We start from the raw sequence: 72,089 nt of genomic DNA, 5'->3' as shown, positions 1-72,089 counted from the left end.
ACTGAAATGAACCTCTAGCACAAAAACTTAAGCTAGCCTGATCTGTTAAGAAATTATTCCAATAGGATTCGAGAAATGTCGAAGCATTTGTGTGCCCAACTCCGTTTGGTCTCATTGATCAAGTGATTTATTACTTTCCCCTCACCTCTACCGTTTGGAGTTTCACTAGGGGCACAAAATTGCTCATGTATCGGAGCCATCTAACTGGGTTTCAGAAGATATGTTATTCCATTCGGGTGCCCGTTTTGTCTTAAATATTCCCCATCCTCTGCCGTTTAATGGGCACGCCTTCAGATTAATGTAGAACAATCAAAATTAAAAATAAGATTCTCCTCCCTTAGTAAATATAAATACAAAATAAAAACAAAGTGATTCAATGAGTTTTGGCAAGAATTTATTTGCGAAATCATTCATGTAGTCTTTAAAACATATAGAAAATCTATCTACTGTGTTAGTCACATTGTAAATGTTTGATTTCTGTGTTATTCTTAAAGAAATGTTAACTTATGTATAATCATAAACGCCTCCTCTAGGTTCCAAGTTGGGGGAAAAAAAGAAAAAAAACACCCGCTTGCTCCATGTAAAATCTACCCGCCTCTTAAAAAATCAAAATTGAGAAGAAGAAAAATCGCTCGCTCGCTCCAATTTTTTTTTCGAAGAACTATTAATCAATTTAGTATGGCCTAAATCAATAATTTTCAAAAAGATGATAAAAACGTACGTAACTCCAAATCCGATTTTTACTAAACACAAAATGTTCGTATTCCAGACAATAAAATAATAATTATGAATACTCAAGGAGTCCAATTTAAATATAATGTCTGCACACAAAACTTATCTGACACGCATAAGGTTTTGCATGAAATTTTGATAACGAGCGAAACTGGAACATTTTGTTAGATCTCCGCTTTAAATAGTTTTAAATGTTCTCTAACTTGCAGCTGCTTGTTCCCATGCGCTATCTTCAATAGCCTACAATAGTCCTTTATTTGTTTGTTTTGTTCTCGATGTCTTTATATGTTATACTTTGTCCGTTATGTTTTGTGCATCTTACCATCATCATGATGCATTTTTTATGCTTTTGCAATCGCATGCGAGTGTTGAAATTTCACATTATTAAGTGGAACACAGTTTTCAGCAATTGTTTATTTTTATTTCGTTACAAATGGCATTCATTTTCAAAGGAGGACAACTTTTTCAGAATATTTTCAGTACGGGACAGTACGGCAGAACATGTAATGGTTAAGTAAAATATTGGTAACGATGTTATTCGTTTATAAAATATTTCTGTGTTTTGGTGATATACTCCTAAACCTTAATAAAATAAAGCTTAGAGTATAGATAGAGTTCATGGTTAGTGGCAGTTCTTCTCTGGCGTTTCATGAGTGTAAGTAAGAAAGGTAATCGCGGCTGTTACTCTGGATGATAATGTTTAATAAATTTAATTATATATCTCATAATCTATTCAATATTTTGGCAATTTAGACAAAAATTCAGGGGGATACAACAATTAAAACATTGCAAAAACAATAAAATACTCCAGCCAACACCCAGACATGTTCCAAAACTAACACCCGGGCCTTGAATTAATGTCTCCTTTTTATTATACCATATTGATCTAATTCTTTGGAATTAATCCAGGTATCGTCCTGTATTTGGGAACGGGTCTCAAAATTCAAATCTCGCTGGGCCTACGATTGATTAGTTTGACTGGAAACAGTCATAACTACGCAGCGCAGCGTAAACAAATAAAAATGAATAAAACAAAACAAAGCAGGTAGCAGTTGACAGCTGGCAGTAGGCAGCTAGCAGTTGACATCTGACAGTAGGCAGTTGACAGCTAGCAGTTGGCATCTGACAGTTGACAGCTAGCAGTTTGAAGTTGACAGCTAGCAGTAGGCAGGTAGCAGCTGGCAGCTGGCAGTAGTCTGTCGTTTATGGAATTCCGTAGCAGTAGGCAGCTAGCAGTTGGCAGTAAGCAGTTGTCAGGTAGCAGCTGAAAGCTTGCAGCAGGCTTTCGTTTATGGAATTCTGGAACCAGATTTACCTCGCTCCCATTAATTTCCGTCGTACTCTTCGTAAGAATTTCGACTAGCGGCAAACATTTAATCCGTCCTACTACTTTGCTTCTTAATGTAGATATCGAGCGAGAAGCTTGGCTCTTTTATTTTATAAGCGATATATCTATACAGTTAGACATCGGATTAAGTATGTACATTGCCGAACACTGGAGAAGTTTTGATGGTGCAGTGTAAATCTGGTCGGACAATATCAGAAAGGAACCATATATAATATTATTGAGTTTATTCCCATTATCATCATGTTATGAGCGAAACTACTGTATGTGTAGGAGAAAGTGTTTAAAGATAAAGATAAATTATTATCAGTGTTGATCCACCCTCATGTATATAGATAGTTCTTTGTTTGACCTTTATTTATATTTGAAGAAATGATTGTATATTGTTATAGACCAGAAACTGTAAAATTTAGAGGCTAATAAAATATTCTTTTTCTTCTTTATTTTATTTAAAATTCCCCCGTAAAGGTGTTAATTTTGTTTGTATGTGTGAGCCAGTGAAAAAAAGAACGGTCCAGGTATTTCGGTGCATTTCTTGACGAAACCTTGAACTTTAAAGGTCATGTAAATTTCAAATGTCGTACAGCCATGTTGAATTACCTACGAATTAAGAACCTAACTTATATAATATAATATAAAAATACCTAACAAAAGCAGCCACTGAAATTTTAGTTTTGTCTCTAGTTATTACCTGCGGCCGCAGGTATATTGGAATGCAACAAGTAGTGTAGCATATGGGGAATGGGTGATATCACGTGATTTTTACCGATATGTGATTGGTTTATCGCATTTATGGAACGCCGTTTTCGCAGTATAGCTGGCGAGCATTATGATATATAGAGAAATGCTTGTGATCTGAATTCCTCATTCATTATTTCATATAATTTATTCAAACTTTCAGCAATGATCAATATTGATACTTAATTGTGCATAAGAGATTTTTAGATGCTCTTTAATTTCCTGGATTATGGTTCTGTGTTGTTTTACTCTTTATGTCAACGACGTCCAGGTGAAAGCATGAATCACATTTGTGACAGCTCTAGTAAAGTGTTTCAATAGTCAAAAAATGTGACGAGTTGAGATAAAAGCTATGTTAAACATAAAAGGGAAATATAGCTATTTTGCTCAAAACAATGACTTTCAGAATTAAGAAATACCAAAGAGCTATTAAAATAAATTTAGATTAGATTAAAAATAGATTATCTCCTGTTGCGATTCTGTGTATTTCATACTTATTTGGAAATGTATATTTCATAGATCTACTTGTAAAACACGTAGAATGGAGTAATATTTCCTACATTAAAGCGTAATAGTATGATAAAAAATCAAGCTCGATTTTCACCCATAAATTACTTTTTAGACTGTGGTCACACAAACATCAATAACAATTTCTGGCCTGTTTAACTTCTGGCCGCAGGAAATCTTTCGACTTGTTTCACATCTGTATTATTGCAATTCATACTGGATGGTGTAGCTAACTGTGAGGTGCGTAAGGAAATTTGACAGTTCTAAACAAGCATTGTATCACTTACATTGGTTGCCAGTGAAAGCAAGAATTGAGTTCAAGATACTTTCTTTCATGTATAGCTGTAACACTGGCAGAGCACCTCTGTATTTAACAGAATTGCTTACAGAGTATATTCCTAGTAGACAAGGTTTGAGATCGTCTGAAAATTCTGAATGTCTTTATGTTGTTCCATACAACAAGTGCAAAACATTCAATGATAGAATTTTCTGCACTATTGGTCCAAAACTTTGGAATGAACTGCCGTTAGAACTACGCAAAAGTAAATCACTTGACACATTCAAAAAAATCTTAAAACACTATTTCAGAGATTTCGTGTCATTGTTTTAAATTTTTTGATAACTGTTTATTATGCGAAAACAGCAGGTGATAGTTCTTAAATTTGTGTAAAAGGTTTTACATTTCAACATTTATATTTCCAAGGTTTGTTTAATTAAACGCACTTGTTTGCGAAATGACTAGATCCAACCAGGGCCATTTTGAAAAATATATTACGTGTGTGTGTGTTGAGTTTGTTTACCCTCGCCACCGGTTAAGACCATATGGGCGAGTATAGCTTCAATTATATAACAACATTTTATAGGCTACGTGTAGAGTGTGTACCATAATTCACAGTCCAAAGTAGGTCAGAGTGACCACCAGTGGACTGTGAATAAGATGGGAACATATTCCCGTACATTTACCATAAAAACTACAGTTAGAAGAAAGATTAACTTATTATACTTCTTCATTTATATATATGTGTCTTCTTTTATGTACCTCATATAGTGTGTCAAGGCATTTTGTTTTCCCCACTTTACGAGGGGCGTTCGATAAATACCCGGAAAAGTGCTCTCAATTCTTCATGTATCATCAAAAATAAATGAAAATGCTATAAAATGTAGACTAGGGAATACTGAGTTGATTTGTCAAAATTAGATTGTCTTTGGATAAATAATAAGTAAATGCGAGTCCCCATGGCAACGTCATGTGACGTCATCCGGCCCAATTTTGTCTCTTTTTCTTTTTTACTTGCGCTAAAACATTACTTGCCACTTACTTATTTTTCAAGCTACCTTTTCTTAAATTGGGTGAATATTTATATGAAAAGTAAGCGTTACGCCAATAACGTCAAATTATAAATGTGACATCATTAAAATATTTGGCAGGCATACTGAGTTGGTCGTCGCTTGAAAATCAGTGTTGAACGGAGATGTGAGATAACATTTTGTGTTCTGAATCGAAAATCAAGGAAAGAGACAAATGCTATGCTGAAAAAGGTTTAAAGGACAATGCCCTGAAAAAAAATATTAGTGGGACGTGACGTTTAAAAGTGGTCAGGAGAATATTGCTGACGACTTGTGTTACAGATATGAAAAATAACGCTCAGTCACATTTAATAAATTAAAGAGCTCCTTGATAGGGCATCAGTTCAGTGTCCAGTTTCTTCAATATAACAGGAACATCATATGAACAGTATTTATTTATTCTTAGGAAGGTGTAAAAATGCATTTAATGGTGATAAACATTGAATCAATGGTAATCACGAGTTGTATTGATTAATTGAGTGTGATATGACAGCATCATAATGACGTTGGGCCGCTTCTGAGGTGATGGCGTTGCCTAGGAGACGACAAATAAATATTGTGCATGTTCTGAAATCTGTAATTTAGGTACTTGCGTTCAGTATGTTCATATCCTTCATATTTTCAAATTTTAGCAAAATGAGACCAGAAATAAAGAAATGGGAGCACTTTTCCGGGTATTTATTGAACACCCCTCGTATACTATATTAATTATTAAAACATTTTTGAGTCGGCTAAAGGCTGAAAGCCTGAAAGCCTGCTGTTCAGCGATTCTCTAAATGGACCGAATAACACGTGAAGGGATGTAGTTCCATTAGATTTCTCAAACTTCAAACAGTTCACTGCATGAATGAAGTTAAGTTGTGTCAATTCCTTTTGCTATGACCAATATACGATGTAATCTGTCATATTTATGACTTGTAATTGTGCAATACTCGAATGTAACTCATTAAGCATAAATGTGCATTTTAAGAATTGCGCAGCTTACAAAGCTTGGGTAACATCCAGCGAAAGACAAAAAATAGTTCCACAGGGCTCCAGATAAGATGCGTATTAGCGTAAATTACGTATAGAAATAATGCAAATACGCATGTCTAATAATTTCTAAGCGTATAAAAACGTATATAAAATTACAGAAACGCACACAATGCTTTTTTAAAAACAAAATCTGAATCGTCTGGATGCGTTAGGTAACATAGCCGATCAGCCTTAATTCTCCCACATTGAACGTAAACACGCATCGTTATTTCTATAAACTTTGCGTGGGTTGAATTTTGCAGTCAGTAAACGGATAAATTATCGGAAGAAGAAGCTCTTACTGGTTTGTTTAGTTACTACTGATATTAAAAATGATTTTAATTCTTATTTTTCGAGAAATAAACAAATCGGCGAAACATTAAATTGTATTTTCTTGTAGTTTTTGAAATCGAAAGTAGATCGTCTATGTTTGGCTGCTTTCACGAAACGAAACATTTTTTTTATGAAAAGATTTAAATAAGAGGTAATTTAACCATAAACTTCAATGTCAGATACTGCCAATTGCTGCTAAATGTCTTCGTATCATCACAATTTGTAAAATATATTGTTGAAACTGGAGAAAAGTGTAATCGTATCCGGATATAATATTTTGGGTAAATATCGAGCTGTGTTATGAAATTTTAAGAAAAAAACTAAAAACAAACTGAAACTGGTAGTCTATACTGTCAGTACATCAATCATTAGCCGACTCAGGCCCTTCAGGCCTTTGATTTATAATTAAAACTATATTTATAGGTTTGACAGAGACAGCAAAGTCCTAAATTTATTGAAAAACTTCTGTTTGTTTACATTTTTCAGCCGAACCACGCTTTTGGTAGGCCAACGCTGATTGGTTAAGACCTCATTGTATGCTTTGTCGTGATTGGCTGTCCTAAAGTTGTTTACAAATCAAGTAGGCCAATCCGATTTTTCTGAAAAACCAGAAAAAAACGAATTGAACCACCTGATTGTTGCTATAAATGGAAAATAAATCATTTTTGATGTTAATTAGTATATTTTTACATAAACCATAACCATTTTTATATACTGCCTCTGTCATTTTACCTAAATTTTATTTTGGCATGCTTAACTAATGTCTGGACCTTATTATTACTGAATATTGATGATGACCATATAAGAATAACAATGTTGCCAGATATCACATTGAGATTGTAACAACTCAGAAAAAATCTGAGTTGTGAACTACAGCCCCATTTAGCTATCAGTAATATCTGTATTGCCTGGTATGTGGTGAAACTATCTTGTTGAACATATATAAGATAGTCTCACTCTCGAATGGGCTCATGATGACTTTTGCTCCATATTATTTACATTGGGCCCATTTCTGCAGTAAACTGCTAAAATTACTTATACTATGAAAGAGAAAAAATATATATTTATGTACAATATGGAGACTTTTTTAACATATCAGGCAATGTGTAGCTCCCTTCCTCCCATATAATTAATGATGGTCATCAATCAATACAATATTTAAGACAATGCCTTTCATGTGACCCTGTTTAAGATATGAATAATAAAAACAATCCAATGTATAGAAAACACAGCTTCACGGCTTACTTTTTAGGGCCACTGTTAAAAAATAACAATATATATAAAATAATTACATTTGGCATATATACAGATAAAACATAAAGGTCACACGGTATGGCAACAATTAAAACATACACAATTATAGTATATACATTCGTGTACACCATGGCGTCTGTACTGTTTTATAGGAGGGACAGGACAAGAAGCAACAAACATAGTTTTTTATTGTTGTTATTCTTTCTTTAAGCTTATTACTGTCTTTATCTCCTTTGCTGAATCAGCCATAATAATTATAGCTGATTGGTAATTAAATAGAGTTTCCTGGGGTGATCAGTTATATATGAATATAATGTAGCTCGACTATTCTAACTAATAACTCGCTTGACCAGCATATATTTTTCAGCTATCAGTATATGACCAAGAATGTTGACAGTCTAATCTAACCGTCTAACTATTTTTATTTTCTATTTGTTTATAATATGATTTCGGGTTGACATCCAGCTATGCAGAGGGATGTAAGACAGTTCACACGATCCTTACATTTACCAGATATCAACCTTACTTTTTTAGTATTACACTTTAATAAAAATCAATAAAATAAATTAAATCACTACCCCATAGTTATGCTGGTCTACTGATGCCAAAACAATATATGTAATTACCTAAAATTTTTACTTTATCAAAGAAAAGGACTTGCCGCCTTTGGCCTTTGTTCATAATTGCCCAAACTATCTGTTCATTTATTGTTGTTATTTTGTGTTTACTGCTTACCCAACTTTGTGTTCGATATTATTAAAATATATATATGGATTATCTGAAACAATCTTATTATTATGTGTTATAATAATCAATTCTAATTTTTACTTATTCCATTATATTAAATATAAGGGGGATGTACGGCCAGTCCGCGCTCTCCTCTAAAAACACTTCTTTAGGATTATATAGAATTATTTAGTATTTCTGACAAAACTGACAAATTTGGTTCATACTTTGGTGTTGTCAAGTATAAAACCTCATTAATATTTAGAATTCTTATATTATTAATACTTTTTTACATTATAAAGTTATACAATGCTATTATAAAATTATACAATGCTTTATACAATCAGATCGTTTGGTTATATTGTGTGTTATACTTTTCTTTATTTTGTCAAGTATGAAAAACCAGTATAAACCTTACACTATTTTGTATTAATGACTTTAGGTTATGAAAAGAGACACATGTGGGAAGCAGAAAACCTAAATAATGTTTATTTTAGATTTTATCAGTTAATCTACAGTCTAGAATGAATTTTTCTAGTGCTTTAAAAACAGCTACTCTATTAATTTTTGGTGGATCTAATATATTTTTAATTGTATAATTAAGGCCACAGAATGAAAGTGATTGTTTTAACGCTTCTCTGTTGTTGCCAAATTCACCACAGTCCAGTAACAGATGTTTAGTATCATATTTCACTCTACACTGGGCACAGACCGGTTCAATTTTCTTGATATATTGCCCGATACTACCCGGCAACAGGTTTGTGCCCAGTCTCAGCCGTGTTATGGTCTTGTCCACCTTCTTATCTTGTGAATAGATCATTGGGCGGCTGAGCCCCACTGAAGTCTTAATGTGTTTATTTTTCGGTTCACCTATAAAAACAGTTGCTTGCCATTTGTCCAGAATATAGGTTCGAATCCTGGAATATACTTCAGTGGGTGAGAGGTAAATATGTTTAGTTACGCTGTCAAACACCAGTCCCGCCTTGGCCGCCAAGTCCGCTCTCTCATTGCCAGATATACCTATATGTGCTGGACACCATACTATGGTGACCTCTAGGCCTGCGTTCAGGCCCTCATTATATAAATTAATTATTTCTGACAGCAGTTCTGGCCTCGACTGACTATTATTTGATTTCAGTGAGGTCAGTGATGAAAGTGAATCCGAAAAAATGGCCACTTTGCTTGGTTTGTTGGCCAAGATCCAGCACATAGAATTTTTGATGGCAAGGAGTTCTGCTGTATAGATGGATGTATTATTGGTTAACCTGTCAATTTGTTCAAAATGCATTGATGGTACTACAACAGCAGAAGCTACCTTGCCTGAATTCGGACATTTTGATCCATCTGTATATATATGTACATGACCTGAATATTTTTCGAAATAAATTTTTGTTTCTGTATTTGCGAATTGCGGCAAATCAGATTTGTTCACTTTTTTTGTTAATGAAATATCAACATCTGGCAATTTGAGAGTCCATGGTGGAACCACGGAGGGTTTGTGTTCAGCAACCTTTACATCTCTTAGGCCACAATTCTCAGCCAATTCCTGGGAATGAACCCCAAATGGAAGACTGTAATTTTTGTACTTTGATTTGACAAAATAACCTGTACGTGTGTACAGGGTTATTAGTTTTAGAGGCCTTAATTCTAGTCCAATATTTTAATGTTTGTTCCATTCTTCGTAGTTTCAGGGGAGGTATTCCTGCCTCTACCTCAAGATCCTGTGCAGGGGTGGAGCTGAGGGCACCCAGGGCCAACCTCAGGGCATTGTTTTGGACTCTATCAAGCTTTTTGAGTAGAGTATTACTAGCACCAGAATAGATTTGAGCACCATAATCTATTTTTGAACGTATAAGGGACTTATATAGTAGTAAAAGGCTATTTTTATCTGTCCCGAAATCTGTGCCTTTTAACATTCGCATAACATTTAAGTCCTTCTGGCACCGTTTGACCAAATCTAATATATGTTGCTCGAATGTGAGTTTTTTATCCAATAGTACTCCTAAAAATCGAGCAACTTTAACAAATTTTATTGGTGTGCCGCCTAAATTAACGTTCAAAGTGTGCTGTGGTTTATTTCCAAAAAGAATAGCTACTGTTTTAGTTTCTGAAATTTTAAATCCCCAGTTTTTAGCCCATCCCCATAGAGAGTCAAAACCTGCCTGTGCATCCTGAGCTAGTTTGACCAAATTGGACCCTGATTTCCATGTTCCAGAATCATCTGCAAACTGGCTGATGACCATCCCAGAGTTTAAGAGAGTATCTGGGAGACCGTTGATTATAATAGAAAAGAGCAAAGGTGAAAGGATCGAACCTTGAGGAGTTCCACGTTCAAGAGGTTCTTGATCCGAGAGTACCCCATCTACCCTAACAGAAAATTTTCTACCCTCAAGGAAGGACCTTAAGTACTGGAAGCAGGCACCCGTGATACCATATTCTTTAAGTTTATATAGTACTCCAAAGTGCCAAGTTAAATCAAAAGCTGCAGTTAGGTCCAAAAATATTGCAAGCACTGAACGTGATCCGTTTTTGGCTTGGATCACATCGTGCTGCAAACGGGCAAGCTGATCCAAAGTGCTTCTTCCCTTTCTAAAGCCAGATTGAAAGGGGTTTATGATATTTATTATTTCCAAAAAAATGATCTAAACGAGCCTTTACCATCCCCTCCAGTAATTTCCCTGAGTGGGAGGTAAGGCTAATTGGTCTATATGATTTAGGGTCATTTTTATCTTTACCATTTTTATGTAGTGGTATCACGCACGCCTCCCTCCACACTACTGGGTACACACCCCCCTGCCACACCCTGTTGTATAGTAACAACCATAACTCCAATATAGTATCGGGCAGGTGCTTAAACATTTGATAGGACAGGATATCAAGCCCCGCCGCAGAATCACGCCTTTTATTAATGTTGTCTTTTAATTCCTGAAGAGTAAAAGGTAGGTTTAAAGGGGTATCATTTTCCCCCGGCTCATATACTGTATTTCTGTGACGTGACTCAAAATCTGCCTGATATTGAAGGGTTTCAGGTAACATGTTTGAGTCACTTGAGACCTGTTTGTAGTGCGTCACCAAAAACTGAGCCTTTTCAAGGGGAGTTTTTGCTATGTTGTTATTTAGTTTTAGTAGTGGTACAGGGTTGGAAGCTATACCTTTAATTCTTTTAATTTTTTGCCAAAATATTTTTGCACTACATTTACTAATTGATACATTTTCACAGAATTCATTCCAATTTTGTTTTTTAGCTTCCAAGATGACCTGTTTGGTTTTATTTTCTGCTTGAGTCAAATTGTCAAGATTATCAGGACTAGGGTTTCTTTTAAATTGATTTATTGCCTGTTTTCTTTCCTGTACCACATTTTTACAGGCATCATTCCACCACGGGACTGACCTGCCCTTTCTTGGTCCAGAGGTAGAGACAGGAATAGATTTCTCAGCCATGTCCAGTATCTTTTCAGTTAGATTTGTGGTAAAGGTGTCAATATTATCACTGTAGACATCCTCAGGTTCAATACCTAAACACAACTGATGAAAAGTAGACCAATCTGCCTTTTCATAATTATATTTTGTCCCATATTTCTGTTCTATATTTTCTTGTATTTTTGTATTTAATGATATATATATAAGGGGAAGTGGTCTGATCCCATGTTATCATTAACTACTCCCCATGCCAATTGTGCCGAAATCTTGGGACTGGCCAAAGTGAGGTCTATACAGGAGAATATACCTCTACTTTTGTCTAACCTTGTGGGAGTACCATCATTCATAATAACCAAATTATGATTTTCTGCCCAGCTCCAAATACCCCTACCCCTCTTATCTATGTAATTTGACCCCCAATTTTCATGATAAGCATTAAAATCACCTGTTATCACACAGTCTTGTAGATTGTTATCTTGAACAAGATGATCTGTTATCTTGTTCAGTGATTCCAGGTTAACTCCCCTTGCATATAAGTTAACCAGGAATAGAGGAGATCCTGCTGTATATATTTTTATCAATTGAATTTCATAGACCTACTCCCCATCTTTGTCCCTGGGGCTGTCTACAGTGATCACCTCATAGTTAATTCCATGCTTAATATATATTGCCAGACAATAGAGTCGGACAAAGGATTTTCAATATCACGTGGTCATTTAGTGAGCGGTCACTTCAATAAAACCGGTTTAGCGACGGATAAACATCAATAGAGTGATAGTAGTTGGACATATTTGAGTTTCTTTAGCTGTGTAACTATGCATTCAAGACGTGGAAACAGAAGTGAATCTTTAGGTGGATCTTCTGTTAATACGGAATTAAGTAAAAAAGAAAATAAAAGTGACAGATTACGGAAGGAGAGTGAGAAAACTGACAAGCAAGCTAAAATTGATGAATTGATGTCTCTACGGACAAAAGGAGATATGAAAGCGTGTAATTCAGATGTTCAGGACAATCAGGATGAAGATTCAGTGTTAAACTTTAAGGTTCTGATGAAAATAGTGACAAGATTAGAAGAGAAAGTTAATGAGCTTGCCTCAAAGGAATACATAAATACAGCTCTGGATAAACGGCTAGAAGGTCTGGTGAGTGAAAAACTCTTTAATGATAAGCTTGATGTATTAAAATCTGACATTGGCAATGACATTAAATTAGAGATCGATAAAGTATACGAACAGGTCAGATCTGTCAAGTCAAGGTTGAAATCATCAGAGTCTGAAATAGAACAATTAAAAAACTCTAAAAGTGATCTGAGAGAAGAAGTAGAGAGAGTTAAAGGAGAAAATGATAAGCTTAAGGAACGGAACAAGGAATTAAATAGTAAGATAAACTATGATCACGACAGAATAAAATACAGTGAGTTCCAATTGAACGAGTTAGAGCAGTATACCAGAAGAAATAGTGTTCGTATTTATGGTTTGGACGATGCAGACAGGAACGAAAGTCCAATGCAAACTGAGGAAAAGGTCGTGAAACTGTTAAAGAACAAACTAGACATGTCAATAGAGGTCACAGACATTGACATAGCACACAGACTAGGGAAGTTTAGTGTTGATGGGAACCGACCAGTGCTTTGTAAATTTGTACATAGAACACACAAACTAAACGCGATAAGTGCTAGGAAAAAACTAAAAGGCTCCAGAGGCGTAATCAGAGAAGATTTAACTTTGAAAAACGCTAAAATGCTAGAAAAACTGACGTCAAAAGAAGAAGTTGCCAACTGCTGGTCTGACGAGGGGAAGATAATTGCCCTGTTAACAAATGGGAAGAAAATGAAAATAGACATGTACGTTAACCTGGATAGATCATTGTTAGCATCTGATTTTGATAGTACATCTTGATTTAAAAATCAAAAGTATGACATATCTATAGAAAGTGTTAAAATGGTATGAAATGTTATTGTTTTTGACTGTCAACTAACTGTACATGTAATATATATAGGTGTTTTTTGGGGGTTTTTTTCTGTTTTTTTTACAGCAAAGTTTTGTTTCCGACACTGAATTCGGCACATGCTAAAGTTCATTTAATAAAAAAATATTATATTTAGAGTACAAATATAAAAAAAAAACAGTATAAAAAGTCACTCTCTTTGCTGTTAACTGTCAAATACCGATGCCGTGTGTAACACGTGCTTCTATTTATTTATTTATGCAAATTAGCTGTCTCGGTTATTGACGTACGCACTGTCGAGATAAGCGGAAGCTGATTGGTTAGTTTTTGTTTTTCGCCTCGGTTTGGTCAATGATTCTATTAATAGAGAAAAAGGTTATTTTGATTTTGTATACATATTATATAAAATAAACGACGTAAGTTAGATTAATTGAAAGGTCAATTAAATCAATGTAGCCGTGATAGTAAAGAATAAAGGACATTACATCATAACTTTGTTTTAATATATCAAAAAAGTGTGTTTTTGGTTTAAGCGGCGTACATGTACACAACAAGTAAATTATCCAAGTCATAAGCGGCCAAACCAGGAAATAAAACGAAAGTTACATGTAAAAACACTACTACATGTTATTTGCACAATGTTTGTTTGATGTATTAACTGTATTTAAATAGTTCAATGTGCGAGATGTAATAACAATTTATTTCTAATAGTACAGTTAGCACATGCGATGAATTGACAATGGGGTTTAATACTCATTATCTTTTTCTCTCTTACATGTTTAGATCTACATGTATTACTTTTTATCAGTGCTATTATCTTGGTAAATGTCTTTTTAGTATGTTAGAGTATTTTTTCCTCGACTCAATACTTATGTAATTAACACAGCCTTCAACAGTTAAAGCAAACACAAATGGAAACTTTGCTTAATTGGTCATTTTTTTTTTGTTTTGTTTTTTCTTTGTAATTTTTTTTCTCAAATGCAGCACTGGAAAACTCAGGTTCAGATTCAAAAGAAAATGATATTATACTTTTTAATACATTTTCCATGTAAAATACATGCTTAAAACATGACTGAATCTATAACATTTGTTTCAATGAATGTACAAGGGTTAGGGGATAGTAGGAAAAGACGGGATGTTTTTAATTACTTAAAAAGGAAAAAACATAATATATATTTTATACAAGATACACATTTTACAGATAAAGAAGTGATATATATTCGTGCACAGTGGGGTTACGAGTGTTATTTCAGTAACTTTAGCAGTGAGTCTAGAGGAGTAGCGATACTTATAAATAATAACGTTGAGTTTAAATTTAAGAGTATAGAAAAAGATCAAAATGGTAACTTGATCATTTTACATGCATTTTTAGCAAATATTAACTTTATCATGATTTACCTTTATGGCCCGAATACAGATGACCCAGGTTTTTATTCTTATATAAAAGACAAAATTGCACAACTGGAGAACCCATTTATAATTGTTGGTGACTGGAATTCGGTTTTAGACCCAAATATAGATTGCTTTAATTACTTGAATATTAATAACCCTAAAGCCCGTGAAGTTGTTCTCCAAATGATAGAAGAGTATAATTTAATTGACTGTTGGAGAGAACAAAATATAGAAGAAAAACAATATACATGGTTTAAGAGGAATCCTGTAAAAAAGGCTAGACTAGATTTTTTCCTTGTTTTTGGGAATTTGTTTACTGATATGAATCATGTAGAAATTACACCTGGCTATAGAACTGATCACTCAATGATTTTATTAAGTATTGAGTTTGGAAAATTTATAAAGGGTAAATCATATTGGAAATTTAATAAATCTTTACTCCGAGATGCTGAATATGTAACACAAATTAAAAGCTTGATACAAGAAATTAAAGTAAGGTATGCACAAGAAACACAGGATTCTAATGAACCATTAGAAGAAATAAGCAATGAAATCATAAGATTGAATATTGATGATAAATTATTTTTTGAGACATTATTAATGGAGATAAGAGGCAAAACTATTTCTTATTCTGCATATAAAAAGAAATAGGACAGTAAAAGACAAGACATTTTAATAAGTGAAATAAGCCAAATAGAGAAGCAAAATAACATTGATTATAATTTACTGGAGACAAAAAAAGCTGAATTGACTGAATTAAGATCAAAAATAATGCAAGGAGTCAGCAAAATGGGTTTCAGATGGAGAAAAGCCTACTAAATATTTCAGTAATCTAGATAATAGGAGTTATATTTCAAAAATAATGAACTGTCTGTTTTCATCATCTGTTACTTTACTATCTAGCCAAAATGAAATTATGAATGAAGCAGTTAAACACTATAAAAATTTGTATTTATATAGACACACTGAAAACATTGATTTAAACAACATTTTGTTAAATGATAATATACCTAAGTTAAGCGAACATGAGAAAGAAAGCTTAGAAGGATATTTAAGTTACACTGAAATGTTGGACAGTCTAAAGAAAATGTCTAATGATTCCTCACCAGGAACCAATGGTTTTACTGCAGCTTTTTTAAATTCTTCTGGAAAGATATAGGTCATTTTCTGGTACGGTCTATTAATCAGTCTCTGGACACGGGAGAATTATCTGTTTCTCTTAAACAAGGGGTCATAACTTGCATACCAAAAGGTGATAAAGATAAACGATATATAAAGAATTGGCGGCCCATTTCCTTGCTAAATGTATCTTATAAAATTGCTTCAGGCAGCATTGCCCAACGTTTGAAAACAGTATTAGGTAAACTCATAAGCGAAGATCAAACTGGCTTTTTATCAGGAAGGTATATGGGTGATAATATAAGGTTAGTGTATGATGTTATGCAATATACAGAAGAACACCAGTTACCAGGAATGCTCTTGCTAATTGACTTCTCAACGGCTTTTGACTCTATTTCTTGGACATTTATGTACAAGGTCCTAAGATTTTTCAATTTTGGAGAAAATATTATAAAATGGATTAAATTATTTTATACTGATATTGTATCAAGTGTAACCATTAATGGGCATTTATCAGATTGGTTCAGGGTCCAACGTGGCTGCCGTCAGGGAGATCCCCTTTCCCCTTATATTTTTATACTTTGTGCTGAGATATTAGCAATTTTGATTAAACAGAATGAAAATATTAAAGGAATCAGATTAAACAACATCGAATTTCTACTCTCCCAATATGCTGATGACACTACTATAATGTTAGATGGAACTGAAAAGTCTTTGAAAAATACCATGCAAACTTTAAATGTTTATGCTAAACTTTCAGGTCTTAAAATCAATGTAGAAAAAACTAAAGCTATATGGATTGGTTCAATGAAAAAAGCAACTTAAGGATTTGTCCCGAACTCAATTTACAGTGGGAATCAGAATCTTTTAAATTACTTGGAGTTATTTTCACTGTTGACCTGAACAACATTATTGAAACTAATTATTTGTTGGAAATTGAAGAAATTAAGAGATTATTTATTCAGTGGTCAAAAAGAAAAATCACTCCAATTGGCAAAAATGTGGTGATTAAGACTTTAGCATTACCAAAAATAAACCACCTCATTATGAGTCTACCAAACCCTAGTGATGAAATTGTCAAGACAATTCAAAATATGTTTTTCAAATATTTGTGGTCTGGGGGCCCAGACAATATAAAACGTAATATCATAACTCAGTCATATGAATATGGAGGACTCCGAATGGTAAATCTGAAGGTGTTCATGTCAGCTTTGAAGATAACATGGCTTAGAAGATACCTTAATAACAATACTAAATATTTTAATCTAGTGAAAGATATATACCCTTTCCTGGAAGATTTGACAAAATATGGAAATGACTTTTTGAAAAAAAAATAACTACTGTCAAAAACATGTTCTGGAAAGATGTGTTCATAGGTTTCACACAATTGAGCTTACAATGCCCAAACTCATGGAGTGAATTTTGCTCCTTACCTGTCTGGTATAACAGTATGTTTAAAGTTGGAAGAACAAGTATTTGTTTTCCAAGATTTGTAAGAAATGGCATTATTTTAGTTAATGATTTCTTAGATGGAAATGGAAATTTTTTGTCCTTTAATGACTTTATTAATAAGCATAATATAAACACAAATTTCCTACAATATCAAAATATTGTAGAATCTATTAGAAGTTTTCTTAACAGTCTGAGAATTCCTCATCATGCAAAAAAAGAACACAGTCCTGTACAACCTTTGTCAATCAAAATTGTCAATAGTAAGAAGAAAGGTTGTAGATTTATTTATGACTCACTGCTAAAATCTAGTAAGTTTCCATGTTCTAATAGAAAATGGTGTGAAGAATTAAACCTGAATGTTAACTTTAATTGGTCATCTATATATAGACTCCCATTTATTGTCACTAAGAATTCAAAGTTGCAGTGGTTCCAGTACAGAATAAACCATAGAATACTAGGAACAAACTCTTTGTTAGAAAAAATGGGCATTAAAAACAATAATTTGTGCAGTTTTTGTAACAGACCAAGTGAAACTATAAAACACCTGCTATGGGACTGTGAATTTACTACTGCTTTTTGGAATGATGTAAAAAGATGGCTAAGGGACAAATGTACCAATTTAAATACAAACTGGTCTATTGTGGATGTGATTTTGGGAAATGAAAAATTTAGTCAAGCTACAACAAATCTAATTTTAGTGGCTAAATATACAATATTTAAATGTAGAATGAATAATATATTTCCAAATATAGTGATGTTCAGAACCGAAGTGGAATTTCTATTGAAGACAGAGATGTTTAATGCCAAAAAAGATAGTAAATTAAATAAATTCAGAGAAGTATGGAGTGAATATGCTTCTTTGCTTTTGAATAGAGATTAATTACATATTTAGAGGTCTATTATCTTTTTTCAGCGCTGCACTGAACATTTTCTGTTCATCTATTTTTTTCTCCCTTTTTTCACCTTCAGTACTTATAGTTTGCCTTTTGTTTTCCACCTTGTTCAAGGCTCCATTTTACTTTGTAAATGAGTCTTGCAACAGACTCTCACTGATCTTTTCTCCTTTATAACATGTTTTTTACGTGTGTTTTTTTTTTCGCCCTTATATGTCTTCCTATATCATAAATTGACAGAAGTAGTGGTATCCTTTTACTGTTGTAGTGTACTGTCTTGTTTATGTGTGTATGTATGTTGTCCGTTCTTTTTTGTGTAAAAATTGGGTAGACATTTATTCATAAGAAATTAACATTAAGATCTGTCAAAAGTAACATGGAAATTGCCTAGTTTGAAATGCTTTACTATTATCTCTTAGATAAAATCAACTTTAATGTTTATCATTCTCCTTTCACCATTTATAACAAATTAATGTCTAATAGTAAAGAACTTATTTTATAATTTAGTATCTCCCTTACTGGTTGCTTGAAAATACATATTTTTGGTTTACATCTGAACCATTGCCTAGCTTGGCGCGGTTGGTTTTACCTTTGCTGGCTGTGTAGAGCATTGTCGGACTGCATGGAGATGCAGGCTGTTTGTGATCTACACTGGTTGCGGGTGTGGAGCCAACAGCGTCCAGCATGGTGCAATCTGATGGGCGTTTGCATTGATCTCTATTCAGTCAGTACCTTTTTTTGGTAAATACCCCTTAGAATATGGTGCAGTCTGACGGTTATTTGCATTGATCTCTATTCAGCTAGTACCTTTTTTGGTAAATACCCCGTAGAATATGGTGCAGTCTGATGGTTATTTGCATTGATCTCTATTCAGCTAGTACTTTTTTGGTAAATAACCCTTAGAATATGGTGCAGTCTGATGGTTATTTGCATTGATCTCTATTCAGCTAGTACCTTTTTAGGTAAATACCCCTTAGAATATGGTGCAGTCAGATGGTTATTTGCATTGATCTCTATTCAGCCAGTACCTGTTTTTTTTGGTAAATACCCCTTAGAATATGGTGCAGTCAGATTGTTATTTGCATTGATCTCTATTCAGCCAGTACCTGTTTTTTTTTTGGTAAATACCCCTTAGAATATGGTGCAGTCTGATGGGTGTTTGCATTGATCTCTATTCAGCCAGTACCTTTTTTGGCTAATTACCCATTAGAATACTTATTAATATGGTACTCCGCCCAAGATTGGAGAATGACGTCCATATAGAAATTTAGCTGTCTTTATATAAAAAAAATTAATAAGAGGTAGTATGTAAGGTTATGATATTTTAAGTAGTTCCATAACAAACATTGTTAATGTAGTCTTTTCAAAAGCCATAGAGCTTGTATGTTATCATATTTATGTGATTTGTGGAATAAAATATATGCCCATAAAAAAAAATATATATATATATTGCTAGTCCCCTTGCAATAATCCCTCTTCCTGTTTTTGGATTGGAATAATGCTTAAATTCTGAGTAGTATCCAGGAATAGTCCTAATGCGATTACTAGTAAATTTCGTTTCCTGGATACATACTATATCAATATGAGGGTTATTTTCTAGAAAAAGTTTTAATTCTGTATGTTTGACACTAGTCAAAAAAACAAAGAAAAATATCAAACAGGGAGTGCCACGCACCAAAAGCGCAGCCTCCTCAAAACGAACCCCCCAGCACGCAAACGCGTGCACCACACACACACACTCAAAGCTTACACATCAGGACAAAACGAACAACACACACACACACACTCAAAGCCAACACATAAGGACAAGACGAACAATAAGCATACACACACGCGCGCACACAAAGTCAACACACAAGGACAAAACGAACAAACAAAGGAACACAGTGGAACAAACCTTGTATATTGAAACTAATAAGTTCTAGAGACTTAGACATGATTGATATATATTACCTCCCCCTACTTTATTACTCAATACTGTTTTAATGAATGGAGACTTGATCAATTTAGTAATTTGTTGTCTGCCACATTTTAGTTTTCTAGGGGTGCTAGGAATATTACATCCCCCACCGATCATGGCCGTGCCCCGGGTAGATATTGCTCTAAATATGGTGGTTTTTTTGTGATTTTTCTGTCTAGCACCTCTTCCTTATTTGAGTCTAAATCCAAACCACTAATTAATTTATTTTGAATAAAAAAGTGTAACTTATTTTTTGCCGGTCTAGCTTTACTTGCTATAATGTTTTTGATGATTTTAGTCAAATCGTCAATGGTAGTATGTTTTACTTTTTCTTGATGTTGAATTTTGAAATGGACGGATTTTATTTTTGACCAGATTGGGGTGAAGTTTGAGCAGATCTGTCAACTACTATGGACTCCATTTTTGTTGGGGTTTCTTCAATAGCCACCAAACCAGAAATTGATAAATTGCTATAATTTTCTGTTTTACCTTTACTCTAATTTTTATTAGGAGAGGTGCTAGAGTTAAAAAGTGAAGAGTGTAAGGAAACTATTGAGTCCTCATCTGTGATGTCGAACCCTCCGTCGTCACTGACAATGATGTCTTTAGATCCCGTAGAGACTGACGGAGAGTACGGCACCTCAAGTGGGACTTCACTATTTCGCTCTATATTCTTATTTGTTGTTATTATTTTTGGGATTGAGATTTCTAGTATATTTTGAACCTGGTTTTCACTTGTACATTTAGGTCCCATAGGGGTAGATGCTTTTTGTGCGGTATCATGTATATTACTATGAGAATTATTTAGTACAGCTTCGGACTGGTTCGAATCCCTGGCTTCCGGGGACCCAGCCCTCCCCCGCACACTACTGCTATACAGATCATTTACTGCTTGATTGCTCTGTAACCGGTGTGCCATTCTGTAGAGGTATATATCGTCCCTAAGATAATTACGAGTACGAAATGTCAAACAGATTTTTCGCAGGTTCTCAAACAGCGTGAATGGCGTGCGGCGCAAACAGAGCGGCAATTATATTGATTAAAACAAAATGTTTTTGGGCAATTATTACGCTTTTAAACATGATGAAAAGGAATGAATAGATAAAATGAATGAAATGTCCCTTTGTACCCACATTTGTAAAATAATTTTAAAACTATATTCAATGATACTCACATTTAAAAAACGCACGCTTTTCGTACTTAGACTATTTTATTAAAACATCTTTAAATGATACCCACATTTGAAAAATGCACGCATTTCGTACTTAGGCTATTTTATCAAAACATCTTTAAATGATTCCCCCATTTGAAAAATGCACGCATTTCGTACTTAGACTATTTTATTAAAACATCTTTAAATGATACCCACATTTAAAAAAATGCAAGCTTTTCGTACTTAGACTGTTTTTATTAAAACATCTTTAAATGATACTCACATTTAAAAAATGCACGCTTTTCGTACTTTGACTATTTTTTATTAAAACATCTTTAAATGATACCCACATTTAAAAAATGCACGCTTTTCGTACTTAGACTATTTTTATTAAAACATGTTTAAATGATACCCACATTTGAAAATTGAACGCTTTTCGTACTTAGACTATTTTTATTAAAACATGTTTAAATGATACCCACATTTGAAAATTGCACGCTTTTCGTACTTAATTTAGAATAAATTTTAAAACTTTATGGAATTTCACACGTCTAATATGTTACTTGCGGGACACTGACCCCTAGATGCCAATTAAGAGTTGACACTGACCCCTAGTTGCGGGATATTCTGCATGATGACCCCTAAGTGTCAATTAAGAATGCCAACAAGGCAATACCCTGCAAATTGTCACATTTCTACTATATAATATCTGCAAATTTTTATTCAAGTCATTGCTTCTTTCAGCATCTTCTCACAAAGTTAACTTTGCAGAAAATTTGTTTGTGTTAAGCACTTTATTTACTTATATTTTTGTGTCGGATATAAGTGTATATAATCAACATGTCTTCAGAAAGGTCAGTGATTTTTACACATTGTTGTTTTTCCGTAGTATATTAGCGCACTGTAAATAATGTTAATATGTTTAAATCGTTTAAATGATATATCGATTACGTATCAAATGTCGGTATTGATGAACATTATAATAGTTTATTTTACGGGAACTTCAGTTTAAAAAGAAATAGAAAATATCATGATAATACTAATAATTTTAAAACTATATTCAATGATTCACACATTTAAAAAATGCACGCTTTTCGTACTTAGACTATTTCATTTTAACATCTTTAAATGATACCGACATTTAAAAAATGCACGCTTTTCGTACTTAGACTATTTTATTAAAACATCTTTAAATGATACCCACATTTAAAAAATGCACGCTTTTCGTACTTAGACTATTTTTATTAAAACATCTTTAAATGATACCCACATTTAAAAAATGCAAGCTTTTCGTACTTAGACGATTTTATTAAAACATCTTTAAATGATACCCACATTTAAAAAATGCACGCTTTTCGTACTTAGACTATTTTTATTAAAACATGTTTAAATGATACCCACATTTGAAAATTGCACGCTTTTCGTACTTAATTTAGAATAAATTTTAAAACTTTATGGAATTTCACACGTCTAGTATGTTACTTGCGGGACACTGACCCCTAGATGCCAATTAAGAGTTGACACTGACCTCTAGTTGCGGGATATTCTGCATGCTGACCCCTAAGTGTCAATTAAGAATGCCAACTAGGCAATACCCTGCAAATTGTCACATTCCCACTATATAATATCTGCAAATTTTTATTCAAGTCATTGCTTCTTTCAGCATCATCTCACAAAGTTAACTTTGCAGAAAATTTGTTTGTGTTAAGCACTTTATTTACCTATATTTTTGTGTCGGATATAAGTGTATATAATCAACATGTCTTCAGAAAGGTCAGTGATTTTTACACATTGTTGTTTTTCCGTAATATACTAGCACACTGTAAATAATGTTAATATGTTTAAATCATTTAAATGATATATCGATTACGTATCAAATGTCGGTATTGATGAACATTATAATAGTTTATTTTACGGGAACTTCTGTTTAAAAAGAAAAATTATCATGATAATACTAACTAAATACGAGAGCATCACGCAAGAAATTATTAAATGTGGGTATAATTGAGCAATGTAGTTAATTTTACGGGCAATTCTGTGTAAACGCTGCTTAAAATTAGATAGTATCATGACAAATGCATACTGAATAATGTCTTCGAAAGTATCACACTAGAAATAACTAAATGTGGGTATTGCTTAATGTAGTTTACTTTACGGGAATATCCCTTCTATTTCATTTCATTTACAATTATTCTCCCGTAAAGGTGTTAAATTTCTTTTATGTGCGAGCCAATGAAAAAAATGCACGGTCATGGTTGTAATTTTTTCATTTGTTGTTTGCAATACCTGCGAAAAAGGGGCGTCTTTTTCAGAGTTAAATGTAGTAGCATTTTGTTTTACTATACTTTAACATTATTGCCAGTGCGGTAATATCACGGTAAAGAAATAAGAACGTAACTATATAACATACATTTGTGTTGGTACTAGACATATCTATACGTCCATACCCTATAAAGCGATATATGCCCTGTGAAGTTGGAGTGGGGACCGAAAGTTCTAGTCAAGTGCCTGTCCGTTATGCGAGAATGTTCAATTTAGCCGTTTTTAAAGTGCATATAACATTAATTGTCGCCTGTATGATGATGCCATTTTGCTAAATGATATATATTCGTGTTGATAAGGGGCATATCTATACAATCGTACCCTTTAAAGCGAGATCTGGCCTGTGACATTGAACAGCGGGACCAAAGTTGGAGCCCCGTGCCTGTCCGTAATGCGAAAATGCTGCATTTAGCCGTTTTTAAAGCACGTGAAACAGAAATTGTCGCCTGTGTGATAATGATATTTCTCTAAATGACCTATATTCTTGTTTGTAAGGATCATATCTATACAACCGCGCCCTTTAAAGCGAGATCTGGCCTGCGACATTGAACAGCGGGACCGGAGTTGGAGCTCCGTGCCTGTCCGTAATGCGAAAGTGCTCAATTTAGCCGTTTTAAAACTGCATATAAGCTCAGTTGTCGCCTGTATGATATTTAGATAGACTGCATTTTAAGGTACAGTTATGTAGGTATGTCCATTGCCTACGCGGTAAGGCATTTAACAGCGCTCTATCTTTGTTATACAGGCGACAATTACGGTAATATGCGCTGTAGATACGGCTGAAATGGACAATTACGCACTGTGTACGGGCACGGGGCTTGAACGTCCGTTCCTCTGTTCAACTGGAGATGACATGTGCCTGTTTTTAGGATCCGTTTACTTAGATATGTCCCTTACACACCAGACTGTATGATGTAGGGTATGTTTTCGCCGTCATACAGGCGGCAATTAAGGTTTAATGCATTGCAAGAGAGCTATATTGGGCATTTTCGCCGTATTGTCGCACATACGGGGTCTAACTTTTGTCCCTTGGGTCCCGGGCAGAAGGCATACTGCGCTTTTAAGGGTGTAAGTGTGTAGATATGTCCTTTCCGTACACGAACGTGTATCATACGGCATCGTGCCACTATGATACCGTCGGCAATGAAGATTACATGCGCCGTGGACGAGCTAAAAATGAGCATTTTCCCCGTGTGACTGCACATATGCTTTCGCAGTGTTGTACCCTTTTTCATGTTCACAAGTTATATATTGTATTTCATGTTATGGTTGTGTAAATAAGTCCCGTACCTACTCGCAAGTGTGTTGTACAGTATGCTATCACAGTGTTATAGTCGGCAGTTAAGAGAAAATGCATTGCTGAGAAGCGGCCAACTCTGTCATTTTCACGTGTTCTATATGTTCTTGTGTCTGTATTCAATGATCAATGTATTTATTAGTTTTACTTAACCGAAATGGGTTGTTTTTGACTAGAATGAAGTATGTCCGGACTTTAATATAAAGTGTCCCTTTCAGTCCCCCATATCAGTATGTTGATTTGTTTGTTTTCAGAAAGGCCAAGTCCTGTTCCGTATGTCGTAAGAGGAACCAACGGGTCACGACAATAAAGGAGGCATGCCAACCTGTGTATGAGTTGCAAATAAATCCCGAAACTGACCGTGCCTTTCGTGACGGGAGGGTAACCCACCTCACGGAGGACATGATAGCGCAACGCATGTTAGCTGCACAGAGGCAGTCAACCGTGCCCGCCGAGTCCGTTGTGCCTGCCCAGCCTGTAAGGCCTGTACAGCCTGTAGTACCTGTCCAGCATGTACTGCCGGATGTGTCTTAAGTATGTAGGAAGACAACTACTCTGCGACTTTGTCCGCGTGTATGTGAGTCTCCTTTATTTAGGTTACTGTCCGTTCCAAGGCAATGCCCCTATTTTCAACTGGTTTTCTGTCTGTCTTGTATTTTCTGTTGCGTATGTTGTCTTGCTTGTTGTAAGCGTTTTTTCGCCTCCTTCTTTTTGCTCCCCCTGTTGCCCCCTCCCCTTGCATTTGCGTTCCCCCGTTTTATGGCGCCCCCCACCCCTGTACTATGAGTTGGTTTTCGTGACCCCCTCCCTTATTTAGACTGCCGGGGTCCTGAGCGGTGCACGATTGTTTTTTCCCGCTTGTATGTGTGCGTTGTGCTTGTGTCTAAAGGGGTGCCCTGCAGTGTTCTTGTAGCTGACTTGTCTGTTTTTCTATGTTAGTTATTTGGATGTGGTTGTGATTTTATCTTTGGTACATGAATGTCTGCACTATTATGGTTTACGTTGTAGTGTAACTGTGGTTAGTAGACGTTGCATTCCCTTTGTATATTCATCCTTGTTCTACTTTCCCCTTCAACCTCCCCCACCCCCTTTTTCACCCTTACCACTTCCTACCCCTCTGTCTATATTTGGCATAAATTTATATGTACTTGTTAGACTTTTGAAGCAACCCGTCTGTAATATTTTTCCGTTACAGCTTCTTTTTGTTGTGGGTCTACTTTGCAAATGCGTGTCTCTGAGGCTGTGTTTTAGTGTTCCGTGATTCCGAGAAATCTATCCTTACCTATTATGATTCGGTCAAACTTAATGCAATAGGGCATGCTTACAAGGCTTCTCTACAGTATTCAGGGAGACGCAAGTTGACCTGTGTGTCTACGGGTGTGCCTTAAAGTTCCCAAAAGCATGAAGGGAGACAATAATTCCGCGACATAGTGTGTGTGTGTGTGTGTGTGTTTATTATCCGCGATTTCGATCAAACTTAATGCAATAGGGCATGCTAACGAGGCTTCTCTACAGTATACAGGCAGACGGAAGTCGACCTGTGTGCCAACGGGCCTGCCTTAAAAGCTCCCTTAAGCATGTAGGGAGATAATACATAAGGGAGTGAAAGATGTGAGAGTGGTCTACTACTGGGGCGGCCTCCACGTGGCGTAGACTGGAAACGGCACTCTTACTTGGGATATTTCTCTTTTGAGAGTGACGGCTGACAGCCCCATTGTATCTAAACATGCAATGTGCGAGTCAGTCTCTAATCTATACGGTGAAATGCCATTCTTGTCATTTTGCGGACGGATCATTTAGATTTACCGCACTTAAATAACTGTGTCGATGCGACGTTATACCCAACAAAATAAATAAATTTAAACACTTGTTTACCACTGCCTTTTTAAAATTTTTCTGGTCGGATATTGGCCATTTCTTAGTAAGATCAATTAACTATGCCTTTGATTCGGGGGATCTGTCGGTTTCTCTTCAACAAGGGGTTATAACACGTATCCCAAAGGGAGGTAAGGATAAACGTTACATTTAAAATTGGCGTCCCATTTCTCTTTTGAATGTTTCGTACAAAATCGCTTCTGCTAGCATTGCTCAAAGATTAAAAAAAAAATGTCTTACCAAATCTGATTAGTCCAGACCAAACTGGTTTTCTTCCTGGAAGATTTATTGCAGATAATATAAGACTAGTGTATGATGTAATGTTCCACACAGAAGAACAACAAATACCAGGAATGTTATTGTTAGTGGAATTTCCAACAGCTTTTGATTCCCTTTCATGGTCTTTTATGTACAGGGTGTTACAGTATTGTAATTTTGGTGAAAACTTTATAAACTGGGTAAAATTGTTTTATAATGATATACAATCTTGTGTCACTATAAATGGTCACCTGTCAGACTGGTTTAGGGTCCAGCGAGGTTGCCGTTAGGGGGACCCCATGTCTCCTTATATCTTTATTCTGTGTGCGGAAGTATTAGCGGCAATATTGAAACAAAACAAAAATATTAAAGGGATAAGAATAAATAATATAGAATTTCTCCTGTCACAGTATGAGGATGACACAACTGTATTATTAGACGGAACTGAAAAGTCCTTAAAACACAATACAAACATTAGACTTCTTTGCAAGAATATCAGGATTACAAATAAACATAGATAAAACAAAAGCTGTTCTGATTGGATCTTTAAAAAATAGCAGGTTTTTACCTTGTCCAGAACTAGGACTTCAGTGGGAGTCCCATAGTTTTAAATTACTAGGAGTACATTTCACAAATGACCTCAAAAATATGGCAAATACTAACTATTTACCAAAAATTGAAGAAATTAAAAGGCTCTTCGCTCACTGGAATAAAAGGGTTATCAGTCCAATAGGTAGAAATATAGTCATAAAAACACTAGCTTTACCAAAAATCAATCACCTTATTATGAGTTTGCCAAATCCAAATAATGACATCATAAAAACTTTGCAAAATTCTTTTTATACATTTTTATGGAATGGCCAGGATAAGGTAAAAAGAGTTACTATTATTCAGTTCTACGAAAATGGAGGTATAAAAATGTTAGAGTTAGATACTTTCATTACCGCTTTAAAACTGACTTGGCTTCGCAGATATAAGAGATATAAAACTACATATTTTGAACTTATTACAGATATCTACCCTTTTCTTCAAACCATATAGTAAATATGGAATGAACTTTACGAATAATAAACTGAACACTGTTGGAAATTACTTTTGGAATGATGTCTTTAAAGGAATCATACGAATAAATGATCAATACCCAAAAAAGCTGTAGTGATTTTTGTGCACTGCCAGTATGGCACAGCAGTAATTGGTGGTGTTAGTTTTCACTATCCCATGTTCATAAGGAAAGGAGTTTTATTAGTCAACGATTTTCTAGATAGAAATGGAAATTTTCTGTTGTATAATGATTTTATTGATAAATATGAAGTCAGAACAAATTTTTTACAATACCAAAGTATCATCGCATCAATAAGAGATTTCATTGACAAGGTTAGATTTCCAAATTATGCAAGAAGGGAAACCTCACCTTTACAACCATTTGCAGTAAAAATAATTAATAGTCAAATAAAAGGATGTAGAAAAATCTATGCTTCCCTACTTACCAGGCCAAAAATAATCCTCTCTTCAAGGAGAAAATGGACTGATAAATTAAATTTAAATGCGTTTTTTAACTGGAAATATATATATAAATTCCCTTTCATTGCAACTAAAGATACAAAGTTGCAATGGTTTCAATTCAGACTGAATCATAGAATCATTGCAACAGATTACTTTCTCCAAAAAATGGGTTTAAGAAATGATTCGTTATGTTCTTTCTGTAATACAGAAACTAAAACTTTACAACATTTATTTTATGATTGCCGTTATAGTAACTTATACTGGACTGAGGTCAAAAGATGGATAAACGAAACTTGTCCGAATATTTCCACTGAATGGTCAAAGACAGATATTATTCTAGGTAACGAAAATTTTAGCATTGCATTAATGAACATATTACTAAATGCGAAATTTACTATATATCAATGTCGAACTAGAAACATATTTCCAAGCTTTCAGTTATTCAAAACACAAATGGAAATGTTATTGAAACTTGAACATTTTAATGCTAAGAAAGAAAACAAATTAAACAAATTCAATGTAAAATGGAGTGATTGTCTATCTCTGCTTTCACTAGACAACTGATCTTTCTATTGTACAGCTCATTTCGAAATCTCCCCAGTGCTGCACCACCAACCCCTACTTTGTTTCTGTCCCTTCTCTCCCCTTTTTTTCTCTCATGTTTTTTTGCATAGCCTCTCATGCCGATCTGGTATCTTTTATTTTTGTTCTTTATTAAGGTTATACGCGGAAAGCCCGAGCGGGGCCGAAGGGCTTGGAGCGCTTTTAGATAACATGTATGACGTATGTGAAATATATGAAACAATAATGAAAACAAATGAGAAAAATATTTCCTATACCATGCAAATTGAATTTCGTCTCCAGCTGTCATGGGGGCCGCCATTTTGAAGTCTTGATTATTTAGGCGCTTATTGGTCAAAGTTAGACGCAATCGCTCATTGATTAAGACCGGAAAATTTAATTACGACAATATTTACGACAAACTAAATGTGTGTATATTTATTTTTATGGACAAATTTATCAATCTGTCACCGGTCTGATTTTATATGGTGAAATTTTACTTGAAAAATGAGCGAACTACGACGTGAACGCTACAAAACAAATTTGCCGCTATATGACGTCATCGGCGTCAGTGAAAACATTTCTGCGGTCCACTATTTATACGACATAATAAACTTGAAGGGTACTGAATTAATTTGAGTGTTGAATAGTCCTACATTCACCTGCTTACTTTTCTGCATTCTTTTCACTGACAAACAGTTGGGAAAATGCAGATCATACAAATGTCTAAGCAGTACCAGAATGCCAAAGGTTTTACTCTTGACATGCTATTATATAAGTGTCATAAGAGAATGGCAGTGGTATGGGGCAATGCTAGCTATTTTAGACCTTTAATATCAACAATAAAGAATTCAATGTCTACATATCTTGTTGGTATCAAGAAAGGAGCCTTATTTTATTCCACTGATTTTCTGATAGCTGATTTTTGTTTAAATTTATAATAAAAGTGATACAAATATAATAATCACTCATTCTGAAAAAAATATACTTGTGAGTTAACCCTATTGTATTTCAATTATTTCGCAAAATTACATATGTATGAAAGGTATTTTTCATTGGAAAATTACTGAACCACAGACTGTACGTTCGGATTTTCTATTTCCACGTAGTTTGTGAAAAAAACATTTGTATGATGATAAGAGGGCTCTTGAAGTTTAGTAGTTAAAAAATTAAAAATAAAACACAAGCAGTAAGAGCAACTCAGACCTGTAAGTCACACAGACATAATTTATTATATCTGAAAGAAAAGTATTAAAGGAAGAAATACTTTACTTTTTATAAAATTACGTCTGTGTGACTTACAGGTCTGAGTTGGTGTTCTTACAACTTGCACCTTATTTTTCATCTTTAATTAATAAATATGCGATCGCAAATTTGATAAATGATAAATAGGAATCTGGATGCCCTAACTGGAAGCTTTTATCAAATTCTTGTTTTTCTCGGGACTGATGAATTACAATACTGCGATTTTTTCTCTATATGTCACATTCCCTATCGCCAAATATGGCATTTAATCCAAATTTCAGCAGTTGAAATTCCCAATTCTGAGAAAAACATAAATTTTATGTCAATCCTTGAGTCACAGTTATGTGTAAAATACTTTTCCAATGAGAAAAAATGGAAGCTGAAAAAATGTGTATTTACAAAACAGTACATTTTCCACATTTGGAGAATTTGTGAGTCAATTATTCCCAATTCCCAGAATGTCTATTCTATCTGAACTAATTTTTCCCCCATTTGAATTGTACCGGACCCATTCCCGAAATAGTGGAAAAAAATCGCCGAAATATTAAACTTAATATTTTCTTTAATATTTAAGTATTTAAGACATGGCATGTGCTCATGAATTGTTGAACTTGAGTAAATAAATAACGATGACTACCAGAAATTTATATTCAAGAGTAACAACTAATTATAAATAAGATTATTTAAAAAGAAAAACATAATGACGGCATCTTTATGACAACTAATCATATCTTGAACACTGGTTATAAAGTTCATAATAGTATATATATATATACTGATTATTGATACTAAGCCGGATATTTCAACTCCAGACCTAGAGGTCCGGTAACCGGACCCCTAGCCACTTCCTTTATGCAAAGTTTAAACATAAACTTTACAAGTTTATGTGTATTAACAGAACTATGCATTAGGTTTAAAATAGCACACACTGTATTCAAGTACAGATAAATACATTATACAGTATAAATGTGTAATGGGCCTATGGCTGCTTTTTGAACAATTAACTGCAACTGCATGGCATTTAATTATCATGACTAAACTTAATTTATATATTCAGTAAAGTTAATAACATTTGATGAGGCTTTTATACATTTGAAGTTAATATAGATAAAACATTTTCAAGTCGGAAAGATGGCCATTGGATATCTTTAAGTATTTCGATTTCGTTGGAAGCTTGAAGTGAATAGCCTCCTGGAAAAACACACTGGTAGCTAGTATAACTAATCCGACGTATACAGTTTGTTTTATTGTGACGGTCAAACTGCGGTGGCTGCAAAAGTCAGAAATTAAAAAGCAGCCACTCAGCAACAGTAAGCTTGTCTAACTGGTAGCATGAGGGGTGTTGCACATTTCATTACCTTTCATGATCGACTATATCAAACTGAGTCTGCTGTCACGTCATAACCCAGACAAATTATTTTATTATTTTATCCACCAAATACATAACACGGTTTTTCATGAATTGCATGTTTACTGTAAAGACTTTATTAATTAGCTTAATTTAACTTGTGACGGGCTTTCCGCGTTATAGGTAGCACCTAATTTCATATTAAGAAGTAGGTATTACAAACAAGAAAGATGAATAACTGTGTTTTGATTAGCTTATTATACTTATAGGAATTATTTCCCTTTATGTAGCTCAATAGTACTTATTATACTATGGTATTGCTTTGACCCTTGTTTTGTTTAACACAATTGGTTTCTGCTATTGAGACCAGTGTAGATCTTGATTAGACTGCTCTGCAGTCTGATCAGGATCTGTGCTGTTTTTACGCCTATTTGTCAGTATTTTTCGGTAAACATCTTGTAATCTCCATAGTACTGTTTGAATTGAAGGACAGACAATTTCTTTAAAGAAATCTAACATGGCAAGGCTCAGGGCTTTATACAACTTTTATATAATACAAACTTTTTCAAATAACTCAGTATGTAATTACCTACTTATAGAATATTTCTTATACTATATGCTGTAACCTACTTTTGACAAATAAAAAAAAGTTATAGCAAATAACTCCAGAAACTGGCAATAAAATTACTTCATTTCATGTATTTATTATAGCTACGATCTAAAATCCATCCAGATACAGTATTTACAATATTATACAATAAAGTGTGTTGTGTCAAAAAAAAACAAAAAACAATAAATAAATTTAAACACTTGAAATACTAACATCAGTCGTATGGCAGGTTTTACGTCAGATTTGTTACCGGCTTTCGATAAAAATGTGAAGCATAGCTATCGGGAGAAAAGACAAGTTTGTGGTTTAAGATTAAAGGCCTCGTCTCAAATATTGTGATTTTCTTGTACATGTAACAGAGGAAATGCCAATTGAAAGATGAAGTCAAATTCTTCGTCTAAACATGCTTTAAACTCCCAAGTGGTGTTTTTGCCACTGACCTTTCCAAGGCAGAGCTTAATGTGTCTGTTGTGTTTCCCTTTTCTTTTGTTTTATTTTGTCTGTTTATAATGTGTATACATCCGTTATGCCAACTTGTCCTTGATGTTTGACAACAATGTGTATCTCTTGATTCTAAGGGATTATAAAGTTGCTCAATTAATCAGATATGTTTACGATAACAGGAGTCAGAGTATAAAATGAGCGTCTAAATGACAATGGTATTGACGGTTTACCATTGGCGTTCTGACAGTGTGAGCAGTACAGTGCTTTAAACTTACAAACTTACAAAATGGTATCATTGCATCAGTTCATTGTCAACATTTGTTCGCCCTTCTTCCGACCGCTTGATACGATCTCTTATTTGTGTGTGACTTTATTATAACTTTACCTCTTCAAACAAACTAAATTCAAAATATTGTTCGTATCTTTAAAAAGAAGTAGATACGTGTACTGTCATAAAGATTATAAACTGTTACATGTGGATCGTAGGAAAAAAAGCTTTAACTAACGCAATTAAAAAGAACAACGTTTGTTTTCAGTGCACGTTTTATCATTTTTATTGTTAAAGATTTTTACGTTCATATCACTTTTTTGGGCTCAAAATATAACAATAATAGCTGAAAAGATTCTCAAATACCTCAATAACATTCATAAGTTATAGTATGATTAGTATTCTGAAAAAAGTTCAACATTTTCGAAGTTTTCTTCTAAACAACTGCTAAATTGTACTGTGTCCAGTTCAATTTTAAAACGCATTTACTGTTACAAGTAAAATTACTGTTCTTGAAATTGTGCTCCTGTTTACCAAATGTTTAAGTAAAAGTATTACATGTGTATGATTCTGTTTTTTGGTAAGTATAACATTGAGTCATGTCATTAAAAATACGTTTACTTGTTGAAGAACAATACATTTTTATGACAATATAGCTATGATACTGAAAACCCTTAAAACATTGATCGCACAGATTAAAGCTGACTGGCAATTGGTCAAAGTATTTTTATACAATTGTTATTTACGTCAATATAACTCGAGCACTTTGATTGTCGAGCAATTGTTGGTTTATCTGGGGAATAATTTTGTAGACAAAAGAAGGAGACAAATTATATTTCTTTTGAAAGCTTTTCCACCTTTCACCTTTCGTAAAACAGATATGTAATTTAAATGTTATAACAAGGGATAAATATATATTGTTCATGCAAATTCTACAATGTAGCCTTCTTTCTTTCGTGAGGTAAAACGTTGTATCTCTTAAAATCTCTTTACTGGTTTGAAAATAGCATATATTGTTTTGAAAAAAAAAAGAATAAAAGATAGAAATCATGTCAATTGGCAATTTTATACAATGATAGTATCACCTGAGATATGTTATGTTTTAAAACGGACCACTTCAATTAAACACCACGTTCTCATGTAAAAGAGAAGTAGAATCCCCATTTAATATCCTAATTTTAATTTATATTATGTAATTCGGACAATTCACGTACGAAGAAATACCTTTGCAAAACTTAGGAAGAATGGTTCCTGCCTGCATAGCAACAGCGACGTGTTTTCAGTTGATCCAAGGGAAAATCTACAACATAATACCTATGTTCAATTTTTCATTGACGATAGATAATGTCACAAACGGTAACATGCGCAAAAATATTTAGCATGTCTGCCTTTATAATACAGTGCAACCTCTGTAGAGCAACACACTTTGGGAGATACAAATATTGACTGTTACGTAGAGGTTGTTGTTCTGGAGAGGTAAATTTGATAGTATATATCAGCTTAGGGAAATTTTGATGATGTTGTTATAGAGAGGGTTTTTGCTTAAGAGAAGGCCGCTCTGGAAAGTTTGTACTGTACAATTGTTTCCTCTTCTCTTGGAACAGGGTGGATAGGATATTTTATCTCACTCCCTGTTGTCTCTATGGAGCTCTGCAAACCCTGCCCTACAAGGCACACATGCACAATCTGAGACGCTTTTACTAACTGCCGGTTACTATTTGCTGTCCCGGTATTCATCAAATTCAGCCTACATCTATACGCGCTTTATCACGCTAAAAACTGTTTTAAATTGTTACACTTACCAACCGGTTTTTAAGTTTTTTTATGATTTTAGTTCATATCATTATTAATTTTTTATAAATATGTATGACAAAGACAAAAATCGTGCTCCATGACCGCATCCCCCGAGAATAAAAGCTTTATTATGGCTCTGTGGACGATAGACATATACACATAAACACATAAAATATGGACAAGTTAAATACATATACATTTTGGAAAGGGCAGTAGGCGAAACTATCACTCTTCACCCTACCATGTTGTAGGGCAGTGTAAATAAGTTTTCACTGCTCGGTACATATTGGCAACTATAGACGCAATATGTAAAGCATGAAAATATTCGTGAAAACATATATGATATGTAAAAAACGTCTAAAGGACCAAATATACACGTACTAAATGCCTTTGAAGAAAGCTTAGCAAGAAGACAAACACTATTAAGGCCCCACCAAGTAGGCCACAAGTCAAGTATCAAGCAGGTCTGTCTATGTGGGCTTGGATAACTGCCTAACATAACTTTATGGCATCACAGTTTAGAAGGATAGCAACTTTGCCGTTTGAATAAATTTATTTGCGGGTTGTCGTTTATTCATAAAAACGATTTTTATTTCCGTATACTGAGTCTAGACTTCATTCTACGTTTTCTGGATAAATGACGTGACGGCATCACTGACGCGTTATCAAACCTTAAAGTGTAGATTATGTCATAATGCAGAACTAACCCCAAAGGAGGACGCGTTACCATTTTGTTTGTTACATTGTTCTTTTATTCTAAGGAGAATAGGAACACACGGCACATGTGATCTGCTTCCCCTCTTCATAGGGCAGACATTTTAAAGAACCGCAAATAGCTCGAACAAAATAAAATAACTTCCCGTTGTTATCAGTTTTGCTTGAATAAGGGGCTGTTACAGGATGACCATCCACACAGACAAATTCTGTTGCTGCAGCGTGACTATGATGTCCAGACATAAGGTAACCTCTATACTCTACTCTAAAATTTTCAGGACAGTCGTCTGTTCCAGGAACCATGATGACACTGCTACGTGGAATGTGACATACGGCACATGGAACGTCGTGGTTATGGAGATTGTCCCAAATACTTTCGAAAGTTTGGTACTCAGCTCCGTATATATAATTGACGTAAGGAGGATTTGAATAGTGAGAATTGAATTTTGGCTTTTTTGACAAACAAATATAATTAGCAGCTGCTCCACTATGGCCAAAATATGACCCCGCAGCAAACCCGTCATAAACGTTTGTTGCTCCGCTAGGACAAGAAGATCTTCCCCATCTAATGTATGTGTCCGTTGCTGTCTCTGTACGCAGTCTTTCTAACTTATCTTTCATGTCTGCAGTATAAATAGAATCAAATGTCAATTTCAGTCAAAGAACAACGAGTTTGTCACGGCATGTTTACATACTTATAATGTAACATTTGATCCCTGTAACAGAAAAGAGTCTCAAAAGATTTTCAGCTGAATCTGTTACCTATTCACTTGTTCAAGTTTAAGATAATCAAGGCTCTTTTTTTGTTTGCAAATTCATTGTAGAATGTCTTACAACTTTTAGCCGTTACAAATCAAAAAACCTGTTTTGACTGTGGCCGGATTCGAATCCGGGTCGCTCTAGTGCTAGTCCAATGCTCTAACCACTGAGCCAGAGAGTCGAGTTCTTGACGCGATTGTCAGAGATTACCTTTAAACGTACAGGCTATTCGTTAGCGACTGTAACATTTCCCCTCTTCAAAGAAGTCATCAGTTATGCCATTTTGACACAGAAAGTGCTATTTCTGCACGAGATTGCCGGTATGATTCCTGGACGAGACCCCATCTTATGACTTTCAGCCGAAACAAATCAAAGAGCATAGCACTTTATGTAGAAAAATCCCAACTGCCTTTGGCGGGATTCGAACCCGGGTCGCTCACGTACAATGTTCTAACTACTGAACCAAAGAGTCGACTCCCTGACGCAGTTGTCAGAGATTGGCTTTAAGTAAGCGACCGTGACAAATGCAACAGAGTGATTAGCAGTTTGGACTACAACGCTTGTTATCCGGGTTCGGTTTCTGGTTGCAAATGATAGAAAGGCTAGTGTTCTGTGCTAGGTGCCTACGTACATTGGTACTTTTTTCAGTAGTACCGGATTAACTGGATGCTGGAGTGGTAAATATTATAGGTTATATAGCAGTAATTCGGTCACAAATTGCTTCCGTGGTGTAGTCGGAAGAAGTGCCTAACAAATACTAGATTCTAATTTTTCCATTGTTCGCGCATTTGCGCGTAAACCTGGACCAATGGGCATTATTTCACTAGTTGAATGAAATTTACATAAAATAAGACACTTTTCATGCTAATATTCGCATGTTTTCAAGTTGTTTACTTCAAAACTAAAGTAGGGTGTTTATTCTGCGGACCGCTTTCTGAAATGCGGCAATATGAGGGTAACTGACTTCAGTTGGCATACTATTCAACACTCCGTTTTCTTTTTGCGTTTTCTTGAAGCAAATGTATGGATATCTTGTGGAAAATAGGTGTACGACGGAGTGAAAATCTAGAAACAGTACCAAAATTGTTCTGAAATAGCTGAAGTTTATATGAAATAAAGAACGATTTCTTTTATTGGTATATAGCCTTATACATGCCTTTAGCAATGCTTGACAATAATATTGTTCAGACTCTCGGCACATATTACTTCCCTTAGCGCTACAATAATCATTGCAAATACCACGTGACCATGAAAAACACTGTCGTGACCGTTATCACACTGGATAACCGGCTATCCTGACGCCCGCTGGAAATGTAACCCAGCTGGAAATCTAACCCAGCTGTAAATCGGTAGGTCAAGTTTTTCATTTATTTCTATTAAAACGAAGCCAATTCTTGCAAATCAACTTGACAGTTTTGTCAAGGAATAACCATGGCTTACATTTACAATTTCTGGGCCAAAAACGATCGCTAGGTTTTGAGATAATTTGCTATCAATTTCTTCAGTTTGAAAAATCGAGCAAAAATCCAAAGTTTTGCGCAAATTGTTTCGTTTATAAACAACCTGTGAAAACTTTTATCATCTGGTTTAACAGATGTGTCCTTTCGGAACACCTGTGTGAAGTTTCCGGGTTCTGCGTTATTCTTGAAAAAGTTTATTAGCCGTTAAATAGGCATGGTCGAGAAAAAAAGACTGTCGAAAACGGCCGCTGTATTTGAAACAGGCAGTCTTTGAAGTCAGCTGTCGGCTATCGAGAATACAGCTGTATAAAAGTAAAACAATTGTCTTCTAGACATGTTATATGCCCCGTTGTATCTCTTCTTTATGTATATTTTGTATCTGTTTAGTCTGCCTGTGTTTTTGCGATTTCTTTCATCTTTCATTTGTGTAAAATGTGTATACTTGCAGTCAGTAAACAGTTTGTATATACTTATGTATGGTCCTTATTGCCATGTCGAGTAATTCTAGTTGATTTCATTATCATTGTTTAGTGGTTTAGAGTCTAGAAGTTGCTTTGTTCCTTTTGTCCGGGCTCTGATTCTACATGCATGGACTGATTTTTAAGTATTCATTTTTTAACTTCAAACATGTGTTACCTATGATACAAGTATTAGTGAGGCCCATTCAATAAATCCACCTCCAATGTCAGTACAACAAAAATACCTTCAACACAAAGCTATAAATAAGTATTTTATGTCAGGCTGGCAATTCCTACATGCATAGATAAAATTTGTGTCGTATAACATTTATCTTCATGCGGTTTTATTTGATAGCTGATTGTGTAAGATCGTAAACAAGCAAAGCAGACTTCAGATTTACCTTATTATATGTTAATTAAAGTTACATGTGGCTGTCATGTTAAGAAATAACTGATTAACAGTCATGTGACATTTTGCAAAGTTCTGCTTATTTAGATTTGAAACAATCGTTTTCAATCGTTTGCCTCTATACATCAACAACTTTCAATCTGGACCATGGATAAGCTGGTATTTGTTGAAAAAATATTTATGAATAAAACAAAATGGCAGATCTACATTAGGAGCAATTAAATAATTATGTATGAGCAAATAAGATTATACACCTATCAAGCACCGCACTAAGAACACTTTTCAAAACAAGAACGGGCACTTGAGATTCGTTAAAGATACTGAATTCTTCAAACGAAATTCAAAGGACTGACGACCAGAAGCAATCATTTGCAGTTGCAAAACTCGAGGTGGAATTACTTTCTGTAGTAGCCCGGAGGCACCTGTAGTGGTTTTTCTCCACCATCAAAAGCTGGCAAAAAATAGCAATATGTACTATATTGTTTCGGTGTAACTGCAAAAAATATATGTTTGGCTTTCGCATGGCGGAAAAATGGCAAGAACGCGTGAACTAGGTTAAAATTCAGCCCGCGTGTAAAGGAATATAGTCCTAAAGCCTCTTGAAATAAAAGTGCCTTTTTAAAAAATAATAAAGTTTCCGTCAAATCACTGCCAGTAATACTTTTTACATACAAAAGTATTCAAAACCATCGGAGTTAAAGGATAGTCTATAAATGTTAACATCCGAGTTCAACGACAGCACTAGCGACCGTTTTCGATAGTCTCTTTTTCTCGACCATGCCTATTTAACGGCTAATATACTTTTTCAGGAATAACGTAGAACCCGGAAACTTTACACAGGTGTTCCGAAAGGACACATCTGTTAAACCAGATGATAAAAATTTTCACTGGTTGTTCATAAACAAAACAAGTTGCGCAAAACTTTGAATTTTTGCTCGATTTTTTCAAACTGAAGAAATTGTTAGCGAATATCTCAAAAAAAATAACGATCGTATTTGGCCCAGAATTTGTAAATGTAAGCCATGGTCATTCCTTGACAACACTGTCAAGTTGATTTGCAAGAATTGGCTTCGTTTTAATAGAAATAAATGAAAAACTTTACCTACCGATTTACAACTGGGTTACATTTCCAGCTGGGTTACATTTCCAGCGGACGTCAGGATAGCCGGTTATCCAGCGTGGTTATCATTTCCCTTTATTTTTCATTTTGTCATTGACATTCTGCTAACTCGGAACTAGAGGGCATGGACGGTAGCATGCATTTCCACTATCGTCTATGAACAAGTTCAATCAAACCAAGCCTGCTGTTGTGTTGAGCGACCTGAGGAGTTTCCACTGATTCTATTTTAGTTTTACACCGCTAAGAAAAAATTGATATAACTAAAATCTGATATTTACATTCGCACTATTCTTTTCCATTGAAGAATTTGACGTTAATTTTGTATGAACAGCGAAAGGAAAGACGCCAACGTGATGTCAATGCAGCTTAGTGATAACAGGCCGCTGTATTGACGACGTCCTCGTATAATAGTCAGGGAGAATTGGATTGGCAAATTAAACATGAATCGCTAGCGATTCATGGATTTGCCGATCCCATTTTGTCGTTCATTTTGCATTTTCCAAAAACATTTCATTTCTTAATTTTCTGAATGATGACATTATATCAGAAAAACACCAATTTTACTACTGATAGCTGTTTAAACTTTAATTGAAATTTCTGGTCCTTGCAATAGATTTTACTTTGACTAGATATTTAGGATATCAAAAGAAAACATTAGCAATAAAAGTAACATACCTTGAAGCTCATTTCTTAGAGATGCAACATTCCCTCCACAATCAATCAGCATTTGAAGAACTTTGGAATCATTTTCAGAGTTGCTATTATTTCCATTTACACTTGAAAGCACACTTTTATACACTAAAAATACTATTAACAGCCTTATTATTGGCATGTTGTCGTTTAGAATTTTTAGGCAGATTTGTCACCGGCTTTCGTTCAAAATACGAAACACCGGATGGCTATCGGGGGAAAAGGAAGAATTTGTGGTTTAACATTAAAGGCCTCGTCTCAGATATTGAGTTTTCTTTTTGTAAATGAAACAGACAGGGAAAACAGCTGATTAAAGGATGCAGTCAAGTTCTTCGTAGAAACATGGTTTAATCCGATTTAAGCCCACAAGTGGTGTTTTTGCCACTAACCGTTTCAAGGCGGCGGCCCTCTATGTTATTTTTAGTGTCTGTTGTTTTTCCGTTTTTTTTTCTTTTGTTTTCCTTTGTCTGTTTATATTGTGTTATGTACATAACCATGCATACACGTATGGATAAGTTTGTTTCAAGATTGATTGCTCAAATAATCAAATATTCTTACAATTACATGAGTCAGAGTAAAAAATGAGCTTCTAAATGACATAAATTGCTTTAAACTTACAATGGTATCATTACATCAGTTTATTGTTAACACATTTGTTCGCTCTTCTTCCCTTCGCTTGATATGATCTCTTAGTTTTGTGTTTCTTTATAATAACTTTGCCTCTTCAAACAAACTAAATTTCAAATATCGTGGATACCTATAGAATGAAGTAGATACATTGTACTTTCTTGTCAATCATAATTTAGATATGGATCGCAGGAAGAAAAAGCTTCAACTAATACAAAAACAAACAAACAAAAACATGTTTATGTTTTCCGTGCATTTTTTATTATTTTACTATTAAATAAATTTAAGCATATATTCAGTTTTGGGCTCAAAATATAATTATAATAGCTGAGAAGATTATCATATACATCAACAAGATTCATAAGTTGTAGTATAATTAATGTTTTGAAAAAGTTCTGAAAATTAAACAGTTTCGCAGTTTTTCCGAAACGACTTCTATATTAACCAGTGTCCAGTTTCGTTTCCAAATCGCTAAAGCTGCATTTACGGTTACAAGTTAAGGCTGGATACTAAAGTTATTTATTATCTGAACTGTTGTTATTTTATTACGATCCTTATGATCATTATTTACTTTCTGTCCGCGAATTATCAGTCATAGGTTCTAGCGGACCACAATGCCTTATATATTATTTCAGACAGGTGCTTGTATCATATGCCAAGTTCACAGACACTGATCCAGCAGAAAAAACTCCATTTAAAGAACGCAGTTTCAGAACAGTATATGTACAGATGTAAAAACATGATCGGCATACACAGAAAATACAATGAAACAAACGTAACACATTTGAGCACCGTCCTGAAACTAATCAGTTGGCAAAACAACACTTGGGCCTTTAAACAGATTAACAGTGCACCAAGGTAACGGTTGTAGACATGAATAATGTTAGCCATTGTTTGTCATAATTAAGGCACACAGGGATTGATTTTACGACATAGAACCTTCGAAGTGCTGCGTTTTAAAGAAATTATTGGAATACATCTTCTGAAATCTAGTACAAACAAAAACAATAACACATTTGGTCAATGCTTTTCTCTTTAATGAAAACCATTAAGAGTTTAGGATACATCTAGGTAAAAACGACACGAAAATTCCTTTCTCTCAAAAATTAAAAGGTAAGAGTAGATTTCCTGGAAGCAAAGAGCACAGCAAACACAGTTGGAGTCACATATTGCCAAGTAGGCTCTCCACGAAAAACAGAATAGTAGAAGGAAACCATACCAGATTGCAGGATTAAGCTTTAAAATATCACAGCTTTCCGTGGCAGGTTCCCCTCCCGTACTCTTCCTAACTATTGTCTCCTAACTTTGAAAATGCCCCATGGCAAACATACTGCACGTACGGTTGCTGATTCAGGTGTGTATCCAACCACCACCTTAAAACCGTCAAACATACATTTTTGATAGCCGAAAAATTCAGACCTTAGAATCTTATGGTCGCTTCAATCACGAAACGTTAAATCAGTAGTACAGCGGAATTTTAGGATAGACCGAACGAATTACCCGCAGTCAGAGGATAAACATGTGCTCTTTTACAAGATATTATGCTTCTTTTCCACTCTTTGCTTTTATTTTTTTATAAAACTACTGCTTGTACCTAGCATTAGGTCTAGAAAGTTATGATGATTGTTTTACCCCAAAGCAGAAATTATTCAAAAAAATTAGGTGAGCTATTATGAAACGGTTTTGCTTGAATTTACTTCAGATAAGCCATACAGGTGTATTGCTTTGGACTAGCTGACAATTAGGCAAAATGCCTTGTATGGTCTCTGTTTAGAGGTGGTCTTTAACACAGGTTTGACTGTACTTAAAACGATTTCTTAATACAGAAAGGAATTATTTATCATCGTGTTTTATAGTTTAAAGTATAAAACATTATTTTGGAGCTAAACATGAAAAAAAAGATAATTTTATACGACTTTTTTTCATATACAAATGGTCTGATTTTGTAAGAAAATCACAGAAATGTTTCTTCGTGAGCTAAAGTAGAAAAACACTTATCCGCAGTCTGATATACATTTGTTCATTTACAAGATAGTTTGCTTCTTCTCCACTTTTTGTTTTTCATTATCTAAGCAAGTAAAACAAAACGAGTCATATTGCAGACAAAGGTCACTAAATTTTATAAAATGTCTCACCCATCATTAATTTGTGATCAATGGTTACTGTTCTGGGTAATTCCATATACCAAAACATTTGACTACATTTGATATACTGTTTCCTGCTATACATATAAGTAACCTTAAACCGAATCACAGAAGTATGATTACTGTTTTGAAATAAGCATGCTGCTTAGACCATACAAAATGGGTTCATGAAATCGAACCAAATCATTTTTGCATAAATCTGTGACACTCATTTCTAAAGAAGCGAACAGTAAATAAAATGCTATAACACTTTTGGGTTTATGGTACAGCTGCCCAGTGACCCTCTAAATCCGCCTATGATCGAGGATATATTGTTAGGCCACTCGTATCGTCAGAATTTGAAATGCTACTTATTTATTAACGCCGAGGAATCAGATTATCTTTATCTTCGTTCTATCCTTTATTTTCCCATGACATTTAGGAAATTCGGTCTCGATCGAAAGCTCGAAAGACCTACCTTTATTTTATCTAGTAACTCCTCTGGTTTTCATATGTCCGACGACTTACTGACTGGGGCATTGCTATAGCTCTTACCATGCTAAATTTCTATGATGAACTTGTCCATCTTTCAATTTGGACATTACCATTAACGTTTAAAAGGAATGCTTACTAAAATGTTCTGACTGAATGGCGAACAGTGTAGATCTTGATCAGACTGCACGGATGTGCAGGCTGATCATGCTATATCCTGGTCGCAAAGGCAGAATCAGTCATGTCAAGCATGATAATCCTTTAACCCGTAAGCCGTCATTGATGCAAGTACCATCTTTAAAGCTTGTTTTCACTATGTTTTCTTCGCGATAACAGTTAAACAAAAGGTTAAAAACGTAGTCAAATGATGTGTTTACAGTTTGGGACAAGGAAATATTTCAAAAATGACGACTCGAGGTACATTTACGTCGCTGCTAAAGCTAATTCGAATTATTAGACAGATAAATAGAGAAAATAAAATACTGTGAAATCATTTAATTTCGTGGGCATAAGACTTCGTGGTTTTGGTCAAAACGGCAAATTCGTGGGGATATGAATTCGTGGATTGCAACTTTTAAACAAAGAATGAATGGGAATTTTACTTGTTCGTTGGGATTAAATTTCGTGGATTGACTCAACCACGAAATCCACAAAAGTTAGTCCCCCACGAATATTAATGATTTCACAGTAGTATGCATGTTTTACATATTGTCTTCTTTCTATGTACATGCACTACGTTTTATGAAAAAATGTCAAGTACTTTAAACTAAGATCTTTGTCATATTTTAAATATTATTACTAAAGCAAGTACACTTTCTGTCATAGTACAAATCATAGCAACAAATAAATGAAATCATAAATATTCCAAATTGACATCTATTAATGCACCAAGTTCATGAAAATATCTTTCTGTTGTCGCAGGGTCCCACTTTGTGTGAAACACCGGTACAGTACTAACAACAGAAGGACAGTTATAAAACGGTTAATTTTCTGTTTGAACTGTGCAGTTTCAGACTAATAGTCCCTGTAATTTCACTCTATCGAGGTGTGAAAGTCAAAGTTTGAGTTACGGTCGAAACAAACGTAATATAATATAATTAAAGAACTCCGTGTAAAAAATGTGATACTGTAGTGTGATAGCCAGGAAAGGGCACGGTCAAAGAACGCAATCCTTTATGTAGCACTCCACATTGGAAAAGGGATTGGTGTTAATGAATGCATGAGGACTGCGGGTGAGCATATGTACATGCGTATACATAAACACAAATCAAAGAAATTATAAAAACATAGATAACATAAACACAAATGGGTGTAATATTAAAGTTATAGAAGAAACAAACTCAGAACTGTAAAGACAGTGACCAAGAAGCAAAGTACGACACACGAAAGAAAGAGTATTTAAAATCTCAGGAAAGCACGTATTCAGAGAACAGGAGAATTACAAAGCTAACTCCATTTTCATTCAACGTTTCGACTATTTTTATTAGTCTTCTTCAGGAAGTAAACAAATATGATATGAAATAAACAACGTCATGAATATATGACGTCATAAAAGATGACGTTACGTTACAAACATTTTGGCGTAAAAATTACAATGTACAATAGGCTACATAATGTTTACACAAATGTATATCTAAAGTACTGTTTAAAGTATATTATGACAAAAGTAAAATTAAAAGTGGTTATACTTAATACATAGTAAGATTATAGACATTATTTAAAATAATAATGTTAATAATCATAATAACAGTAAGTACAGGATCACAAAGATACGAAATCACTGGGTAAATTGTGTTATAGACAAAAAAAGAAAATACCAGCAAAAACAGTACTAACTGACATTAAGAAAACCACAGTTTGTGTTACATAACAGAAAACACTATGAAGTGAAGAGATTTATGAAAAATTATACATTACTTTTGAATTCATTCCTTTTGGAAAAATAGTATCTAGTTTGTGAATCCAGTAAGTTTCCTTTAGAAGCCTCCTCATACCATCATGGATAACATCAATAGGCATAAAGCTAAAGTCATTTAAGCTATGACCATTTTGATTAAAATGAGTTGCTACATGACTAGAAAAAGCAGGATCGATAAAACTTGTAATATCAAAACGATGTTTATTCATGCGTCTTGAAACTTGCTGGCTAGTTTGGCCTACATATTGCATTTTACACTTCTTACATGTTATTAGATATATTATACCTGAACTTTTACAAGTTGCATTATTCTTAAGCTTGAAAGTTTTCTTACACTGAGAGCTATTAAAACTATCACTTTCAGTAATGTAAGAACAATGTGAACATCTTGAACGATTACATTTAGACGAAGTAAAATTAACATCAGACAACATATGAAAGTCAGTTTTAACTAGAATGTCCTTCAAATTCTTAGGACGTTTAAAAGCCATGGTAGGTTTACACAAATGTAACATTTTAACAGCAGGATTATCTGACAACTGAAGTAAATCCCAGTATTTGTTAATAATGTTGCCAATATTAGGAAGAGATGTGTTGTACTCAACTACAAAAGGCACAATATTTTGATCTTGTTTTACAGAGGCTCTAAGTGCATCATCTTGTGACATACACATAACTTTCTCAAATGCTGTATTAATAACAGACTCCGGGTAGTTTCTAACAAGGAAGTGTTGCCGAAGTTGTTCGATATTACCAAAAAATTGATTATCATCAGAACATATTCGGCGATACCGTTTAGCTTGACTGTAAGGTATACCATCCTTACATGCTTTAGGATGGCACGAACTATAATCAACATACTGGTGAATATTGGTAGGTTTGACATGTACATTGGTGCTGATGTTATGTTCATCATCTATACTAACATCTACATCTAAAAATGATACTTCAGATTCAGATATGTTATATGTGAACTTAATCATTGGATGAACTGTATTTAACAACTCAATAAATTTCTTAAGCTCATCTAAAGAATGACTCCAGAGCATGAAAATATCATCCAAGAATCTAAACCAAACATCTGGTTTCAACTCACAACTATTAAGAAAAGATTGTTCAAGTTTACCCATGAATAAGGAAGCAAAAGATGGAGCCATGGGACTACCCATAGCTGTCCCAGTTTTTTGTAGATAATTATCATTATTAAACTTGAAGAAGTTGTTTTCTAATACAGTTTGTATAAGTTTACATACACTGTCCACTGACAATCTACCATTATAGTTACTATTTTCCAAAAAATATTTGCATGCTTCTATACCTTCAGTGTGTGGCACATAATAATACTTCGGTCATTCAAAAAAATCATTCCTAGACAAAATGAAAAAATATTTCCGACCTTCATTAAAAAGAACTTCTGCTATGGAGTATGCAACATATAATGTCAATCTGAGCACATTATCACCGAGTGTCCGGTGTATGTTAGTTTTCTGCTTTCATTTGATTCGAACCGTATCTCCTTGACTATTAGGCCAGTTTCAAACAAACTGTCTGTTGTTCGGTAGGTAGTCTCTTTCAAATTTGTTTAAAAATCCTTGAACAGGTCTGGTTGCCATAACAAACGAAAAGAAAAAAGTCTTAAGGAATGTTTGTCAGAAAGTGCTGGCCTAATGTTTTTACACAGATGTTTTTCAGTGACCTACCAAGATTGTACAACTTATTATAATTATGTAGGGGAAAAGTCTGATTTTTCCATATGGCTCTCTGAATCTGCAAGCTAGGCTTCAAAGTAATACGGCAGAGATAGTTCTTGTTATAACTGTTTTTGAGTTGTGCAACTCTGACGAGAGATATAGGGCCACTATGACACTCTTGTTAACTAGAAGCGCTGTTGATGATAGGAAGTTCTGAAAGTCCGTCTGGAATTAGCTGCTTTGATATCTGTATTTTGGTTTGTTTCATCTACTGCTAGAAGAACTGGACGACTGGAAAAGAGACCCGGATGCAAATAAGTGTGTTTTTGGATAATTCGAAGGAGTATATAAAAAAGCAGTTTAATGCACCTTGAAAATAACAGGTTGTCATTGATTCAATGGTTTCCTGATAAAAAATGAAAGTGAATCCAGATATATTTTAGGCATTATTATTTGAAGGGGTTTTCAAAGATTTTTATTTTGAGCGACCCTGTTGTTTTATAGAATTACAAGGACCAATGTCCAACTGGAAAAGGCATTTAAGATTGCAGCCACCTATACAGCAAGACGCATAAAATGTCGTTTACATTAGATGACTTTGACATTCAGTGTGAAGAAGGAATAAAATTACTGAGTGTCAACATAGATTTCAGACTTAATTTTAATGCCCAACTTTCAAATATATGCAAGAAGGCTCTCAATTGGTTAAATGTTTTAAAACGGTTTATAAAATCTATAAATTCTTTTGGAAGCATAGAACGCCAACGAGCAAAATAATACGGGATTCGATTTCCCATGTAGAAAACAATGTAGAGAACATGTACATTCTGTCTAATAATTCGTCTGACTGAAAGGTACACAGAACAAGAGATTTATTTTTTCATGACACATAGGACAATGATGATACGAAAAATGGAGAATATGAACATTTTATCTTTCTGTCTTTTCGTCTTATTTTAAATAACTACATAAATTATCTTTTGAAAGGAATGTTTTTCACTTCTTGAGCGTGCTAAAAATTAGTAAAATGAACTTCAGTCTGTATAAACATTAATGCATGCAAACATAATAAACACAGTTTCTTTCGCTTTTCATTAATATATGCGTGTGATTCACTGTCACAATATATGTCCTCTTTCATGAAACGTTTGTTTCGGTAGGGAATTGCCTTGTCCAACAAGGTTTTTTTACTCCTCAGAATCTGTTATTGCATCATTTGTTTCATGTTATAATGCTGTAAAACGAAATAAAGAAGTGAATTAGCTTTAGCAGGGACGTAAATGTACCTCGAGTCGTCATTTTTGAAATATTTCCTTGTCCCAAACTGCAAACACATCATTTGACTACGTTTTTAACCTTTTGTTTAACTGTTATCGCGAAGAAAACATAGTGAAAACAAGCTTTAAAGATGGTACTTGCATCAATGACGGCTTACGGGTTAAAGGAACGTTAACCCTTATCATGCTTGATATGACTGATTCTGCCTTTGCGACCAGGATAAAGCATGATCAGCCTGCACATCCGTGCAGTCTGATCAAGATCTATACTATTCGCCATTCAGTCAGAACATTTTAGTAAACATTCCTTTTAAAAGTTAATGGTAATGTCCAAATTAAAAGATGGAAATGTTCATCATAGAAATTTAGCATGGTAAGAGCTATAGCAATGCCCCAGTCAGTAAGTCGCCAGACATGTGAAAACCAGAGGAGTTACTAGATAAAATACAGGCAGGTCTTTCGAGCTTTCGATCGAGACCGAATTTCCTAAATGTCATGGGAAAATAAAGGATAGAACGGAGATAAAGATAATCTGATTCCTCGGCGTTAATAAATAAGTAGCATTTCAAATTCTGACGATACGAGTGGCCTAACAATATATCATCGGTCATAGGCAGATTGAGAGGGTCACTGGGCAGCTGTACCATAAACCCAAAAGTGTTATAGCATTTTATTTACTGTTCGCTTCTTTAGAAATGAGTGTCACAGATTTATGCAAAAATGATTTGGTTCGATTTCATGAACCCATTTTGTATGGTCTAAGCAGCATGCTTATTTCAAAACAGTAATCATACTTCTGATCCGGTTTACGGTTACTTATATGTACAGCAGGAAACAGTATATCAAATGTAGTCAAGTGTTTTGGTATATGGGATTACCCAGAACAGTAATCATTGATCACAAATTAATGATGGGTGAGACATTTTATAAAATTTAGTGACCTTTGTCTGCAATATAACTCGTTATGTTTTACTTGCTTAGATAATGAAAAACAAAAAGTGGAGAAGAAGCAAACTATCTTGTAAATGAACAAATGTATATCAGACTGCGGATAAGTGTTTTTCTACTTTAGCTCACGAAGAAACATTTTTGTGATTTTCTTACAGAATCAGACCATTTGTATACGAAAAAAAGTCGTTTAAAATTTTTTTTTTCATGTTTAGCTCCAAAATAATGTTTTATACTTTAAACTATTAAACACGATGATAAATAATTCATTTCTGTATTAAGAAATCGTTTTAAGTACAGTCAAGCCTGTGTTAAAGACCACCTCTAAACAGAGACCATACAAGGCATTTTACCTAATTGTCAGCTAGTCTAAAGCAATACACCTGTATGGCTTATCTGAAGTAAATTCAAGCAAAACCGTTTCATAATAGCTCACCTAATTTTTTTGAATAATTTCTGCTACAATCATCATAACTTTCTAGACCTAATGCTAGGTACAAGCAGTAGTTTTATGAAAAATAAAAGCAAGGAGTGGAGAAGAAGCATAATATCTTGTAAAAGAACAAATGTTTATCCTGAGACTGCGGGTAATTCGTTCGGTCTATCCTGAAATCCGCTGTACTATTGATTTAACGTTTCGTGATTGAAGCGACCATAAGATTCTAAGGTCTGAATTTTTAGGCTATCAAAAATGTATGTTTGCCGGTTTTAAGGTAGTGGTGGGCGCATTGGATACACACCTGAATCAGCAACCGTACGAGCAGTATGTTTGCAATGGGGCATTTTCAAAGTTAGGAGACAATAGTTAGGAAGAGTACGGGAGGGGAACCTGCCACGGAAAGCTGTGATATTTTAAAGCTTAATCCTGCAATCTGGTATGGTTTCCTTTTACTATTCTTTCTTACGTGGAGGGCCTACTTGGCAATATGTGACTCCAACTGTGTTTGCTGTGCTCTTTGCTTCCAGGAAATCTACTCTTGCCTATTAATTTTTGAGAGAAAGGAATTTTCGTGTCGTTTTTACCTAGATGTATCCTAAACTCTTAAAGGTTTTCATTAAAGAGAAAAGCATTGACCAAATGTGTTATTGTTTTTGTTTGTACTAGATTTCAGAAGATGTATTCCAATCATTTCTTTAAAACGCAGCACTTCGAAGGTTCTATGTCGTAAAATCAATCCCTGTGTGCCTTAATTATGAAAAACAATGGCTGACATTATTCATGTCTACAACTGTTACCTTGGTGCACTGTAAATCTGTTTAAAGGTACAAGTGCTGTTTTGCCAACTGATCAGTTTCAGGACGGTGCTCAAATGTGTTACGTTTGTTTCATTGTATTTTTGTGTATGCCGATCATGTTTACATCTGTACATATGCTGTTGTGAAACTGTGTTCTTTGAATGGAGTTTTTTTTCTGCTGGATCAGTGTCTGTGAACTTGGCATATGATACAAGCACCTGTCTGAAATAATATATACCAAAGGCATTGTGGTCCGCTAGAATCTATGACTGATAATTCGCGGACAGAAAGTAAATAATGATCATAAGGATCGTAATAAAATAACAACAGTTCAGATAATAAATAACTTTAGTATCCAGCCTTAACTTGTAACCGTAAATGCAGCTTTAGCGATTTGGAAACGAAACTGGACACTGGTTAATATAGAAGTCGTTTCGGAAAAACTGCGAAACTGTTTAATTTTCAGAACTTTTTCAAAACATTAATTATACTACAACTTATAAATCTTGTTGATGTATATGATAATCTTCTCAGCTATTATAATTATATTTTGAGCATGCTTAAATTTATTTAATAGTAAAATGCACGGAAAACATAAACATTTTTTTTGTGTTAGTTGAAGTTTTTCTTCCTGCGATCCATATCTAAATTATGATTGACAAGAAAGTACAATGTATCTACTTCTTTCTATAGGTATCCACGATATTTGAAATTTAGTTTGTTTGAAGAGGCAAAGTTATTATAAAGAAACTCAAAACTAAGAGATCATATCAAGCGGATGGAAGAAGAGCGAACAAATGTGTTTACAATAAACTGATGTAATGATACCATTGTAAGTTTAAAGCAACTTATGTCATTTAGAAGCTCATTTTTTACTCTGACTCATGTAATTGTAAGAATATTTGATTATTTGAGCAATCAATCTTGAAACAAACTTATCCATATGTGTATGCATGGTTATGTACATAACACAATATAAACAGACAAAGGAAAACAAAAGAAAAAAAACGGAAAAACAACAGACACTAAAAATAACATAGAGGGCCGCCGTTCTGAAACGGTTAGTGGCAAAAACACCACTTGTGGGCTTAAATCGGATTAAACCATGTTTCTACGAAGAACTTGACTGCATCCTTTAATCAGCTGTTTTCCCTGCCTGTTTCATTTACAAACAAAAACTCAATATCTGAGACGAGGCCTTTAATGTTAAACCACAAATTCTTCCTTTTCCCCCGATAGCCATCCGATGTTTCGTATTTTGAACGAAAGCCGGTGACAAATCTGCCTAAAAATTCTAAACGACAACATGCCAATAATAAGGCTGTTAATAGTATTTTTAGTGTATAAAAGTGTGCTTTCAAGTGTAAATGGAAATAATAGCAACTCTGAAAATGATTCCAAAGTTCTTCAAATGCTGATTGATTGTGGAGGGAATGTTGCATCTCTAAGAAATGAGCTTCAAGGTATGTTACTTTTATTGCTAATGTTTTCTTTTGATATCCTAAATATCTAGTCAAAGTAAAATCTATTGCAAGGACCAGAAATTTCAATTAAAGTTTAAACAGCTATCAGTAGTAAAATTGGTGTTTTTCTGATATAACGTCATCATTCAGAAAATTAAGAAATGAAATGTTTTTGGAAAATGCAAAATGAACGACAAAATGGGATCGGCATATCCATGAATTGCTAGCGATTCATGTTTTAATTTGCCAATCCGATTCTCCCTGACTATTATACGAAGACGTCGTCAAAACAGCGGCCCGTTATCACTAAGCTGCATTGACATCACGTTGGCGTCTTTCCTTTCGCTGTTCATACAAAATTAACGTCAAATTCTTCAAAGGAAAAGAATAGTGCGAATGTAAATATCAGATTTTAGTTATATCAATTTTTTCTTAGCGGTGTAAAACTAAAATAGAATCAGTGGAAACTCCTCAGGTCGCTCAACACAACAGCAGGCTTGGTTTGATTGAACTTGTTCATAGACGATAGTGGAAATGCATGCTACCGTCCATGCCCTCTAGTTCCGAGTTAGCAGAATGTCAATGACAAAATGAAAAATAAAGGAAAATGATAACGGTCACGACTGTGATTTTCATGGTCATGTGGTATTTGCAGTGATTATTGTAGCACTAGGGGAAGTAATATGTGCCGAGAGTCTGAACAATGTTATTGTCAAGCATTGCTGTAGGCATGTATAAGGCTATATACCAATAAAAGAAATCGTTCTTTATTTCATATAAACTTCAGCTATTTCAGAACAATTTTGGTACTGTTTCTAGATTTTCACTCCGTCGTACACCTATTTTCCACAAGATATCCATACATTTGCTTCAAGAAAACGCGAAAAGAAACCGGGGTGTTGAATAGTATGCCAACTGAAGTCAGTTACCCTCATATTGCCGCATTTCAGAAAGCGGTCCGCAGAATAAACACCCTACTTTAGTTTTGAAGTAAACAACTTGAAAACATGCGAATATTAGCATGAAAAGTGTCTTATTTTATGTAAATTTCATTCAACTAGTGAAATAATGCCCATTGGTCCAGGTTTACGCGCAAATGCGCGAACAATGGAAAAATTAGAATCTAGTATTTGTTAGGCACTTCTTCCGACTACACTACGGAAGCAATTTGTGACCAAATTACTGCTATATAACCTATAATATTTACCACTCCAGCATCCAGTTAATCCGGTACTACTGAAAAAAGTACCAATGTAAGTAGGCACCTAGCACAGAACACTAGCCTTTATATCATTTGCAACCAGAAACCGAACCCGGATAACAAGCGTTGTAGTCCAAACTGCTAATCACTCTGTTCCATTTGTCACGGTCGCTTACGCAAAGCCAATCTCTGACAACTGCGTCAGGGAGTCGACTCTTTGGTTCAGTAGTTAGAACATTGTACGTGAGCGACCCGGGTTCGAATCCCGCCAAAGGCAGTTGGGATTTTTCTACATAAAGTGCTATGCTCTTTGATTTGTTTCGGCTGAAAGTCATAAGATGGGGTCTCGTCCAGGAATCATACCGGCAATCTCGTGCAGAAATAGCACTTTCTGTGTCAAAATTGCATAACTGATGACTTCTTTGAAGAGTGGAAGTGTTACAGTCGCTAACAATGAGTCTGTACGTTTAAAGGTAATCTCTGACAATCGCGTCAAGAAGTCGACTCTCTGGCTCAGTGGTTAGAGCATTGGACTAGCACTAGAGCGACCCGGGTTCGAATCCTGCCACAATCAAAAAAGGCTTTTTGATTTGTGACGGCTAAAAGTCGTAAGACATTCTACAATGAATTTGCAAACAAAAAAAAGAGCCTTGATTATCTTAAGCTTGAACAAGTGAATAGGTAACAGATTCAGCTGAAAATCTTTTGAGACTCTTTTCTGTTACAGGGATCAAATGTACATTATAGTATGTAAACATGCCGTGACAAACTCGTTTTTTCTTGACTGAAATTGACATTTGATTCTATTTATACTGCAGACATGAAAGATAAGTTAGAAAGACTGCGTACAGAGACAGCAACGGACAACCTACATTGATGGGGAAGATCTTCTTGTCCTAGCGGAGCAACAAACGTTTATGAGGGGTTTTTGCTGCGGGGTCATATTTTGGCCATAGTGGAGCAGCTGCTAATTATATTTGTTTGTCAAAAAGCCAAAATTCAATTCTCACTATTCAAATCCTCCTTACGTCAATTATATATAGGGAGCTGAGTCCCAAACTTCCGAAAGTATTTGGGACAATCTCCATAACCACGACGTTCCATGTGCCGTATGTCACATTCCCGTAGCAGTGTCATCATGGTTCCGAACAGACGACTGTCCTGAAAATTTTAGGTAGAGTATAGAGGTTATCTTATGTCGGGACATCATAGTCACGCTGCAGCAACAGAATTTGTCTGTGTGGATGGTCATCCTGAAAACACCCCCTTATTCAACAAAACTGATAAAACGGGAAGTTATTTTTATTTTGTTCGAGCTATTTGGGGTTCTTTAAAATGTCTGCCCTATGAAGAGGAAGCAGATCACATGTGCCGTGTGTTCCTATTCTCCTTAGAATAAAAGAACAATGTAACAAAAAAAATGGTAACGCGTCCTCCTTTGGGTTTAGTTCTGCATTATGACTAATCTACACTTAAGGTTTGATAACGCGTCAGTGATGCCGTCACGTCATTTATCCAGAAAACGTGAATGAATCTAGACTCAGTATACGGAAATAAAAATCGTTTTTTTTAATAAACGACAACCCGCAAATAAATTTATTCAAACGGCAAAGTTGCTATCCTTCAAAACGGGCAGGCTGTGATCCCAAAGTTATGTTAGACATTTTATCCAAAGCCCACATAGACTGAACTGCTTGATACTTGACTTGTGGCCTATTGGTGGGGCCTTTTAATAGTGTTTTGTCTTCTTGCTAAGCTTTCTTCAAAGGCATTTATTTACGTGTATATTTGGTCCTTTAGACGTTTTTTACATATCATAAAAGTTTTCACGTATTTCATGCTTTAATATTACGTCTACTGTTGCCAATATGTACCGCAGTGATAATTATTTACACTGCCCTACAACATGGTAGTGTGAAGAGTGATAGTTTCGCCTACTGACCTTTCCAAAATGTATATGTATTTAACTTGTCCATATTTTATGTGTATATGTCTATCGTCCACAGAGCCATAATAAAGCTTTTGTTCTCGGGGATGCGGTCATGGAGCACGATTTTTGTCTTTGTCATACATATTTATAAAAAATTAATAATGATATTAACTAAAATCAAAAAAAAATTTAAAAAACCGTTGGTAAGTGTAACAATTTAAAAGTTTTTAGCGTGATAAAGCGCGTATAGATGTGGGCTGAATTTGATGAATACCGGGACAGAAAAATAGTAACCGGCAGTTATTTAAAAGCGTCTCAGATTGTGCATGGTGCCTTGTAGGGCGGGGTTTGCAGAGTCCATAGAGACAACAGGGAGTGAGATAAAATACCCTATCCACCCTTTTCCCAAAGAGAAGAGGAAACAATTGTACAGTACAAACTTTCCAGAGGGGCCCTTTCTCTTAAGAAAAAAACCTCTCTATAACAACATCATCAAATTTCCCTAAGCTGATATATACTATCAAATTTACCTCTCCAGAACAACAACCTCTACGAAAACAGTCAATATTTGTATCTCCCAAAAGGGTGTGTTGCTCACAGGGGTTGCACTGTATTTATAAAGGCAGACATGCTAAATAATTTTTTATTAATTATTATTTTTAAACTATCGTCAATGAAAAATTGAACATAGGTATTATGTTGTAGATTTTCCCCTTTGGGTCAACTGAAAACACGTCGTTGTTTTCTATGCAGCAGGAACCATTCTTCCTAAGTTTTGCAAGGTATTTCTTCGTAAGTGAATTGTCCGAAATTACATAATATAAATTAAAATTAGGATATTAAATGGGGATTCTACTTCTTTTTACATTTAGAACGTGGTGTTAATTGAGTGGTCCGTTTTTAAAACATAACATATCTCAGGTGATCTACAATTGTATAAAATTGCCAATTGACATGATTTCTATCTTTTATTCTTTTTTTTTTCAAAAAATATGTGCTATTTTCAAACCAGTAAAGAGATTTTAAGAGATACAACGTTTTACCTCACGAAAGAAAGAAGGCTACATTGTAGAATTTGCATGAACAATATATTTTATCCCTTGTTATAACATTTAAATCACATATCTGGGTTTTTCGAAAGTGAAAGGTGGAAAAGCTTTCAAAAGAAATATAATTTGTTCCTTCTTTTTTTCTACAAATTATTCCCCAGATAAACCAACATTGCTCGACAATCAAGTGCTCGAGTTATATTGACGTAAATAACAATTGTATATAAATATTTTGACCAATTGCCAGTCAGCTTTAATCTGTGCGATCAATGTTTTTTAGGGTTTTACCAGTGAACGCCTAGTTTTGACAAAAGGGAACAAATGTATATTCTTTCAAACAAAGTTATCATGGTCATCGAAAAACTTTTCTTCCTGATCAGTATCATAGCTATATTGTCATAAAAATGTATTGTTCTTCAACAAGTAAACGTATTTTTAATGACATGACTCAATGTTATACTTACCAAAAAACAGAATCATACACATGTAATACTTTTACTTAAACATTTGGTAAACAGGAACACAATTTCAAGAACAGAAATTTTACTTGTAACAGTAAATGCAAGTCTTTAACTCTGTCAAAGCGTTTTAAAATTGAACTGGACACAGTACAATTTAGCAGTTGTTTAGAAGAAAACTTCGAAAATGTTGAACTTTTTTCAGAATACTAATCATACTATAGCTTATGAATGTTATTGAGGTATTTGAGAATCTTTTCAGCTATTATTATTATATTTTGAGCCAAAAAAAGTGATACGAACTTAAAAATCTTTAACAATAAAAATGATAAAACGTGCACTGAAAACAACGTTGTTCTTTTTAATTGCGTTAGTTAAGCTTTTTTTCTACGATCACATGTAACATTTATAACTTTATGACAGTACACGTATCTACTTCTTTTTAAAGATACGAACAATATTTTGAATTTAGTTTGTTTGAAGAGGTAAAGTTATAATAAAGTCACACAAAAATAAGAGATCGTATCAAGCGGTCGGAAGAAGGGCGAACAAGTGTGTTGACAATGAACTGATGCAATGATACCATTGTAAGTTTGTAAGTTTAAAGCACTGTACTGCTCACACTGTCAGAACGCCAATGGTAAACCGTCAATACCATTGTCATTTAGACGCTCATTTTATACTCTGACGCCTGTTATTGTAAAAATATCTGATTAATTGAGCAACTTTGAGCAATCCCTTAGAATCAAGAGATACACATTGTTGTCAAAGATCAAGGACAAGTTGGCATAACGGATGTATACACATTATAAACAGACAACATAAAACAGAAGAAAAAGGAAACACAACAGACACATTAAGCTCTGCCTTGCAACGGTCAGTGGCAAAAACACCACTTGGGAGTTTAAAGCATGTTTAGACGAAGAATTTGACTTCATCTTTCAATCTGGCATTTCCTCTGTTACATGTACAAGAAAATCACAATATTTGAGACGAGGCCTTTAATTTTAAACCACAAACTTGTCTTTTCTCCCGATAGCCATCCTATGCTTCACATTTTTATCGAAAGCCGGTAACAAATCTGACGTAAAACTTGCCATACGACTGATGTTAGTATTTCAAGTGTTTAAATTTATTTATTTTGTTGGGTATAACGTCGCATCGACACAGTTATTTAAAAGTGCGCTGAATCTAAATGATCCGTCCACAAAAAGACAAGAATGGCATTTCATCGTATAGTTTAGAGATTGACTCGCACATTGCATGTTTAGATACAATGGGGCTGTCAGCCGTCACTCTCAAGAGAAATATCCCAGGTAAGAGTGCCTTTTCCAGTCTACGCCACGTGGAGGCCGCCCCAGTAGTAGACCACTCTCACATCTTTCACTCCCTTATGTATTATAAACCCTACATGCTTAAGGGAGCTTTTAAGGCAGGCCCGTTGGCACACAGGTTGACTTCCGTCTGCCTGTATACTGTAGAGAAGCCTCGTTAGCATGCCCTATTGCATTAAGTTTGATCGAAATCGCGGATAAACACACACACACACACACACACACACACAGACACACACACACACACACACACACACACACACACACACACTATGTTGCGGAATTATTGTCTCCCTACATACTTTTGGGAACTTTAAGGCACACCCGTAGGCACACAGGTTAACTTGCGTCTCCCTGGATACTGTAGAGAAGCCTTGTAAGCATGCCCTATTGCATTAAGTTTGACCGAATCGCGGATAATAAAAGATAATAGGTAAGGATAGATTTCTCGGAATCACGGAGCACTAAAACACAGCCTCAGAGCCACGCATTTGCAAAGTAGGCCCACAACAAAAAGAAGCTGTAACGGAAAAATATTAAAGACGGGTTGCTTCAAAAATCTAACAAGTACATATAATTTTTTGCCAAATATAGATAGAGGGTGGGAAAAATGGTAAGGGTTAAAAAAGGGGGTGGAGGAGGGGGTTGGGGGGGAAAGTAGAACAAGATGAATATAAAAAGGGGAATGCAACGTCCCTTAAGACTATGCTATTTCGACAATGAAAAATTTTCGTATGTAAAACTGAGATTGTCGTAAAAACGCGAGAAATGCACAAGGATCAAAAAGAAACTAATAATTATAAAAAATGAAATCTCCGAATAATTAAAAGTATAAATGACACTCAAAACATGTCCCAACAGTGCCTAGAAAAAAATGCATAGAAATTTTTGGGGGTTTAGTATTTGGTACCGTAAGTCTCTCATATATATACAATATATATATTCTTCAATCAAGGATATGTCAGTGTAAATGAGCTGAGCGTTAGCTTTCTAAGAAACGCCTTTAAAAAACTATGTTACAACGATCACACGTGCACCGCTTTTTTACAAAACTGTGTCCGCCATGTTTTCTCAGTGAACGAAATAAAAGGAGTATTTTACCTTAGATTTCCTTATTGAAGAGTACGATTGACTTTCTAATCTAAATAAACATCACTTTTATAACATCCCACTGTCCGATCTTTCTGATCACTTAACGATCACTCACAATTACAAAATAAAACCAACGTGTCATCAAAAATTTCACTTTACACGGCTTCATGGACATCACGGCCTACTAACATTAATTTGTAATCATGCGCCAACCAAACAAATGATGAAAGATCGGTACTTTTCAAAGACATGTTTTTTTCCTGTAATTTTCTGATATTCTAACCTTCAAAAAACCGAATTGTATGCACAGAAATAAACGAAATATTTATGCAATATAGCTTTTAGTATAAATTTTGGATCATCTTTTTCCAGCCCAACAACAGACATGTATATATCACAAACCCGATCTGTCCTCCGAAATCAGTGTCAAAGGTTACTAAACATAAATACAAAAAATAACAACCGCTTACTAGTTCTTGTAAGTCCTGTAAGATGAAACGGCTCATGTTTATACATTCATATAATTCCGTATCGGGAAATTGACAATCACAAGTCGATCCTTACCACAACATGAAAACAGTTACTTTTATGCCTTTTTTTCATTTCAAAAGTAACTATTCCATATACGTTCAAGAACGTAAATTTCGTGCTTTCCGACCCACATGGGTGTAAACTTCTGTATTTAAAAGTATGGTGTATTCGGCAACCATTTGTAACTTCCGACGTGGTAAATTCATTGTCAGTTATGTTTACGAAATTTAATTGAATTTTTTATGTTTTATACTTGCAAAAGAAAAACTTGATGGTCATGGTCGCTGGCTTCGAATTCCTCGCCCATCACCGACGTGGGGATCAAAAACCCCATTTGAGGTGTGAACTTTCCGTAAGAAGCCATCCAACTGGGGTTTAGTGTCTCGATCGGGTACTAGTCTGAGCCCTAAAAAAAATGTCTGGGACCCTGGAGCCTTCACCACCAACAAAACGGAAAAGTCATTGTGTCGTTTCGGTGTTATCACAATCAAACAAAATAAACATGTTCCTTTTTGTTTGTTTGTTTTAATATAAATGAATATGCAAAAGGGTTTGTTTGTTTCAGTGTAACGTAAAATAAAATATCCCAATTATATCAACAGTGAACGCCACATCTTATTTGTTCACGAGTTTTGCTTAAATCTTACAGGTAAAACAAATATTCCTATTGTATAAAGGGTAAGGTAAATATATATGTATATGTGTGTGTACCGGGAATTAAATGTAGTGAAAAGATATATCACTTTCAATCAACCAGCTAAATAATACGTACGATATGTTTGCTTTCTCACTGTCTAACATGTTCGAATGATTTTTTTCGATTTTATCATAGAGTTCTAGTTTATTTTTCACCTTAAATTAAAGCAAACGTGTTCAATATAATTTTAAACAAACTCTGAAGTTTAGTAGGTTGTAGCATTCTCGGGTCATGGTTTTTTTATTCCCTTTCTGTATCAGCCCATTATCTATTGTGAAAAAAAAACTCTTTTTAACCAAAGTGAAAAATTCAGGTACTTAAAAATGCAGCTTTCTAAAGTTAGAATTCTCGATGTCATTTTGTCAACATACCTTGTAATAATAATATTATTACAAAAAAAATACTGCTATTTCTTTTGTTGCACCTTTGCGGACTTATGAAAAAGTTATTTATGTGCATCTTTTTCACAACGAAGCACTGCCCCTGGGGACTATGTATGGGAAAATATAGAGTGAACTAAGTGTTGACTGAAAAAGGGCAATATTTTATTTTGCCGAAAAAATACCTTAACAAATATAATTTTCACATACCTGGGCAAAAAAATACCGCTTAACAAATATATATTTTCACATATCTGGGCGAAAAATACCGCCATTGCAAAACAATACATTAAAAATTTTATATATATTTTCACAGTCTGGGCAGAAATACCGCCGAAAAATACCTTAACAAATTTATTTTTCACATATCTGGGCGAAACATCCCGTCCTTAACAAATAGATATGTTCTCATATCTGAATGGATTTTACGCCCAAAATACCATAACAAATATATATATTCACATATTAAGGGCGGATATAACCGCCAAAAGCATATCAAGAAATGTAGATAAATTTTGCATATTAAGAGAAATCTTTCAAAATTACAAAATTGCACTTGAAAGAGGAGGCGGTATGGCATGTGGTGGTAAGAAAAAACCCAGAAATTAGCCAAAATAAAATTAAAGAAGAAGCGTGCTATTCACTCTTGAATGCTGACGAAGAAGGAAGATGCCGTTTCACGTTGGTTCAAGGGTATAAAAAGGAATTCATTGATTGGCTTTTTACCGTAGTATTAAATTAACTATTTCAGAATAGGCCGTTTTTCCCTCCAAATGTCAACAATGACATAAATAATTTTATCTACCTATAAAATTCATATATATATGAGCATACAATTCCTGTAAATGACACTACGTAAGCGCTCAGGCCCCTCTCGCACACCATACCTATATTTTCGGCCCTTCTTTAATGTGAAAAGGCATGTGCACAAAAATGACAATTTTGCCAACACCTGGTAAATTGTAATGTTTTTTTTTTAGAAAAGTAATAAAAGGGAAAATAGAAAAATAGCTCTCAGCTCTTTACACGGATAGTTTAGCTTTATTATGAAATGTTATAGTTTTTTCGCAGTTAGCACGATGACATAGAATACTTACCCCCGAAAATTGGACACAAAACATCTGATAACTTTTCCCACTTTACTTTTTAAATTAAAGTAAGAGTTCCGCACTTCAGGGTTTTTTGATGTATTGTCCAAATTGGGGAATAACGTTTGTCTTACAGTAACTTCGAAATTAATCAGAAATAATATCATGTACCCCACCCACCTAATTCATAATTTCAGAATAGCATAGGCCTTAACCACAGTTACACTACAACGTAAACCACAATAGTGCAGACATTCATGTACCAAAGATAAAATCACAACCACATCCAAATAACTAACATAGAAAAACAGACAAGTCAGCTACAAGAACACTGCAGGGCACCCCTTTAGACACAAGCAGAACGCACACATACAAGCGGGAAAAGACAATCGTGCACCGCTCAGAACCCCGGCAGTCTAAATAGGGGGGGGGGGGGGAGGGCACGAAAACCAACTCATAGTACAGGGGGGGGGGGGGGCGCCATAAAACGGGGGAACGCAAATGCAAGGGGAAGGGGAAAAGAGGGGAGCAAAAAAGGAGGCGAAAAAATGTTTTACAACAAAAAAGACAACATACGCACAGAAATACAAGACAGACAGAAAACCAGTTAAAAATAGGGAAATTGCCTTGGAACGGACAGTAACCTAAATAAAGGAGACTCACATACACGCGGACAAAGTCGCAGAGTAGTTGCCTTCCTACATACTTAAGACAAATGCGACAGTACACGCTGGACAGGTACTACAGGCTGGTCAGGCACAACGGACTCGGCGGACACGGTTGTCTGCCTCTGTGCAGCTAACATGCGTTGCACTATCATGTCCTCCGTGAGGGGGGTTACCCTCCCGTCACGAAAGGAAACGGTCAGTTTCGGGATTTAATTGCAACTCATACACAGGTTGACATGCCTCCTTTAACAAGTACTGAGCCACGTGCAAGTAAATTGGTCGGGAAACGTTTCTTAACGTTTCCAGAGTATGTGATCTTTCACCACATTCCGGGCTCTTGCACTCTCATTAAACTGTGCCCTGACAAGGCCCCCGGACCTTCAATACCATGAACATTACGCATATGGGTCGTGACCCGTTGGTACCTCTTACGACATAGGGAACAGGACTTGGCCTTCAAAAACACACAAATCAACGTACTGATATGGGGACTGAAATGGACACTTTATTTAAGCCCGGGGCATTCTTCATTCTAGTCAAAAACAACCATTTCGGTTAAGTTAAAACTAATAAATACATTGATTATGAAACAGACACAAAAACATATAGAACACGTGAAATGAGGGGTTTGGCCGCTTCTCAGCAATGCATTTTCCCTCTAACTGCCGACTATAACACTGTGATAGCATACGTAAACACACTTGCGAGTAGGTAGGGACGTATTTACAAACCATAACATAAAAAAAATATATAACTAGTGAACATGAAAAAGGGTACACACTGCGAAAGCATGTGTGCAGTCACAGGGGGAAAATGCTCATTTTTAGCTCGTCCACGCGCATATAATCTTCATTGCCGACGGTATCATAGTGACATGATGCCGTATGATACATGTTCGTGTACAGAAAGGACATATCTACACACTTACACCCTTAAAAGCGCGTATGCCTTCTGGCCGGGACCCAAGGGACAAAAGTTAGACCCCATATGCGAGACGATACGGCGAAAATGCCCAATGTAGCTTTCTTGCAATGCATTAAACCTAAATTGCCGCCTGTATTACGTCGAAAACATACCCTACATTATACAGTCTGGTGTGTAAGGGACATATCTAAGTAAACGGATCCTAAAAACAGGCACATGCCATCTCCAGTTGAACAGAGGAACGGACGTTCAAGCCCCGTGCCCGTACACAGTGCGTAAATGTACATTTCAGCCGTATCTACAGCGCATATTACCGTAATTGTCGCCTGTATAACAAAGATAGAGCGCTGTTAATGATTACCGCGTAGGCAATGGACATACCTACATAATCGTACCTTAAAATGCAGTTTATCTATATCATACAGGCGACAACGGAGCTTATATGCGGTTTTAAAACGGCTAAATTGAGCATTTTCGCATTACGGACAGCACGGGGCTCCAACTTCGGTCCCGCTGTTCAATGTCGCAGGCCAATCTCGTTTTAAAGGGCACGGTTGTATAATATGTCCCCCTTACAAAAGAATTGGGTTTATTTAGAGAAATATCATTATCACACAGGCGACAATTTCGGTTTTACGTGCTTAAAAACGGCTAAATGCAGCATGTTCGCATTAACGGACAGGCACGGGGCTCCACTTTGGTCCCGCGTTAAATTTGCCCACAGGCCAGATCTCGCTTTAAAGGGTCGATTGAATAGAATGCCCCTTATCACACGAATAAATTCATTTAGCAAAATGGCATCATCATGCATACAGACGACAATTAATGTTATATACAGGGCATATATCGCTTTATAGGGTATGGACGTATAGATATGTGTAGTACCAACACAAATGTATGTTATATAGTTACGTTCTTATTTCTTTACCGTGATAATTACCGCACTGGCAATAATGTTAAAGTATCAAAACAAAATGCTACTACATTAACTCTGAAAAAGACGCCCCTTTTTTCGCAAGTATTGCAAACAACCAATGAAAAAAATACAGCCATGACCGTGCATATTTTTTCATTGGCTCGCACATAAAAGAAATTTAACACCTTTACGGGAGAATAATTGTAAATGAAATAAAATAGAAGGGATATTCCCGTAAAGTAAACTACATTAAGCCAAACCCACATTTAGTTATTTCTAGTGTGATACTTTCGAATGTTTAAGACATTATTCAAATGCAGTTTGTCACGATATTGTCTAATTTTTGCAGCGTTTACACAGAAATTGCCCGAAATTAACTACATTTCTCAATTATACCCACATTTAATAATTTCTTGCGTGAAAGCTCCGTATTTAGTTAGTATTGTCCTGATATTTTCTATTTCTTTTTAAACAGAAGTTCCCCTAAAATAAAATATTATAATTTCATCAATACCGACATTTGTACGTAATCGATATACATTTAAATGATTTAAACATAAATATTTTTTACAGTGCGCTAATATATTTACGGAAAAACAAGGTGTAAAATCACTGACCTTTCTGAAGACATGTTGATTATATACACTTTTATATCCGACACAAAAATATAAGTAAATAAAGGGGCTTACATAAACACATTTTCTGCAAAATTAACTTGTGAGAAGATGCTGAAAGAAGCAATGACTTGAATAAAAATTTGCAGATATTATATAGGGGAAATATGACAATTTGCAGGGTATTGCCTTGTTGGCATTCTTAACTGACACTTGGTTTAAACATATTTTATTAGCGAAATGGTTTACAAAAAACATATACAATCACAAAATTCGCAAAAACGCTTAGGATAGGATCGAAAGCCTAAGGCTTATAAAAAGATCTTTTCCTGTATGAAACAGTTACACCCTTCAGGGTAGTATATGAGATTACTAATAGGTCATTTTTTCATAAATGTCATGAAGTAATAATAATTATTATAACTGTAGAAAAGTGAAAATAATAATGTGAGACACAAAGACTTGACGAGAATGGGCAGATGGTTAATTTCAAGTATTATTCAAACGTTAGAAGACTCAATGAACCTATAGACTAATTTAAATATTGTATATTTGTTCATCTGTAAGGTAAGAATTGCCATAGAGTAATAAATCAGTAAATAATATCAATATCCGAAGCAACTGAATTTACACCCTCCAGTAGAAGATTTCTTTCATCAATGTAAAACGGACAAGAGAGAAAGTAATGAAAATTCGATTCCTCACTTCCGCATTGGCATTGAGGTGAATCCACAAAATTCCTGGCAAATAGATGCGCATTCAATGCGCTACATTCGGGACGCAAGCGGGATGGAGAATTTGAAGTTTCTTGGACCGAGAAAAAAAGTAAGAGGGGGCTTTTTGGTGGCTTATTTATATTACTTAGAAGGTTCTTGAATATATTCAAGGACGGGCATTTCTTAATTCATCAGGTAATGAGATCCAGGCTCTAATTGTAGACGGAAAGAAGGAGTTGTAAAACAAAGACTTTTACTTGCTATGGAGGGATACACTCTGGATTACGTAAGTTATATCTGGGGTTTACTAATTCTCGTAGGATAAGAGAGTTAGGTAAACCAGGGGCAAGAGAACACTGAGTTTTGTAAAAAAATATGAGTTTATGAATATAACGTCCTATTTTCAAGCGTTTGCCAGCCTGTTTCACATAAAGTTTTTCAAGTGATACTAATCTGGTTGTACCTGTCACGATTCTTGCCGCTTCCGTCTGAATTTTGTCGAATTCTTTTTTTCATATAAATAACAGTTACAAATACAACATCACTGTATTCCCAAAAGAGGTCTTATAAAAGAAAAATAAATTGTTTCTAATGACTTTCTATCAAGTTTGAATTTTGGTGACCTAATAACATTTACTCTACCCCAAGCTTTGTCCAGGATTAATTAAAATGTGCACGCCATGTACAATCATTAAAAAGAATATTCCTAAATGTTTATGTTCAGTTACTTCAACAATATTCTGATCTTTCAAAGACTATTGGTGGAAAATGGTTTGTTATTTTTTCTAGATATTATCATAGAATTTGTCTTTTGGGCATTAAAAGTAAAATAGCCATGTTTTAGTCCACAATTCTATTTTCTGTAAATCACTATTAAGGAATTTGCTGCATGAATAGGATCATCCACTAATATCGACAGGGTGGGATCAGCAGCAAAAAGTCTTATATTTGCTTTAATATCGCGCACAAAGTCATTAATATAGATTAAAAATAGTAGGGGAAACCCAAAATAGAACCCTGGGGAACTCCTGCTTCAATTTTGACCGACCTTGACGATTTACCATTAAATTGTTACTTGCTGATATCTAATCGACAAATAATTTTCAAACCAAGAAAGAACTTTATTTGACAGTCCAATTGCCTTAAGTTTTAAAAGTAGTCCCTTGTCCATACTTTATCAAAAGCTTTACGATGTCACCCAAAAAACAACGCGCAATTCTTTTCCAGAGTCCACAGCTTCACAAAATTTATGATATAAATATGTCAACTGGTTAGTTGTAGAATCGCGAGGTAAGAATCCCGACTGGTACTCTGTAAGTAATTATATCTACTAGATGGTTAAAAATATGTTTGTACATAGCACCTCAAAAACTTTTTCTCATGGTAGAAAGAAGAGAAATTGGTCTATAATTTGAAACCAGTGATGGGTCGTCCTTTTTATATACAGGACAACATTTGCTAATTTCCCCTGAGTAGGAAATATTTCCCTTTCCCCGAGGAAATTTTAAAAATACAGCTTAAGGAACACTCAACTGATCGGCTCCTCCTTAGAATACGATTGTGTATAAGGTCGGGACCAGTGGCCTTTCCGATGGAACGACTGCAAAATTGGAACAATTCATCAGTTCAAAATGTATTTAGATAATTGGGTATTAATATTTTAGTGAGGTGGTTGGGGATCAACTTGAAATCAGCGTTTTTGTTTGTTTGCGCAACAAAGAAGTTATTGAATGCATTGGCCTTTTCAACAACATCCTGCAATGTATCTGAATTTAAATTGTTTAAAGGTGGTATGGAATTAGTACAAACTTGGTGACATAAATGCTTTAAAGACTGACCACCACGACTTATTACCACGGTATTTAATAGAGAGTCTATAAACTTTATCCGAGTGTTGTTTTTTGCAAGTTTGATATCCGATATAATTTTTGGGTTTCGTAATGTGCGAAATTTATTCCAGTTCAGAAGTACGGTTTGTTAAACGAGCACGGGGGTAAAAGCGTTTACGTTTGCGGATCGAACATTTAAAAACGATGATGTTAGCCACCTAGTCATGTGGATTTATACTCACGGTTCGATTAGGTATAACTCTTTCACAAAGGTCGCGTAAATACGAAGTAAAATTATTCACCCAAACATTAATATCCGATTGTACAAAGCATTCCAATCTATAATAGAGAGTTCGCGACGGAGTCGTTATAGTTGCCTTTGTCATAAAGCCAAACATGTCGTTTAATGAAGTAGATTTTGGTTTCACAAATTTTTAAGAAAGCAAATATGGGACAATGAAAACGAATATTCTGCTCTAAAAAGGGATCTCCAACTCCACATAAAAGGAGGGAGCTCTTGTTACGAAGTAAGAAAAGATCAATGATGGATGATGAATGTTCGGTAAAGTGTGTCGGCTCATCAATACATTGTGTAAGCCCAAACCGGGGACATAAAGCAGAAGTTTCTTAGCGGAAGTAGTATTGGCTGGATTTAAGTTAAAGTCCCCAGTTTTTAACTAAGTCTTCGATTCCAGTATTGTATGCAAAATCAATAGATTCTTTAATACGCTGATCTGTAAGGCATTTGAATTAGGGGACGATAAAAACAAGCCAAGAAGAAGTTTCTTGTTCTTAGAACTAAAAATTTCAATCCATATAACACTCAATTCCAATAATTTCGAGGTCATACCGACGTTTTTACGACAAGGAACTTTTCACATATAAAATAATTCCACCATAACCCCCAAGTCACGGTCTTTACGTTCGGGTATTGAAAGTTTGGGAAAAAGGGGCGATCATAGTAATATCAGGCGATAATCATGTTTCCGAAAAGGCCATTATGTCAAAATGAGAAGTTCCACCTTTAATTAAAGTAAGTTTTTGGTAAAAGACTTTGCACGTTGTAAATGAACAACAGAAAAATTATGTTTACAAATAAAAGACACGTCGCTGTCAGTTGACGTTTCCTCAACATTGACTAAAGGACCTGGTTAGGATGAACATCTCCAGAGATCAGTAATAAAAAAAAGTCAACGTTAAAAAAAATAAGTACGGGTAATAGGGCTATTAGGCTGTTTGCAAACCTGACGTTTTCTAGATAAAAACCTGATACAACGAATTTCTTTTTTAAGAAATGCGCACGAAAAAAGTACTTAGTAGCACCGACCTTGTATGACGACACTATTACAGAATGAAAATTCGTATTGTGGGCTGTGTAAGACCCATATTTAAAAACAAAAATGAACTAATAAATTAAATCTGAGTATTCCAACGTAATTTGGCGAGGCTGGCTTCCTATTGGTTTTGATATCAGGAGTCATGTAACTCCGGATAAAAGGAAGATGAATGCTATTTCGCCAGCCATAAAAATTTTCAGTAACAAGCTGCCCTCTCGTCCCAAATGTGTAATAAGAACTATGATAGAATAGTAAAACTGATAATACATGAGATCGTTTAAAAAACGGTCTTAGTAACGTTAAATAGGTAGTGTACAACAAAACATACTATGTTACTACATGTTTTCAATGCTGAGTAAAATTTTCGAGATAATGTCATAAAAGAGGTAGTACTCAGGAATATAATTTTCAATACATAACTGAGAATAACAAAAAGCTAAGTGTACTATTTTACCCAATTACCAGTAAATAACGTAAAATGTAGTGCGTGTTTGTAATCTAAAGTAGTCATACATATATACAGCTGTGTGCAACGAAAAATATTTTATCAATACATGATTGGGGAAAGGCAAGAAGATAAGTTTACTGGTTAACCCATTAACAATAAACAATGTAGAAATATAGTGGCTGTTTTTTAGTCTAAAGAAGTCATACATGTGTAGAGCATGTAAAAGTACTAGGAGGGTTTAACACATGATATTTTTACCAGTGCATGATTGAGAAATCAAACAGATGAATTAACTGGTTTTAAAACCCCGTAACAATAATTAATGTAGAAATATAGCACGTGTTTGTAGCCTAAAAAAGTCATACATTATATAACTGTTTTTATACTAGGTAAGTTTTTTAACACTGATAAACGGAGAAAAATATTTTTATGACTGACAAGGAGATAAAGTAACTGGCTACCAATCAACAATAAGTTATGTAAGAAATATAGTGCGTGCTTGTAGTCTTATAGTCACACATGTATACAGCTGTGTGTTATACTAGGTAAGTTCATAACACATGGTGAGCGGAGAAACTATTTTTGCGAATGACAAGGGAGTACTGGCTAACTGACACTTAGGGGTCAGCATGCAGAATATCCCGCAACTAGGGGTCAGTGCAACTCGTATTGGCATCTAGGGGGCAGTGTCCGCAAGTAAAAATACTAAACGTGTGGAAATTCCTAAAGTTTAAAATTTATTCAAATTAAGTACGAAAAGCGTGCAGTTTTCAATGTGGATATCATTAAAACATGTTTTAATAAAATAGTCTAAGTACGAAAAGCGTGCATTTTTTAAATGTGGGTATCATTTAAAGATTTTTTTAATAAAAATAGTCCAAGTACGAAAAGCGTGGTATCATTTAAAGATTTTTTAATAAAAATACTCTAAGTACGAAAAGCGTGCAGTTTTCAAATGTGGGTATCATTTAAATATGTTTTAATAAAAATAGTCCAAGTACGAAAAGCGTGCATTTTTTAAATGTGGGTATCATTTAAAGATGTTTTAATAAAAATAGTCCAAGTACGAAAAGCGTGGTATCATTTAAAGATTTTTTAATAAAAATACTCTAAGTACGAAAAGCGTGCATTTTTCAAATGTGGGTATCATTTAAATATGTTTTAATAAAAATAGTCCAAGTACGAAAAGCGTGCATTTTTTAAATGTGGGTATCATTTAAAGATGTTTTAATAAAAATAGTCCAAGTATGAAAAACGTGCATTTTTCAAATGTGGGTATCATTTAAAGATGTTTTAATAAAATAGTCTAAGTACGAAAAGCGTGCATTTTTTAAATGTAGGTATCATTTAAAGATCTTTTAATGAAAATAGTTTAAGTACGAAAAGCGTGCATTTTTTAAATGTGCGTATCATTTAAATATGTTTTAATAAAAATAGTCCAAGTACGAAAAGCGTGCATTTTTCAAATGTGGGTATCATTTAAAGATGTTTTAATAAAAAATAGTCCAAGTACGAAAAGCGTGCATTTTTTAAATGTGGGTATCATTTAAAGATGTTTTAATAAAATAGTCCAAGTACGAAAAGCGTGTATTTTTCAAATGTGGGTATCATTTAAATATGTTTTAATAAAAATACTCTAAGTACGAAAAGCGTGCATTTTTTAAATGTGGGTATCATTTAATATGTTTTAATAAAAATAGTCTAAGTACGAAAAGCGTGCATTTGTTAAATATGAGTATCATTGAATATAGTTTTAAAATTATTTTACAAATGTGGGTACAAAGGGACATTTCATTCCTTTCATCTATTCATTCATTTTCATCATTTTTAAAAGCGTAATAATCGTTTAATAGACATGAACCACCCAGAGCTCAACCAAAACAAAGGCCGGTGAGGGTTGCCAGGGACATCGTCGAACAGATAAAGGGTCTGTGCTACGATCTCAGAGCTGCACTCGGTACCGTCTGCAGCATACATCTGATGGACCTCTGGAAGAGGAAGTCGAATTCGCCAAACTTCAAGCAGACAAGGCTACTGATCAACTCGATGCTAAACGGTGTGCGGGATGCCAACTCCGTCATCAGAGTTTCCAAACACATCCGTCTCAATCATCTTGAGATGGATGGTGTCCATCTTAACGCCGCCGGGAACGCCCAGCTGATAAAGCTGATATCAGCCAACGTCCCTAGAAACTAAGGACGAACAACGGCCCTTTTAAGAGCCGCCACCAAGCAGCTCGAAAGAGATGCCTCTCAATATATTGTCACTGTTCACTTGCAAAGTATAGTAAAAGTACAGTAGTAGAGTTGCATAAGGTACATAGATGTAGCACACATAGTGTTGTATAGGAAACGGATACCCGGCAGTTTGAAAGATTTCCTTCTCAGTATTGTCACAATTAACTGTCGTGCTGTGTATTCCCCTGTAAAACAGAGTAGGCCTAAATATGGTATTTAGTAGGTAGACTTTTATTCAGTGTAACATAAAGCTTAAATATGTATTCAATTAGCACCGCAAATAAAGCTAAAATGCCCATTCTCGCAAGGGGCTGTGATTTCTGTGCTTCTGTTAACGCACACCGGAGATAATGCGCATTTATTGGTATAGTTGTTTAGCTAAGTCCACTACCTAACAA

At 34.8% G+C, this 72,089-nt stretch overlaps 2 protein-coding genes across 2 annotated transcripts; one reads left to right on the top strand and one right to left on the bottom strand.

Annotated features, from left to right (window-relative positions):
- Positions 1-12,107: 12,107 nt before the first annotated feature.
- Positions 12,108-13,416, top strand: LOC128547656 (uncharacterized). The gene has a single exon (XM_053520705.1). It carries the CDS (start codon positions 12,232-12,234, stop codon positions 13,312-13,314), a length of 1,083 nt encoding a protein of 360 aa, XP_053376680.1. The 5' UTR covers positions 12,108-12,231; the 3' UTR covers positions 13,315-13,416.
- A 21,535-nt stretch (positions 13,417-34,951) lies between these two features.
- Positions 34,952-40,945, bottom strand: LOC128545844 (short-chain collagen C4-like). The gene is made up of 2 exons (XM_045310919.2): positions 40,453-40,945; positions 34,952-36,194 (listed from the first exon to the last, which is right to left on the bottom strand). Exons 1-2 carry the CDS (start codon positions 40,607-40,609, stop codon positions 35,614-35,616), a joined length of 738 nt encoding a protein of 245 aa, XP_045166854.2. The 5' UTR covers positions 40,610-40,945; the 3' UTR covers positions 34,952-35,613.
- Positions 40,946-72,089: the final 31,144 nt, after the last annotated feature.

This window comes from Mercenaria mercenaria, chromosome 13 (assembly GCF_021730395.1).
Source record: "Mercenaria mercenaria strain notata chromosome 13, MADL_Memer_1, whole genome shotgun sequence".
Lineage (NCBI taxonomy): Eukaryota > Metazoa > Mollusca > Bivalvia > Venerida > Veneridae > Mercenaria > Mercenaria mercenaria.
This window is presented reverse-complemented; position numbering and strand designations above follow the sequence as displayed.

Excerpts from the sequence above, each read along its gene's own strand:
- LOC128545844 (XM_045310919.2), bottom strand. The coding sequence starts at position 40,609 with ATGCCAATAATAAGGCTGTTAATAGTATTTTTAGTGTATAAAAGTGTG. Across the intron at positions 36,195-40,452 it reads TCTAAGAAATGAGCTTCAAG|ACATGAAAGATAAGTTAGAA; the intron begins GTATGTTACTTT and ends TTTATACTGCAG.
- LOC128547656 (XM_053520705.1), top strand. The coding sequence starts at position 12,232 with ATGCATTCAAGACGTGGAAACAGAAGTGAATCTTTAGGTGGATCTTCT.